Source organism: Schistocerca americana, chromosome 3, assembly GCF_021461395.2.
Source record: "Schistocerca americana isolate TAMUIC-IGC-003095 chromosome 3, iqSchAmer2.1, whole genome shotgun sequence".
Classification (NCBI taxonomy): Eukaryota; Metazoa; Arthropoda; class Insecta; order Orthoptera; family Acrididae; genus Schistocerca; species Schistocerca americana.
This window is the reverse complement of record NC_060121.1, coordinates 806,201,702-806,273,790: the sequence shown is the minus strand read 5'-3', so window position 1 is coordinate 806,273,790 and position 72,089 is coordinate 806,201,702. Positions and strand designations below refer to the sequence as shown.

General features: G+C 42.8%; 1 protein-coding gene across 1 annotated transcript; it reads left to right on the top strand.

The window, feature by feature from the left end:
- Positions 1-35,654: 35,654 nt before the first annotated feature.
- Positions 35,655-54,414, top strand: LOC124605837. Its single transcript, XM_047137768.1, has 2 exons — positions 35,655-36,287; positions 53,612-54,414. The coding sequence occupies exons 1-2, from the start codon at positions 35,717-35,719 to the stop codon at positions 53,728-53,730; spliced, it is 690 nt and encodes a 229-aa protein (XP_046993724.1). The 5' UTR covers positions 35,655-35,716; the 3' UTR covers positions 53,731-54,414.
- The last annotated feature ends 17,675 nt before the right edge of the window (positions 54,415-72,089 follow it).

Here is a 72,089-nt window from a genome sequence, read left to right as displayed (position 1 = left end):
GTATAGAGGGTCTGTACACGGGAGATACACTTGAGGGCAATATCACGGTAAAAGAAGGGACATAGATGAAGGTGAGAAGGGAGATATGATACTACGTGAAGAATTTGACAGTCCACTGAAAGACTTGAGTTGAAACAAGGCCCTGCGTGTAGACAACATTTCGTTAGAGCTATTGATAGCCTTGAGAGAGCCAGCCATGACAAAACTCTTCCATCTGGTCAGCAAGATTTATGAGACAGTCGAAATACCCTCAGACATCAAGAAGAATATAATAATGCCAATTCCAAAGAAATCAGGTGCTGACAGATGTAAAAATTACCGAACTACCAGTTTAATAAGTCACGGTTGCAAAATACTAGCACGAATTCTTTACAGAAGAATGGAAAAACTGGTAGTAGCCGACCTCGGGGAAGATCAGTTTGTATTCCGTAGAAATGTTAGGACACGTAAGGCAATACTGCCCCTACGACTTATCTTAGAAGAGAGATTAAGGAAAGGCAAACCTACGTTTCTGGCATTTGTAGACCTAAAGACAGCTTTTGATAATGTTGACTGGAATAATCTCTTTCAAATTCTGAAGGTGGCAGGGGTAAAATACAGGGAGCGAAACGCTATTTACAATTTGTACAGAAACCAGACAGCTGTTGTAAGAGTTGGGTGGTACGAAAGGGAAGCAGTGGTTGAGAAGGGAGTGAGACAGGTTTGTAGCCTATCCTCAGTGTAGCCATGTATGGAAGCGAAACATGGACGATGTTGTGGTCTTCAGTCCAGAGAATGGTTTGATGCAGCTCTCGATGCTACTCTATCCTGTGCAAACCTCTTAATCTCCCAGTACCTACTGCAACCTACATCCTTCTCAATCTGTGTAGTGTATTTATCTCTTGGTCTCCCTCTACGATTTTTACCCTCCACGCTGCTCTCCAATACTAAATTGGTGATCCCTTGATGCGTCAGAACATGTCCTACCAACCGATCCCTTCTTCTAGTCAAGTTGTGCCACAAATTTCTCTTCTCCCCAATTCTAGTCAATACCTCCTCATTAGTTGTGCGATCTTCCATCTAATCTTCAGCATTCTTCTGTAGCACCACATTTCGAAAGCTTCTATTCTCCTTTTGTCCAAACTATTTATCGTCCATGTTTCACTTCCATACATAGCTACACTCCATACAAATAATTTCAGAAACGACTTCCTGACACTTAAATCTATACTTGATGTTCACAAATTTCTCTTATTCAGAAATGCTTTCCTTGCCATTGCCAGTCTACATTTTATATCCTCTCTACTTCGACTATCATCAGTTATTTTGCTCCCCAAATAGCAGAACTCCTTTACTACATTAAGTGTCTCATTTCCTAATCTAATCCCCTCAGCATCGCTCGACTTAATTCGACTACATCCCATTATCCTCGTTTTGCTTTTATTGATGTTCGTCTTATATCCTCCTTTCAAGATACTGTCCATTCCATTCAACTTCTCTTCCAAGTCCTTTGCTGTCTCTGACAGAATTACAATATCATCGGCGAACCTCGAAGTTTTTATTTCTTCTCCATGGATTTTAATACCTACTCCGAATTTTTCTTTTGTTTTCTTTACTGCTTGCTCAATATACAGATTGAATAACATCGGGGATAGGCTACAACCCTTTCTCACTCCCTTCCCAACCATTGCTTCCCTTACATGTCCCTCCACTCTTATAACTGCCATCCGGTTTCTGTACAAATTGTAAATAGCCTTTCGCTCCCTGTATTTTACCCTTGGCACCTTCAGAATTTGAAAGAGAGTATTCCAGTCAACATTGTCAAAAGCTTTCTCTAAGTCTCCAAATGCTAGAGACGAAGGTTTGCCTTTCCTTAATCTTTCTTCTAAGATAAGTCGTAGGGTCAGTATTGCCTCACGTGTTCCAATATTTTTACGGAATCCAAACTGATCTTCCCCGAGATCGGCTTCTACCAGTTTTTCCGTTCGTATCCAAGGAATTCGCGTAAGTATTTTGCAGCCGTGACTTATTAAACTGATAGTTCGGTAATTTTCACATCTGTCAACACCTGCTTTCTTTGGGATTGGAATTATTATATTCTTCTTGAAGTCTGAGGGTATTTCGTCTGTCGACATGGACGATACACAGTTCAAACAGGAAGAGAATAGAAGCATTTGAAATGTGCTGCTACAGAAGAATGCTGAAGATCAAATGGATAGATCACGTAACTAATGAAGAGGTACTGAACAGAATTAGAGAGAAGAGAAAGTTGTGGTACAACCTAACTAGAAGAAGGGATCGGTTAGTAGGACTCATTCTGAGGCATCAAGGAATCACCACTTTAGTACTGGAGGGAAGCGTGGAGCGTAAAAATCGCAGAGGGAGACCAAGAGATGAATACACTAAGCAGATTCAGAAGGATGTAGGTTGCAGTAGGTACTGGGAGATGAAGAAGCTTGCACAGGATAGGGTAGCATGGAGAGCTGCATCAAACCACTCTCTGGACTGAAGACCACAACAACAAACAACATCCTGCAAACTATGGATGAAGGGCAACAGGCAGATTCCATATTACTAGATGTCTGGAAAGCTCTTGTCAAGGTGCCGCGCTGCAGATTGTTAACGAAGTTACGAGCATACGGAATCGTTCCCAGATATGTGAGTGCATCGAAGACTGCTTACGTAATAGTGTTCAGCAGAGACAAGGGTATCGTCAGGAGTGTCTCGGGGAAGTATGATATAACACCTCTTACTCTCTACATACATATATAATCTGCCGGACAGGGTGACCAGGAATATGCAGACTGTTTAGTTATGACGCTTTGTCGTTGATTGACTGCAGGACGACACAAGACGACTTAGGCAGAATTTCTAGTCGGTGTGATGAGTGGCTGCTTGCTTTATATGAAGAAAAATGTAAGTTAATGAAGGAGACTAGGAAAAAGTATCGCGTATTCTTCTAATACAGCGTTAGTACGGTCCTTCTTCACACAGTCGAGTCAATTAAATATCTGGGCGTTACGTCGTAAATCGATATGAAATGCTACGAGCATGTAAGGACAGTAGTAGGGATGATGAATGATCGACTTAGATTTATTGGTTCATCTGGAAAGGAGACTGTGTGTACAACAATAGTGCGACGCATTCTCGAATACTGCTGGACTCTTTGGGATCCGTAATAGGTCGGATTAAAGGAAGACAAAGAAGCAATTCAGAAGCAGACTGCTACGTTTGTTGCCAGTAGGTATGATCAATGCAAGTACACTCCTGGAAATTGAAATAAGAACACCGTGAATTCATTGTCCCAGGAAGGGGAAACTTTATTGACACATTCCTGGGGTCAGATACATCACATGATCACACTGACAGAACCACAGGCACATAGACACAGGCAACAGAGCATGCACAATGTCGGCACTAGTACAGTGTATATCCACTTTTCGCAGCAATGCAGGCTGCTATTCTCCCATGGAGACGATCGTAGAGATGCTGGATGTAGTCCTGTGGAACGGCTTGTCATGCCATTTCCACCTGGCGCCTCAGTTGGACCAGCGTTCGTGCTGGACGTGCAGACCGCGTGAGACGACGCTTCATCCAGTCCCAAACATGCTCAATGGGGGACAGATCCGGAGATCTTGCTGGCCAGGGTAGTTGACTTACACCTTCTAGAGCACTTTGGGTGGCTTGGGATACATGCGGACGTGCATTGTCCTGTTGGAACAGCAAGTTCCCTTGCCGGTCTAGGAATGGTAGAACGATGGGTTCGATGACGGTTTGGATGTACCGTGCACTATTCAGTGTCCCCTCGACGAATACCAGTGGTGTACGGCCAGTGTAGGAGATCGCTCCCCACACCATGATGCCGGGTGTTGGCCCTGTGTGCCTCGGTCGTATGCAGTCCTGATTGTGGCGCTCACCTGCACGGTGCCAAACACGCATACGACCATCATTGGCACCAAGACAGAAGCGACTCTCATCGCTGAAGACGACACGTCTCCATTCGTCCCTCCATTCACGCCTGTCGCGACACCACTGGAGGCGGGCTGCACGATGTTGGGGCGTGAGCGGAAGACGGCCTAACGGTGTGCGGGACCGTAGCCCAGCTTCATGGAGACGGTTGCGAATGGTCCTCGCCGATACCCCAGGAGCAACAGTGTTCCTAATTTGCTGGGAAGTGGCGGTGCGGTCCCCTACGGCACTGCGTAGGATCCTACGGTCTTGGCGTGCATCCGTGCGTCGCTGCGGTCCGGTCCCAGGTCGACGGGCACGTGCACCTTCCGCCGACCACTGGCGACAACATCGATGTACTGTGGAGACCTCATGCCCCACGTGTTGAGCAATTCGGCGGTACGTCCACCCGGCCTCCCGCATGGCCACTATAAGCCCTCGCTCAAAGTCCGTCAACTGCACATACGGGTCACGTCCACGCTGTCGCGGCATGCTACCAGTGTTAAAGACTGCGATGGAGCTCCGTATGCCACGGCAAACTGGCTGACACTGACGGCGGCGGTGCACAAATGCTGCGCAGCTAGCGCCATTCGACGGCCAACACCGCGGTTCCTGGTGTGTCCGCTGTGCCGTGCGAGTGATCATTGCTTGTACAGCCCTCTCGCAGTGTCCGGAGCAAGTATGGTGGGTCTGACACACCGGTGTCATTGTGTTCTTTTTTCCATTTCCAGGAGTGTATTATGGAGCTATTTCGTTAACATAAATGAGATTTCCTGAAGGGCAGACGACGTTCTCTTCGCAGAAAGGTATTGCGAAAATTTAGAGAACCGGCATCTGAAGCTGACTGCAGAATTATTCAACTGTCACGTAAATTTCGTGTAAGGGCCATGAAGATAAGATAAGAGGAATTATGGCTCTTACGGGAGCGTATAGACTGTCGTTATTCACTCGCTCTGTTTGCGAATGGAACAGGAAAGGAAATGACTAGTGATGGTAGAAGGTAACCTCCTGCAGAATATGTATGTAAATGTAGCTTTAGATATAGGGGAACGGTAAGCAGGGGGCAGTGGTAAGATCTGGATTTATCATTTAATGATCGTTTTGGAAACTTTGAGTAGGTTTTACGCGATACCTGAAGTCTTTTCCTCCAGCGTTGCCTCTACACGATTATCTGTATTTTCTTGATTCACTCCCGTGAGTCAAATAACCTGTGACAATCTGTGCTGCCATTCTTTGTATATATTCGGTATCTACTGTCACTCCCATTTGATATCAGTCTCGCGCGTTTGAGCAACATTCTAGAACGGATCACAAGTATTTGTTGTCAGCCATCTCCTATCTTCTTTGTAAATTGATTGTATTTTCTTAGGTTCCTACCAAGTAATCGAAGTGAGGCACCTGCTGTACCTAGAATCGACACTCCTATTTCATCGTTACCCCTGGTATTTGTAGAGATGGGTGATTCCGGTCGTGATTCAGTGAAGCTATTAAGCGGCACTCGAGTTAGCAGAAACGAAGTGATGACTGGAAGTTGACCTTTGATCGCCGGCAAATTACACGACGGAGTAACCGGCCCTGACTCACACCTGCTGAATAAACGTCGATTCACGCTTGACGGATCGGAATGGGACGGAGCCGAGAGTCAAAATCTCACAACGCATTTCGAATGTCAGCATTCACGCAGGCGTCAGTAGAAAGGCACGGATCGGAACGGAACGGGATGTCAGTGTCATGGTTCCTCGGAAAGAAAGTTTTAACGATGACTCTGGTGGGGTGACTGTGTCATCGTTTTCTAACGTTTGAGACTAACCTACTTTCGCTGTGCTCACTCATGTTGTGGTAGTGGTTTCGTTCTTACATGTATTTTGGTCATTGTTTTATTATATTGCTTCTTTTCGTGACACAGTACAAACGTCTCATGAGGATTTCGATATGAGTGTTCTTCTAGAAGACAGGCCATTTATCTGAAAGTGAAAATTTGTGTAGGTTTTACAACACCTACAGAGAGATAAAACTTACACTATTGTAGATAAGGACTCAAACTGATGAAGTAATTTTCAGTAAATAACGTTCTTTGACCGTTAAAGAGTCAGAGCAATTGAAGGAGATGCTGTTGTTTTTGAGGTTATTAGGTACCTCGAAAGAAAATAGGTAGAATATAAATTTAAAAAGCTCTATATATTATCGTATGTACACTAACTAACGTTCTCGTACATAAAAATTTTCGCTCGAAACCAAATACCCACGTTTTAAAATGTTTGAAAACCACTTTTCCTACTGTTTCACTTCTCATTTTATCAAGAAGATCCGTTATGAGGCTTTCTTCGGCCATTAATAAGCTTTATTTCTGTTACTTACATAATTGTGACACTTTACTCCGACTAAGTTTTGCATCATGGATTGTGTTTCATAACCTCACTTTCATCATTTGGTACTGGCGTAAGCGAAGCGACGTTGTGTTGACATTCCTGCCACTATTTCACGGCGACTTCGCTCGCCGTTCCATTGTCTTCTACAATCAGGCTGCTGGGATGACCCTGACACTTGACGTATGTGGAGCGTGTTGTGCGATGGAGACGCTCTGGCGCCGACTCGAGCTCTGCAATTCGTAAACGTTGCCAAGGTCGTGCATGGTGTTATATTTTCTCAATGGCTCTAAAGCATTTGTCGTGACCTGGTCGTTTGGCGCGGGTCGTGAGTTACTAATTCAGTTCGTGTTAACGGTGTGGTGTAAAGTGTCGTTAATTTCAAACGTTTGTGATTTGCCTTTAAGTCAAGCCACAGGAAAGTAGGCCGGCGCGCTGTCTTCAAGAGCCTATTAGGTATGATGCTATTTTTTAGGAAGAAAGGTCTGTTACACCATTGTCGAATGTCGGCCGGTCAGTCCAGACCATCTGCATGGACTGATGATACTGCTCGAGGAACTATGACAGCTGCGCGAGCAAAAGGCAGTCTCCTCATTCTTTTACATGCTAGAACAATTAATGAGTTTGTTCCAAACGCTTTCTTATTGTTTGCATGGAAGAAATCACGAGAAAAAAAGGAATTGGAACCCTTTAAGAACCAACTGCTGCTCTTTCGACTGCTTGGAAGACCCAAGTGCATTCTGTTAAAACAACTGAACTGGAAAAATTTCAAGAGAACGCAATTCGGCGACAAACATACGGTGTCTCAGGAGGAACGGTCAGTATCCAGGGATATGACAGGAACGATAGTTAGAAGCAGTAAACATGGGCTCTAAGAGCTCTTTAGGAGCTATGAGCACTTCTTCATCTTTGATACTCTGGATCCAAGCTCTTCTACTGCAGGCTCCTTGCTTTCCATATTTTGGGATGAGGTGGTAAGTACCCAAACCAGAAAAAATAGTCATGTAAATATCGGCTCTAAATTGTATATCTGAAGAGTTATGAGCACCTGTTCACAGGAAGAGTAGGGAAGATTAACAAGCGCTAATATCTCTTGATGTACGCACTTTAGAGCCCACATTTACTGTATTTTTTTGCTTCTTTTGGTCCATCCTAACACTGCTCAAAATACGTAAAGCAAAGAGCTTGCAGTAGAAGAGGTACACTTCACACTCACGATGACGAAGAAGTTCTCATAGTTCTTAAGGTATTCGTTTTAGAGCACACGTTTATAGAATTTCTTGCCTCGATTGATTGTTACCATCGTATCCCTGAATACTGACCATTTCTCCTTTGACACCCAGTATGCGATTGTTACGTGCGGAAAGAGTATCCCAGCCGGAAGAAGCTTCTTCTTTCACTATACGATACTGAGTTCTTTTCAGAGGAAAAATCCAGCCTTTCAGTAATACTAAAGAAGAAAAAAATTCGATGGATAATGTTTGTTGGGTGGTAGATCTCTTCTTGAATAGGTGGGCTGTCTTTACATAGAGATGCAAGGGAAATTGTTGTTATCATCTTCAGTCAGAAGACTATTATCATGCACCTCCCATGCTATTCTATCCTGTGGAAGCCTCTTTATCTCCAAATAACTACTATAACTACATCCTTCTCAATCTGCTTACTATATTTGTCTCTTGATCTCCCTCCTGGTCTATACCCCCAGAAGTCCCTCCAATATTAAAGAGGTGATATCTTGATGTGTCAGAATGTGTCCTATTAACCTATCCCATCTTTTAGTATACTAGTGCCACAAACGTCTTGTCTCCACAGTTATATTCAGAACCTCGTCATTAGTTACGTGATCTACCGATCTAATTTTCAGCATTCTTCTGTATCACCACGTATCAAAATCTTCTATTCCCCTCGTCTAAACTGTTTATTGTCCATGTTTCACTTCTGTACGTGGCTACACCGGACAAATACCTTCAGAAAAGACTTCCTAGCGCCTAAATCTATATTTGATGATAACAAAGTTCTCTTCTCCAGTAACGCTTTTCTTGCCATTGACAGTCTACATTTTATATTATCTCCGCTTCGGACGTCATCAGTTATTTTCCTGCCTAAATAGCAAAACTCATCTACTACTTTCACTTTCTCATTTCCTCATATAATTTCCTCATTTCCTGATTTAATTCATCCACATTCCATAATCCCTGTTTTGCTTTTGAAGGTGTTCATCTTATACCCTCCTTTCTAGACACTGTCCAATCCGTTCAAATGCTTTTCCCAGTCCTTTGCTGTTTCTGCCAGAATTACAATGGCAACGGTAAACCTCAAATATTTTATTTCTTCTCCCTGAACTGTAATTCCTACTCTAAATTTTTCTTTCATTTCTCTTATTGCTTGCTCAATGTACAGGTTGAATAACAACGGAGACAGGCTACAAACCCTTATGAAACGTCCCCTTTGAACAATTATGCACGACTGTACTTAAACTGACACACAATATTTTGTTAGCGCAACGCAATCTGACTTTCAAAATTCCCTACAAAAGAATGGCCCTGACTAACATTAAACTATACCTTTCACAAATCACTTACCTCACAAAAATCTTCGCTGCTCAAGCTACTGCAATACAGCGAGCGCCACTACTGCCAGCTAAATAAAAGATTCAAACTACTGAAGGCACTAACTACTGATAGGGATAGTTAGCAAAATGAAAGATATTAATAGAGAACAAACAATGTATTTACCTTGATATCATCATATACAAATATAACAGTTCATGACAAATTTCAAAACTCCGCCATCTCTCTCCCCACATCCACCACTGCTGGCGGCTCACCTCCAACTGCGCAACGCTACGCGCTGTTCACATCCAGCTGCCGCTGCCCAACACTACAATGGCAGACAACAATGCAAACTAGCCACAGACTGCACACAGCACAGCCAGTGATTTTCATATTGAGCGCTACGTAACGTTGCCAATAAGAAAACATAAACAGCCTACTTACATAGAGAAAACATAAACAGCCTACTTACACCCTGTTTCACTATCTTCTCGACAAGTGCTTCTTTTTCATGCCACTCGACTCTCATAACTGCCGTCTGATTTCTGTACAAATTGTAAACAGCCTTTCGTTCAGTGTATTTTACCCCTGCCACCTTCACAGTTTCAAAGAGAATATTCCAGTCAATATTGTCAATAGCTTTCTGTAGGTCTACAAATGCTATAAACGTAGATTTGCCTTTCCTTAACCTATCTTCTAAGATAAGTCGTAGGGTTATTCTTGCATAGCGTGATCCTACATTTTTCTGAATAAAGGTAAGCATCTTCGTGCAAAACCTCGCGAAATCGTTTCACTGGACGAAACTTGGATAAATACTATTCATTTCAGACCGACTGCATGGATTGATGACAGACACTGCATGAGGGAGAACAAAAGCTCCAGTTGGAAAAGGGAGTTGGTTCGTTCTTTTACAAGTTGGAAAAAAAAAATGGTTCAGATTGTTCTGAGCACTATGGGACTTAACATCTGAGGTCATCGGTCCCCTAGAACGTAGAACTACTTAAACCTAACTAACCTAAGGACATCACATACATCCACGCCCGAGGCAGGATTCGAGCCTGCGACCGTAGCGGTCACGCGGTTCCAGTCTGAAGCGCCACACCGGCCGGCCAAGTTGGAAAAATCAGTGGACTTGTTGCAAATACTTTGTTGTTTTTTCGATACTAATTTGTGTTTAATCATCCATTCCAACGTCTTATATACACACAATAGAAGAGTGATGAGCCTGTATGACGAAGGGCACTCGGACACCTTCCCGTTTTATGTACTGGTACGACCCGAGCAGTCTTTGTTTCTGAGATATAGATTCAGTTGATCCATATGTTATTTAAGATTTTGAATAGACGGATTCGTCCCTTCTCTGGCATGTGTTAAAGCATAGAATAGTGAACGTTATCCGATCCCGAGGTCGTATTCTTGCTGTGGGCTACTGCTCGAGTGAGTTTTGACAGGGAGAGATGTTCATTTAGCAGGCGTTCCATCTGACTGTCTACTATGAGATCGTTTTTTTTCCTGTTCCGCAGCGTCAATTTTCTAAAAGGCTTTTAGATGTTGCCTGCTCTTCTCCTGTTGCTGTATTGATTAGTCTTATCCTCTTCTTCTTTTTCCAAGCGACAATCATGTAGGATTCAGTAGACAGGCTATTACATGAATTCTGCCAGCTTTCCCTCTTTTTATTTTTGTACAGCCGCGTCGCCCTTGCCTGGATGCGATTAAAATCAAGAAAATTCTCTTCCGTGGCTTGTCGCTTGCAGGTCTAGAGTGCCTCTCTCCTCTCCTTCGCTACTGACTCACATTCTTCGTCCTACCAAATCGGATTTGGGCTGCAGAAACAGAGAAGAGAATGTTTTGTGGGGCTGAGGCTTCGGCTGCCCTTTCAGTATTATCTTCTAGGTTGGCATAGTCCACTCTCACATTTTTTAAACCCTTTTAGCTTCTCCGTCAGCACTCTCCCATATTCTGCCCTCTTCGCTTTTCTTATATGTTTACTCTGCAAGATGCTCGTATGTTTTCTGCTATTGAAAGTAACGGACCCTTTTGCATCGGTACTATGATGACTGAGCGCAATGTAGGAGTAGTGAATAAGATCGCTGACTTTGTGTTTAGTGTTATCAGTGTTTGACTTGTTAGTCAGTCAGTTGTACAGCGCTGGGACATCGTTATTTGAGGCATAGTCGCGTGTAATTGAGTCTTCAAAGAATGAGATCTGTTTTCTGTGAATGTGGGAGAAGCTGTCTACAATACTTCATTATGCAGATCAGAACTGACGTGTAATGCTTTCTTGTTCATGTTATTAACAGAGAAGACTTTGCAATAATTTTAACGGTACGATTGTAGTTTCTTTGTAATGAGAGAATTTTGTTATTGTTACAGCCTTCTTATGCTGTGCAGTCTTTTTGTCAATAATCAGATGTTGATTTCTCTAAAGTGATTTTATTTAAAGTAAAAACCATCTCCATGATTCATAGTAATATTTTGAATTTTTATCTTGTGTGCATTGCACCTTGCGCCCCACGAAGCATTAGTTTGCTTTTGACAAGAACAATTTAGAATAGATTATTCATCTTTAGCTGCTGCATCTGCTGATTTGTATTTGCTTTCGAGAACATGAGTACTCCAGACACAAAAAAAACAGTATGCTGAGCAAGAGGTAAGTCAATGTCATTTCAGGGCAGGTGTAGCGCCCCAACGACCACCTTAAAGTCAATTAAGAAAGGGCATGAAGTAGGGAAAGTTATCTTGGCAGCTACGACATCTTTTTTCCGATGAGCTAACACGAAAGAGTTTTGTCAACAACTACATTGTACAGCACTGAGCATATTTGTTAGCGAAAGAGAAAGAAGGAACATCGTATTTCAGCAATGGGCAAATATCCATGTGACAAGCGTGAAATTAATATCTCAAAAGTTAAGTCCAAAGTAAAGTCATCAGAGATAACTTTTATGTGGAAGAGAGTTGTAAGCGCAACGAAGAAATTCAATGCTCCTACAATGCTCTTCCACAGAAGAAGTCGCCTGCTAGAACTCATCCAGTGCAGATGTACGAGAGCAGTTCTGATCTGAATTATTGAGACTGCGAATCGTGACGAGATTTTTTTCGAGTTTAGAAGTGTTTATTGCGTGACGGGATTCACGGCCTAAGAAACTTATTTTATGAACTGAGACAGGAACAGACAGACTCTTTTAACCGTGCACTACGCTTTAATTGAAATCTAATAACGGAATTAGTGAACATTGGACTTGACTTTAAATTAGTTGGACCTTAAGGAGAAGTGAACATTCTATGAAAGAATACACACAATTAGTCTTGAGTAGGACCCAAGTACACGACATCATAAAGATAAAACAATTACGCTAAAGTGTTGAGTTGTGGTAATTGCCAAGAAACTATAACTCAATCGGACTGACTTAACTAAACTATTCCGTGTGCGTATGGTGCTGGAGTTTTAAGTATTTAGTGACAAAATAACAATAAACTGTTCGTTACCAGTTAAATACCCGGTGTGGACTACATCATTAAATAGTTTGATAAATGACTAAATCAACGACTACTCATGAAAGACTATTTCACTGAAGTGCAAATATTCACGTCGTTAGTTGAGAAGTGAACTTTAAAATATTTTCGTATTACGACGCAGTCTTACAAAGACTGAATCAAAGAGTATCTCTGGATCTCGCTGCATTCCAGCACAACAATTCCATAGCAACGAGACAACAGCGTAAGAAAAAACTGTTAACTAAAATATTTCCTCGCAATCAGTGGTGTGTGGTATGCGAACGAGAGAAGAATTAATAACTACTGCAAATCCGGGCAATTAACAATACAATATTAATAATAGAAACATCAATTATACGAGTTCGCGTAAGTGGGAGCGCTGCGGATTTGTAATTGAGATACAACGACAACGCGAGGAACGCCTTTTCTGACGTTTTTCAGGTTTTTTCTCCGGTTAATCTACGGGGACTGACGTTATATCGCATCGTGTCTCTACTCTGCCGCGAGAGCTATGTCAGTAGCAGCTCTATGGCGTCGACTATGTCAGCACGCGGTTGGAGTCCTGGGGCACGCGCCACACGCACAGGTCTCACCTTACATTCTTGGGCAAACAGTGTGGAGACCGGGTTGTCACGTGTCGTTCTAGCAAGTGCATTAATTTTCGGTGAATTGTGTTGATAATTCCAGACAGTTGTTTTCATCTGAGTAGAGCAGTAATTTATTTTTGTGGATAATCTTAGTCTATCTGTGCACTTCATATCACGCATCATCCGTAAAATGCTACGATAATCGGCCGGTCCCGCCGGAGGTTGAAGTCTTCTATCGGGCATGCGTTTGTATGTTGTTCTTAGCATAAGTTAGTTTAAGTAGTGTGTAAGTCTAGGGACCGATGACCTCAGCGGTTTGGTCCCTTATGAATGCACATACTTTGAACATTTTTTTGCTACGGTACTGAGTTTTAGTTACGTACTTTCCATTGATCACACAGCTAGTCCTTTTACCATTTCATTAAATTAAGTTTCTTTATTTCAAATTTTGAATTTCATGAAGTTTAAAGTTTTATTTTTCGACACCGTTCACATGCACAGCACAGGGCCAACCAACAGTCAGCTTCGCTCAGCAACTGAATACATCACCTAAAATACATGTTATACGAGAAGAAAGTTTTTTAAATCAATGTATTCACTTTTTTCTTATAGAGACAATATTTTATAGAAAGTTTACAACTCCACTGCTGGGATTCTTCCGACATTTTATCAATATTGGTAGGTGGTCAGGCCCGAGTGGTTCTTGTAATACTGCCCAGCTAACTTGTACCGCAGTATTAGCCCTTCCGAAACTGACGTCTAGGACGCTGCTTCGTTGATTACGTCCGTTAATTCTCATTGGTGTCCCGTAGTTAAGTACTGTTAGCCATGTTTCTCCTGTGAATTTCCTTCCAACCTATTTTGACCATATATCTCTTTGTGGGATAATGTGCCTGTCTAGTACTTTTGCGCGGTCGACAGCATTAATTATTTCTCTTATTTGTTCTCCTGTTCTATACTTGTTAGGAGCCCTAAAAATCGCTAAGAGATTCACATGACCATCCGTCAATCTCAGGTTAGCCCCATACGTCTCTACTGGAAGATTTAGCTGTGTAGGGTAAAATTCTGTAGCGTTGTCTCCGATCATTGTTTGTCATACCATTTCCTGGAAATGTGATACGTTCACCTCGTACACACATCAAAAAAAGTTTTGAATCAGCCCAGTTCCCAGAACTCCTGAAGATTGACGTTGACTGTGGATATTGTGTCACAGACACAGTCCCTTCGACTGTTAGAGATGTCACTAAACCCGCTTAACCTTGCATGAGGAACGCCTATTAGACAGAGGGAGTCCAAATGGCTCAAATGGCTCTGAGCACTATGGGACTTAACATCTGAGGTCATCAGTCCCCTAGAACTTAGAATTACTTAAACCTAACTAACCTAAGGACATCACACACATCCATGCCGGAGGCAGGATTCGAACCTGCGACCGTAGAGGTCGCGAGGTTCCAGATTGAAGCGCTTAGAACCGCCCGGCCACTGGGGCCGGCAGAGGGGGTCCGACAGCCGATCAGTTCCAGTCATTCCACCAGGAATGAAATACACAGCTCGTGTTGTCTGTAGTTCAACCTTGCCTAGGCGGTCAATACCGCGGTTCGATCCCATCCGCATTGTTACTTTGTGCCAGGAAGGGCTCTCAAAAAGGGAAGTGTCCAGGCATCTCGGAGTGAACTAAAGCGATGTCGTTAGAACATGGACGACATACAGAGACACAGGAACTGTCGATGACATGCCTCGCTTAGGCCGCCCAGGGGCTACTACTGCAATGGATGACCGCTTCCTACGGATCATGGCTCGGAGCTACCCTGACAGCAACGCCAACGTGTTGAATAATGCTTTCGTGCGTACACAGGACGTCGTGTTACGATTACGATTCAGACTGTGATCAATAGACTGCATGATGTGCAACTTCACTCCCGATTTCCATGACGAGGTCCATCTTTGCAACCACGACATCATGCAGCACGGTACCGGTGGGCTCAGCTACATGCCGAATGGACCGCTCAGGGTTGGCATACGTTCTCTTCACGAATGAGTGTCGCATATACCCTCAACCAGACGTGTTTGGAGGCAACCCGGTCAGTCTGAACTCCTTAGACACACTGTCCAGCGAGTGCAGCAAGGTAGAGGTTCCCTGCTGTTTTCGGATGGCATTATGTGGGGCCGACGTACGCCGTTGGTGGTCATGGAAGGCGCCGTAACGGCTGTACGCTACGTGAATGCCATCCTCCGACCGATAGTGCAACCATATCGGCAGCTTATTGGCGAGGCATTAGTCTTTATGCACGACAATTCGCGCCCCCATCGTTCACATCTTGTGAATGATTTCCTTCAGGATAACGACATCGCTCGATTAGAGTAGCCAGTATAGTTTCCAGACATGAGGCCTATCGAAAATGCCTGGGATAGATTGAAAAAAGCTGTTTATGGACGACGTGACCCACCAACCACTCTGAGGGATCTACGCCGAATCTCAACTGAGGAGTGGGACTATCTGGCCCAACAGTGCCTTGATGAACTTGAGGATGGTATGCCACGACGAATACAGGCATGCATCAATGCAAGAGGTCGTGCTGTTGGGTACTAGAGGTACCGGTATGTATTGTAATCTGGACCACCACCTCTGAAGATCTCGCTGTATGCTAGTACAACATGCAATGTGTGGTTCTCATGAGCATTGAAAAGGGCAGAAATGATGTTTTTGTTGATCTCTATTACAGTTTTCTGTACAGGTTCCGGAACTCTCGGAATCGAGGTGACGCAATTTTTTTTTTTTTTTATGTGTGCAGTGTCCAAGTTTCTGAAATGACACATATGGATATACTCGTATGTAGTGTACTAATAAATTTAAACTTTCAGTCTTTGTTTCATTTTCACGAAGGAGCATTGCACTGTATAACACTGCTAATGAATCTCGTCGTTAGTACCGGTGGATGCTGCAAGATAATTGAAGATTAAGTTTTTCATAATACCGCACTGTAGTGGTGATTCTAACCGCATAGCTGGGCTGACTTGTAATAATATTACTTCCAGGGTGCTGTTATCAAGTTTACCATTAATTGAGCTTCTTTCAGGCGTGTGGTACTTTTATGGTGGTATGTATTGCTACTACTGGTGCCACATTGTGCTGGTTATGTGCCCAGGATTTCTTATACATGCCGTATTTTACAGATCAGGGAACATTCCGTATGTTATGGCCGGGAATACTGCTACAACTGTTCCCTCCTGTAACATGGAGGAATCTGACAACCTGCTTTCGAAACTGCGACAGAAGTAGCAGGAGCGTGTTCCAGCTGAATCAAAGTGACTTCCGGACGAACGTGCATATCTGCAGGTGGTAATGTCAAAGTTTTACAGTGGTCCTGACTAATTTCAGCAGGTTGTGTGTGTGATAACGACAGAAACGACTTGTGGCTCTATGTATTTCCTGGTAGCGACGCTGCCACATTTGCATGCGTTGTAGCCCCACATCTCTCTATAGCTTACCTGTATGCTACGCCTTGGAGTGCCATAATTTGTTTAATGCGCATTTTTCTAACGTAATCAGGGCAGCAAGATAGTTCGAGGTGTGACCACCAGGACAAAGCACGCAAACTGTGGGGCACGATCTGTTACAGTCCACAGTATCGAGTGGATCTGCGCAGTGCACATATCTTTGTCGGCTGCGGCATTATTTGGGGCCATTGCCATAGCACAAACATTTATACAGGGTGAGGCAAGAGTCTGGATACACCGCTATGAAGGTCGAAAGGTGTGAGGAGTCATAATGGCGTCTGGAATAGAGTGTCTGTAGGTGGAGGTGCAACTTACAGGAGTTATGGCGACAGCGGCAGCCATCTTGAATTCCATCATCCTTGATTTGGGCTATGTGTTTCAAATGGGAAGGGGGTCATGTAGCAGATCGTTTTGGCCTTCCTCCAATTCAGGTATTCATGTGGAAAATCTGTTTTAGTATATATATTGTTGTGAGGGAGTTATGAATTGTTAAAGTTTGAAACTGCAAGGAGATGATCAATTCTGTTTATTGTTGCAGGTGATCCACGATGGTTCTTACACAGCAGAAACACATGGAAATTGTGTTAATGAGTGGTGCTGACTTCAATGCCTGGCATCCTGAGAGAAATGACATTTAACATATGACAATATCTAAGTTATTAAGGGGCTCCGGAAAGGCTCAAAATCATGAAAAGTTCAATTTTTACTTCTTTGCGTTTTCTGAATCTGCAGACTATTACCTTTTAATAGATATTTAATTTATTCAATTCCGAAGACTACAACTATTTTTAAATTTTTTTTGAAATGTGTTCTACATGGGTGTGACCCACTGTGGCGCTGTTAAACTGCTGTCAAATGGTGTTATTATTAACGTCCGTGTTCATCAGGTACATTTTAGTGATGTGAGATAAAGTATGTGTTGTGGCTAACCTGTGATGGTTCAATATATATCGCTGGTGTGATTGTCGATTGTTTCATGTTTATTTACTCTGTCGTTATCTCGAAAATATTCGTAATTAATTCTGTTTCTTGAGTCTCTGTTTTGTTGAAGTATAATAATGAGTAAAAGTAAAGTTATTAGAAATCCTCTGAAGGCTTTTAAGAAAAGGAGAAATGTTGGAAAGCCAAAGGTATGTGTTATTACTGTAAACAATAAAGACGATAACCAAGTGAGTGAACCTAACCTCTCAAGTACACCTGCCCATAGCAGTCAAAGTGGGAAAGAAAGTACTTCACAGAAGAAGCTTGGTTCAATGAGTGAAAACTATGAATGTTTTATGGGCGAATCGGATGTGAATGAAATATTTGATATGTCGGTTCTCAAAGGAATTTTTTCAAACTGTGTAAGATGTATTCATTGTAGTGAAGTTGGTCTGGAACTCTCCATAATAAAGCACGTAGGACTTGCTAGTGAAATACAACTGAAATGTGATAAGTGTTCATACATGACCACCTTTTCGAACAGTGTTGCAGTAACTGCAACTGAAGAAAATGGTAGCAAAATCTACGAACACAACAACGAGCGATGCTTGCTTTAGACAAGGAACGCCTTCGGGCTGCAGACAGGGCTGTAAAGAGTCTAGAAATACAAGCAAGAGTAAACAGGAGGAGGAACAAGAGGAAGCTGGAGGAGGAGTTTGCAGAGGATGAAGATAATCCATCCTATGTACCTGGAATGCACTAAAAAGTTAATCCAATCTTTGTCGCTCGATTCCCAAAACTTTTATTTTCTCATACTAATTACATGTTTTCTAGGGATCTTCCAAACATATTTGTTTCAAACTTTCAGTAAATGTTACACAGTATCTTCTGCATAATTTAACACAGCCTTTTTCCAAAAGACTGTATATTTTTGAATATATAAATAAAAAATTGCAAAGAAATGTTGTGAATTTTCATTACAATTGAAAAAAATCATCTTTAATAACTGAACTAAAATTTTGTAAAATCCCTGTGTTAAGTTGTAGCCCATATTCCAATAAATAATCTGTAAAAAGTTCAACTTCCTACCTCAAATACTTTGTGAGGAAAGATGTAATTTATAAGCGTTATTTCAACATTGCAAGTATAGGGCGTTCCGGAGCCCCTTAAACAAATTTCGTGCAACAGATTCTGTGGTGTGCAAGCCATGCAGTGGATGTCCAAGAACCGCACCGACGAGGAGACTGCAATAGCACTTGTGGCACCATTTGAGAAAAGTCCACATCGCAGTACGCGCCGGTTGTCAGCAACATTCTGCGTCAGCCAGCGTTCAATGTTGCCTCTGTTGCACTCACACACACACACACACACACACACACACACACACACACACACCAATGGCACCTGTACAAGTTACAGTTGCAACATCATTTCTCAGAGGATGACCCTGATCGGCGCATATAGTTTCCAGAATGGGCTCTGGTTCAGTGTAACAGGAATCCAAACTTCAGACGACAGGTGCTGTTCAGTGACGAAGCTAACTTTATGTGAAAGGAGTAGTAAACAAACAGAATCATCGTTACTGTTCGGATGCAAACCCCTCGTGTGTTGGTCCCATACAGTTGCTGGTGGTCAAAAGGTGATGGTTTCGTGTGGAATTTGGGACACAAGAATCTTGGGTCCAGTGTTTATTGATGGAGCCGTGAATGCGGAGAGCTATCTTAACATGCTCCGTGATTATGCGCCTCCAATGCTGTTGAATCTGCAGGGTGATTTGCCAATCTTTTCAGACAAGACGGAGAACCTCCCCACTATGTTACTGAAGACAGTTTCTACATGAGCAGTTTGGGAGTTACTGGACAGGTAAGAGGGGTACTATCAAATGGCCACCATGGTCTCCTAATCTTACACCTCATGACTTTCATCTGTAGGTGCATTTGAAATCAACTATGTATGAGATAAAAATCAACAATGTAATCCACGTTTGCTGGCGCATTGAGGAGGCGTGTGCCTCCATTGACGCACAGATGTTGCGTGGTGTGCAGCAGGACTTGCAAAAAAGACTCCGAGTGTGTGCCCAGTACAATGGAGGCCAAAAAAGGTTCAAATGGCTCTGTGCACTATGGGACTTAACTTCTGAGGTCATCAGTCCCCTAGACTTAGAACTACCTAAACCTAACTAACCTAAGGACATCACACACAACCATGCCAGAGGCAAGATTCGAACTTGAGACCGTAGCGGTCGCGCGGTTCCACACTGTAGCGCCTAGAACCGCTCGGCCACCCCGGCCGGCAATGGAGGCCATGTTGAGCATATGCTGCAATGCTAACTCTGACAAGCGTCCTAAATTTTAACACATCATAACTCTTTCACGAATAAAGATATCTTAAAACAGATTTCACATGTATATTCCTGAAGAGAAGCAGTTCAAAATGATGTGCCACATGATCCGTTCCCATCTGAAACACGTAAGCCATATCCAAGATGGCAAATTTCAAGATCGCCGTCGCTGCGGTCATATCTGCTATTCTCGTAAGTTCCGCCCCACCTACATACACTCCATACTAGACGCCATTATGATTCATCGCATCGTTCGACGTTTGTAGAGGTATATCCAAATTTTTGCCATCACCCTGCAGCATTGCACCCGGCTCACACATTGCTCTATGGGGCAAAGAACTCGGTGAATGTATACACACACTCAGGTAACCTCTGAGATTTGAGAGTAATGATACACTTTGGCATTGGTTTGTCTATGAGAGCCTCAGTCTCTCTCTTATTTTTTTGTAGTAACTTCTGATTACCACAATTTTAACTCCGCACAGTATGACACTTAATATTTTTTGTTCTGATTGGTCCGTCAATACTTTACGAACAATTCCTTATATTGTACTCATCAGTCGGAGAATATAATCCGCCAGATTGTTCATTGAAATGAATTGGTCTTTGTACTATGTTATTCGTAGTTATGGCATAGCACGCTTCAAATTTGATTTGTTGTACCAGATTGGGCCTCCCACCAATGCAAAAGTTTGTCTACTGACATGGAGTACAATCGTCGAGCGATCATATCCTTGCTTTTTACAGAGGCACTGTATGGCCCTATACGGTTCAGACAAATTCACTGGCTGTACATTCTGCAGCTTTCTTACAGTTGCCGTTGGAATGTTACCGGAGGAAGAGCTGGTATGTTCCGCAGACTGTTTCCTGTGCTCCACACTTACGGCTTGCTTGGTCTGTCCTTCCATCACCTTAAGAGTTTTCTTTGTATTTCTGTCTACCTTAGCTGTCATGTTGTGTCGTTTCTGCAGATTCTTTTGGATCAGCATCTTCTCTTCCTTTACCATTACTGAAACAACTGCAGGTGTTGCCGTTGGTACTCACAAACCCACAGCTTCTTGGTGTTGTTGGTTAATGATATATACAGAGTGTTACAAAAAGATACGGCCAAACTTTCAGGAAACATTCGTCACACACAAATAAAGAAAAGATGTTATGTAGACATGTGTCCGGAAACACTTAATTTCCATGTTAGAGCTCATTTTAGTTTCGTCAGTATGTACTGTACTTCCTCGATTCACCGCCAGTTGGCCCAATTGAAGGAAGGTAATGTTGACTTCGGTGCTTGTGTTGACATGCGACTCATTGCTCTAGAGTACTAGCATCAAGCACATCAGTAAGTAGCATCAACAGGTTAGTGTTCATCACGAACGTGGTTTTGCAGTCAGTGCAATGTTTACAAATGCGGAGTTGGCAGATGCCTATTTGATGTATGGATTAGCACGGGGAAATATCCGTGGCGCGGTACGTTTGTATCCAGACAGATTTCCAGAACGAAGGTGTTCCGACAGGAAGACGTTCGAAGCAATTGATCTGCGTCTTAGGGAGCACGGAACATTCCAGCATATGACTCGCGACTGGAGAAGACCTAGAACGACGAGGACACCTGCAATGGACGAGGCAATTCTTCGTGCAGTTGACGATAACCCTAATGTCAGCGTCAGAGAAGTTGCTGCTGTACAAGGTAACGTTGACACGTCACTGTATGGAGAGTGCTACGGGAGAACTAGTTGTTTCCGTACTATGTACAGCGTGTACAGGCACTATCAGCAGCTGATTGGCCTCCACGGGTACACTTCTGCGAATGATTCATCCAACAATGCGTCAATCCTCATTTCAGTGCAAATGTTCTCTTTACGGATGAGGCTTCACTCCAACGTGATCAAATTGTAAACTTTCACGATCAACATGTGTGGGCTGACGAGAATCCGCACGCAACTGTGCAATCAAATCATCAACACAGATTTTCTGTGAACGTTTGGGCAGGCATTGTTGGTGATGTCTTGATTGGGCCCCATGTTCTTCCACCTACGCTCAATGGAGCACGTTATCACGATTTCATACGGGATACTCTACCTGTGCTGCTATAACATGTGCCTTTACGAGTACGACACAACATGTGGTTCATGCACGATGGAGCTCCTGCACATTTCAGTCGAAGTGTTCGTACGCTTCTCAACAACAGATTCGGTGACCAATTGATTGGTAGAGGCGGACCAATTCCATGGCCTCCACGCTCTCCTGACCTCAACCCTCTTGACTTTCATTTATGGGGGCATTTGAAAGCTCTTGTCTACGCAACGCGGTACCAAATGTAGAGACTCTTCGTGCTCGTATTGTGGACGGCTGTGATACAATACGCCATTCTCCAGGGCTGCATCAGCGCATCAGGGATTCCATGCGACGGAGGGTGGATGCGTGTATCCTCTCTAACTGAGGACATGTTGAACATTTCCTGTAACAAAGTGTTTGAAGTCACGCTGGTACGTTCTGTTGCTGTGCGTTTCCATTCCATGATTAGTGTGATTTGAAGAGAATTAATAAAATGAGCTCTAACATGGAAAGTAAGCGTTTCCGGACACATGTCCACACAACATATTGCCTTTCTTTGTGTGTGAGGAATGTTTCCTGAAAGTTTGGCCGTACCTTTTTGTAACACCCTGTATACTAATGAAACTGCTTCCGAAACAGAATTTTCTCCCCGTAAAGTCAGTGTGAAACTTAACGTCGCACATAGGAATATTTCATGTAAAAAGGTGGCCAAAATTAGTACTTGGTATTTTTTGTGCTGCGAGACCCTAGAGAACATATTTTAGGAAGATAACGTATTTACATGCTTTGTAACAAGAAATAAAACAAAATTATAATTTTTTTATTAGATTCTTTATTTCTTAGTCACAATATTATGTATAATTCAGATGATGCTTCCCAGTCTAAAACTAAACCCCGTCCAAACACATCATGAAGGATCTACGGTTTCGACCGGCCTTCAGTAGCGAGGAAATATTGGTACAGGATTTCTACAAACAGTTAAATCTTTATTTGTGTGACTAATAAGTTGGAGAAGCACTAAAGTTGACTGAAATATGTCCGCATCGAAATAATTGTTATTTTCGAACTTTTGTTTAAACTAAATTCGCTGCGAACCGTCATATTCCCATTTATAATGCGTTTATGTCATCATTTGGAATATCATTTTTAAAACCTGTTCGAAATATAATATTAATCGCTAGCATGTGTGATTAAGCAAGGCTGCAAGTTGAATCTCAGCTCATGTGGCAGTCACCTGATAGATTCAGTCATAGATTAGAACTGCTTTTTAGCCTCTTGAAGGGTACTGTAACAGAGACAGATCTTATCAGCTGCTTGGATTATTTCGTATTGTTTCCGTGTCAGCGAGGCGATGCTGTGGCTCTAAAACCGTTTCTCAAAAGCTGTGTCTTACGCGTTTTACTGCGTCCGCTTAACTCTACGAACAACTTTTATGGCCTACCAACTCGAATTTTAACGATACTTTGAAGCCAGGTACGGTTATTTTTCAAGAAAGCACTTCCAAGTTTGTATGAAGCAAGCTATTGTTTCTTTAATTGTGACTTTTTAGAGGACTGTTTATGTTCAAAATCTTTCTGTTCTTCATCATGGAGGGCAGGATTTTTCACAGAGTCCAATCTTTTTACCAACTGTTTTTCTAAACGTATCTTCAGAACGTCATAGGGGCATTTTCTTATCGTAACTTTAACTTTCGAAAGGTCTAGGAAAAAGAAATATGCTTTCAGAATTAGGTAAGTTATAACGCGTTTATATCATCATTTGGAATAGCAATTAAAACATTTCCAAATGATAATTTTATAGTTGACAACTGATTAACGTAGAACAATCATAGCCGGCCGGTGGGGCCGAGCGGTTCTAGGCGCTTCAGTTTGGAAGCGCGCGCCCGCTACGACCGCAGGTTCGAATCCTGCCTCGGGTATGGATGTGTGTGGTGTCCTTAGGTTAGATAGGTTTATGTAGTAGTAAGTTCTAGGGGACTGATGACCTCAATTGTTAAGTCCCATAGTGCTCAGAGCCATTTGAGCCGTAAAACAATCATACAAAATCAAACTGCGGTATCCAGGAGCTATTTTTTTAAATGTCCAGTAGGTGCACGATTTTTCTGTCACAGTGTATTAACAAATATACAGGGAAACACCCTGAACTATAACGGAAAAAAATGAATACTAATAAAAGTAATAAATAATATGAATGAAAAATAACTATAAATAATGTTACACACCCGAATGATTGGAATCAGTATTGCTTTTCACCACACTCCAGGTAAAATGACACTTTAACACATTCATAAACGCAGAATGATTTCAGGTCAGTAGAGGAGCTTCAGTGCACTACAAGCGAGATGTGCATACAGATTAGCCCTGCGGCGTATCATTGCACAATAAGCAAATATCACACTGCCTCAGCAGAGCCCCTTCTACCAGACTGTCGAAGAAAGCTATGTATTCGGTAAATTACTCGCATTTGAAAAATACACTTTTGGCCAGCATTTACTGCTTTTATGCGCGTCGTGGTCAAGAAAACATCGTGTCCACCTTCTCCCTACTCGCCGCTCGCCATAGCCGTTCATTGGGGGCTGCTGTCCCAGTAAATCAACTTTCGCCGGCTCAAGTTTGCTTGTGACACAGTCGTTCACTTCAAGTCCTGCACTCGACAGTTGCTTGAGAAGCAGATAACTGTTTGAAATATCTCAAACTGGCGACAAAACTAAAAGTTGTTCAATGCGCCGTTCTTGTTTACGTTTCCAAGACTCTCCGCTCCGTTCAGTTAAACCCGAAAGAGCATAAATCACGTAATATCATTTACGAGATTGCATAAATCACATATGGTTTATGAGACTGACAAAATTATCGAATAATATAGTCATAGAATCTTGTGCCGTCCACCATTGCCATTTCAAAGCGGTAGAAATCGTGTGAGCTCGGGTGAAAACATATGTTGCAAAGCGAGATAAGCGTTTTAAATTAAAAGAGGTCGACTTTTTAGGGCGTGAGGAATTGGGCAGTATCACTCCCACAAAACGGAAAAATGCTGTGAAACATACGTGGCACGCCTTGGAGGAGGCATGGGAACGCGAATATTGACTGAAATAAGAGTGGATGAGTTGACAATAATGTTAGAGAATGATAGCAGAAACAACAGCAGTGATGTTAGTGATGCCTCTCTGAAGACTGTGGAGCCTACCTCGTTTCATAACTTGCAGGTAAGAAATGCAACTATGCAGTAAAATATATATTAAGGCACAGAAACGTCATAATCTTCACTTTATATCGACATACCGTATATCTCCGGACCCAAATGTCTCCGAATGCAAGACGACCCGCCATCGTTCAACAGATGATTACAGAGAAACGTTCTGCTTTATTTTGGAAACTTACAAATCGTTATCTTATTACAGGTAATTGAAGAAGACAGTAAAATTACCGGCACACAGAAAGTAAAAATCATATAAAGGCTCCCCTTAGTCAGATACCTCTTAGTCCTTTTCGATGGAATGGCCCATAGAATCTGCAGTGTAGATGCCACTGTTGTGGTTATCTTGCATTTCTTCCAATAGCAGATCGTCTTCAATCCCATTTAATGCTGTTTGTTACACAACACTCTTTAACGCCATTCACAATTGTTGCTCTGGACATGTATGTTCCAGCAATCTGGATCCACTCCGCAATTAGAGATACTGAAAGCATCAACAGATTTCCGTTAGGGGTCAGGGTTTGATGACCTTTAAGTAAACAATTGCAGTGCAGCTGCTTCCGATGGTCTTTAAACGGCTTATTCACCACCTCATCTAACACTTGTTGTGAAGTCAATACCTCTTGGAACGATGACAAGATCTGTGTTTAATTTGAGAGTTTCTGCCTTCACTGCAGAAAGCATTAAGAATCAACATTCCACGATTCTTTAGAAGAGCGCCTGACCTCCCGCTCCAGACTGTACGGAGCCAGGTGGCAGCTTTTCTTTTGGCATAGTTTTGCGGTTGAGGATGGCGTAGGGTCGTGTCTTTGTTCCATCGGAAGGCACACACAACATCACGGTAATTCGCGTTTTCTCATTGCACGTAGTCTCAACAAATACACTTTTGGCGACTTTCTCTTCAACTCTTGTACTGCATGGCATGTCGAAGTAAACAGGAGTCTCGTCAGAGTTTCCGATTTGTCCTGAGAGATGAGAATATTCCTTTCTCAGTCTTGTAACATGTCGCTGATACTCGAGCAACTTCTCCATAATCGATACTGGAAGAAGCTGAGCAAGCAGCACGAGTCCATTGCGTCGCATCATCTTTGTACACCACCCACAGCTGGCTTTAAATTGGACACCATGTTCCTGTGCTTATTCACGTACTCTACTTCCTTTGACATGGCGGGGAACAGCCATTCCTTCTCTACGTTTCTCGTGCAGAAATGACACTGCTTCCGTTTCAATGTTTTCGAAACGTCCACCCTGTGGGCCACCAAAAGCTTTCCTAGTCGACTTCACATTTTTTAATCATCCTTTGTCCTTTCGTCACCCTCAAACATTAGTTTCTGTAACTCCATACTGTCTCGAAGCCCCTCAATTATCTGTTGCTTCTTTATGCCGAACAACCATGATCTTGAAATTTGCGCCGGCCGAAGTGGCGGTGCGGTTCTAGGCGCTACAGTCTGGAACCGCGGGACCGCTACGGTCGCAGGTTCGAATCCTGCCTCGGGCATGAACGTGTGTGATGTCCTTAGGTTAATTAGGTTTAAGTAGTTCTAAGTTCTAGGAGACTGATGACCTCAGAAGTTGAGTCCCATAGTGATCAGAGCCATTTGAACCATTTTTTTAAAATTTGCGTCATAGTAACGCCTCCATACTATTGAAAAATTCGATATCAAACCATGTTGTTCCACACTGCGATCTATTACACACAACACAACGCAGTTTAGAAGTGGGATCTCCGAAGTTAAATAACATTGATAAAAAAATTTGCCGCGACAGACACTTCCTGCTATCTCGTACAACAATGCTCAAAGCACATGTGTACTTACAATGTTAAGCCTGTAGGTACAGCAGGAAGGGTTACAGCTTAAGGGAAATTCAAGGTTCTACAAACTCCACATCGTACGCCGTGAATGCAACACAGGTGAAAACCTCGTCTTTATTTCGGAGATGCACGGTGTATTTCCAAACTTTTTCCTTTTTTACAGAGTGTGTTTCGATCCCCCGAAGTTATTAGCGTTTCTTCTCGTTTCAGAAGTATTACACTGAAACGTCTTTACAATTCAATTCGTCATTTGAAAAGCATCGTGAGTCATAAAACTAAATTTCACACGATCAACTAAAACTTCCTACAGTCTTCAACAACAGTGTAGCACTGTTGTTAGGTGGCGTGGTATCCTGACCTTCATTTCTTACATATTCCCTCCTCACAATCGTATTATGTACATCAAGACGCTTCATTCGAACCTAAACTCGGTAAGGTAGAGTCAATTTTGTATGAATTTATGTAAGCGATATGCAAATCTAATAAGGAAATCGCAAATGTGCACTGAAGTTTAAAAAAGCCGAGGCTGGCGTACACAACATGACGACCACAGGAATTTTCGTTCTAAAGAGGAAACCAGCCCATTGGGAACACTGTCCCTTCAGAGGGCTGGGTCAACAACTTACCTACTTTGGCTGAAGCAACCGCCCAGAGAAAAGACAGCTTTTGCCAGAGCGAAGGGATAACGATCCTTGTATTCGACTTAGAAGCAAATTATGCTACATTGTGTGGGAGCGCCCAGAAGACGCAGTTTTTCACGGACCGACTGTGTAGTTATGGAGTTCTCACAGGAGGACAGTATACGCCTAACGGAGATGCTACATATTTCCTCATTGGTCGTCAACGACACGTCATTCTCCCGTTTAAAAGAGCAACACTGATAAGCAGAATATTTCTGACGCAAAGAGCCAGAGGAGTGAGGGAAGACAGTGAATGATATACCCTTGCAATTTTTCCTTTGTTGCTCTTGGGGTGGGAACACATAATGAGAGCGAGTGCACTCACACGTGTACAGAAAGAGTGAGGAACAAAGCCTCTCCTCAGTACTTCACTGGGAGAGCACCTCTGTTGTTAGCGAATGGGAGTGATACTCTATATTGAGTCATTCGTGATTAAGCATTGTTCACTGTGTTGGCCGCCACACTTAGTGTGCAGTGTGAACATGGACAGTGTACTAGTTAAACTCCTGTGAGCGAGTACTGAGTGGCATCGTAGTGGACTGTTTATCTGACCGGTGTACCACGCCAGTAGTTAGACTAGGAGCGATAGGAGTCCGTGACTTCATCAGCGTGTAGGGAGAGTTTGATTGGCGGTCAGTCAAGATAGAAAGAGATAGTTGTGTTATTTGTCAGCAGCGAGTGACGCAGGCAGCAGTCATCGCAGCTCACGGTATTGTGCGCTACAGTGTATGCAAGCCCCATCTGTCCTCCATAACAGTACACTCCACTACATTTCTCATGCGACAGCCTTGACCGTACCTAGAAAGTTATTCAAGTTGTGCTGGCACAGCTCTCAGCCATTCTGCTGAGCAAATAACATTCTTAAAGAAAAGGGACAAAAGAGCCTTTCCATACTCTGTAAAATAATAGCATTCCTATCCATAATAGGTAATCTACTGTTCCGAAAAGAACCCAAAAATATTTTTATTCTTCTATAAGAAAAAGTTTCACTTGATTTCTCAGAAATTTTTGTAATAAATATTATTTTTCGTTCGTTTTTTCTTACACTAACTAGCAATACTCCCACACCCAAGTATCCCACTAGAATATATAGAATATTTTGTGTCTTTTCCTTGCAGCAGACGACTCCAGAAGATATTTTTTGCTGAATGTTTTTCGAGAAGTTCTTGTTGGTACATTAGGAGCGTCTGTCTGACTTCTGTAGTAGTGTGAGGTGGAAATTGTTTCTTTTAGGAGACAAAGGGTACTTGTTGGATCAATCCATTGCACAACTTGACAGAATAAACCCACACACTCACACAGAGTACATTTCTTTTGTAATTTACAGTTTAGCAAAAAAGTGAATTTAAAAATTGCTGCCGACCGTTGTGGCTGAGCGATTCTATGCACTTCGTCAGGAACCGCGCTGCTGCTACAGTTGCAGGTTTGAATCCTGCCTTGGGCATGGATGTGTGTGGTGACCTTAGGTTAGTTAGGTTTAAGTAGTTCTAAGTCTAGGTGACTGAGACCTCAGATGTTAAGTCCCATAGTGCTCAGAGCCATTTGAACCATTCTTTTTTTTAATTGATGCTTCACGACCTTCTTTGCAATGAACAGTTATTCGCTACAATAAATGGAAACTACACTTGGAAAAACATGTTGACTTCATTACAAAATCAGTAAATATGGTAAAATGCGAAAGAAAATGGGACTATTACAATTTTATTCACAACTGGAGCTGTGGGTGCCCTAGATATAACAATGGTGAAGCAAAACACAATGAAACAATTTAATCTTCTTGATCATCATTGTCATTGTTTTTTCCCCCTGCTATTGGCCTTTCTTGCAATTCCACATAAAATTACACATGTATGTATGTATGTATTAAACCGGGGACCTAGAAACGATGGAGAGGTTTCATTCCGCTGCAGCCCTGATTGGTTCACAACCCTCAACAGGCCACAGCAGTCCACCCACCTCACCGCCACCCCACGCCGAGCCCAGGTTTATTGTGCGGTTCGGCCCCCAATGGGACCCCCGGGAACGTCTCATACCAGAAGAGTGTAATCCCAAATGTTTGCGTGGTAGAGTAATTACGGTGTATGCTTACATGGAAATGGTGTTTGCGCAGCAATCGCCGACACAGTGTAACTGAGGCGGAATAAGGGGAACCAGCCCGCATTCGCTGAAGTAGATGGAAAACCACCTTAAAAACCATCCACAGGCTGGCTGGCACACCGGACCTCGACACTAATCCGCCAGCACGCCTTCCCACTCGGGAAGCAGCGCGTTAGACCGCGCGGCTAGCCGGGTGGGAAATTTCACATACTCAGGTGGAATATACCATTCCACTTTCAACATATCTACACTCCTGGAAATTGAAATAAGAACACCGTGAATTCATTGTCCCAGGAAGGGGAAACTTTATTGACACATTCCTGGGGTCAGATACATCACATGATCACACTGACAGAACCACAGGCGCATAGACACAGGCAACAGAGCATGCACAATGTCGGCACTAGTACAGTGTATATCCACCTTTCGCAGCAATGCAGGCTGCTATTCTCCCATGGAGACGATCGTAGAGATGCTGGATGTAGTCCTGTGGAACGGCTTGCCATGCCATTTCCACCTGGCGCCTCAGTTGGACCAGCGTTCGTGCTGGACGTGCAGACCGCGTGAGACGACGCTTCATCCAGTCCCAAACATGCTCAATGGGGGACAGATCCGGAGATCTTGCTGGCCAGGGTAGTTGACTTACACCTTCTAGAGCACGTTGGGTGGCACGGGATACATGCGGACGTGCATTGTCCTGTTGGAACAGCAAGTTCCCTTGCCGGTCTAGGAATGGTAGAACGATGGGTTCGATGACGGTTTGGATGTACCGTGCACTATTCAGTGTCCCCTCGACGATCACCAGTGGTGTACGGCCAGTGTAGGAGATCGCTCCCCACACCATGATGCCGGGTGTTGGCCCTGTGTGCCTCGGTCGTATGCAGTCCTGATTGTGGCGCTCACCTGCACGGCGTCAAACACGCATACGATCATCATTGGCACCAAGGCAGAAGCGACTCTCATCGCTGAAGACGACACGTCTCCATACGTCCCTCCATTCACGCCTGTCGCGACACCACTGGAGGCGGGCTGCACGATGTTGGGGCGTGAGCGGAAGACGGCCTAACGGTGTGCGGGACCGTAGCCCAGCTTCATGGAGACGGTTGCGAATGGTCCTCGCCGATACCCCAGGAGCAACAGTGTTCCTAATTTGCTGGGAAGTGGCGGTGCGGTCCCCTACGGCACTGCGTAGGATCCTACGGTCTTGGCGTGCATCCGTGCGTCGCTGCGGTCCGGTCCCAGGTCGACGGGCACGTGCACCTTCCGCCGACCACTGGCGACAACATCGATGTACTGTGGAGACCTCACGCCCCACGTGTTGAGCAATTCGGCGGTACGTCCACCCGGCCTCCCGCATGCCCACTATACGCCCTCGCTCAAAGTCCGTCAACTGCACATACGGTTCACGTCCACGCTGTCGCGGCATGCTACCAGTGTTAAAGACTGCGATGGAGCTCCGTATGCCACGGCAAACTGGCTGACACTGACGGCGGCGGTGCACAAATGCTGCGCAGCTAGCGCCATTCGACGGCCAACACCGCGGTTCCTGGTGTGTCCGCTGTGCCGTGCGTGTGATCATTGCTTGTACAGCCCTCTCGCAGTGTCCGGAGCAAGTATGGTGGGTCTGACACACCGGTGTCAATGTGTTCTTTTTTCCATTTCCAGGAGTGTAGTATCTTTTTGACACCGACAGGCACTCATTTTCAGGATATGCTAAGCCATTGGGAAGTACAGGGCACTTAGCGAAATGTAAACGAGCTGAAATGTCTCTATGACAGCAGCATCAATGAACAGCTCTGTTTCCACTTGCCCTAGCTAATGTGCATCATACTCAAAAGTCATCCATTTAGAAGGCATTTCCTTAGGAAATTTTCAATGCTTGATTTGCAGAGGCAAGACTTTAAACTAGACAGGGCAACAATTTTTAAATACTAATATAGCAACATCGTCAGCAGTTTCCACTGAGAATTTATTTGATGCCTTTTCGATTATATGGCATACCCTTCAACTAAACAGGATGAACATGAATAAAACCGACAAACTGCAGGGACGGATTCCTGGCGGGAAATGGAGGAAAAAGGTCTAATAAACATGTGTCCGGTAAATGAAGCGTTCTCACGGTTGACGACACTGACAGATGACAGTTCCTCTGACCACGTGCCGTGCGTTCCTTGTGTGTTGCAGGCTGCGTGATTGTCGCGACGTACTGCAAGCTGCAGAATCGTTCGGTATTCAGAGACAGAGGTGATGTATGTGTAGACGGAAAGGCGGGCCACAGTGACCGAGCGGTTCTAGGCGCTTCAGTCAGGAACAGCGCGACTGCTACAGTCGCAGATTCGAATCCTGCCTCTTGCATGAGTGTGTGTGATGTCCTTAGGTTAGTTAGGTTTAAGTAGTTCTAAGTTTTAGGGGACTGATGTCCTCAAATGTTAAGTTCCATAGTTCTCAGAGCCATTTGAACTATTTGTAGACAGAAGCGGTCGAAAGGCTGTTCGGCTATATCAAAACAAGTACTCTCAATGACACCATCCACGTCATACATTACAAGCCCTTTTTGGGCGTTTGTGTGAATCAAGCCCTTTCAGATGGGCGAACGCGCAGGAAGACGGCGATCTGTGCGTACACCAGATTTGGATTCAAATGGTTCAAATGGCTCTATGCACTATGGGACTTAACATCTGAGGTCATCGGTCCACTAGACGTAGAACTACTTAAACCTGACTAATCTAAGGACATCACACATATCCATGTCCAAGGCAGGATTCGAACCTGCGAGCTTAGCAGCAGTGCGGTACTGGACTGAAGCGCCTAGAACCCCAGTGTTGGAGGACCAGGTCCTACAGGATATTGAGACGAACCCTAGTGCAAGCTCCAGCAAGTGGCCCGCCAACACTGTGTGTCCTGTATGACAACCTCTACTACGCCTATCACCTGCAATCCCATGGAGGCCACATTTAACATATATTGTGAGTTGGATGCGATATAACTTTGTATTGTGTTCAGGGACGATTTGTTGTCATTGCACGCACACCGTCCATTTCCAGACACATGTCCATAGGATCTTTTCCCCTCCATTTCCACTCACGAATCCGTCCCTGCAGTTTGCCGGTATTACTAATGCTCACCCTGTATAGGTCCTATCCCGATGGCTCACCAAAGTCTTCATATTCCTATTTCCGTCGTTTGGGAGAAAACTATGCCTGTGTATACATAAGTAATGTTTCAACTTCTTAAATCTCCCAGTTGATACAAGTGTTATACAAAAGTTAATCATTGTGTTGTTCTTATGCTGATTGGCACACCCGCTGGAGAACAGGTGAAGCTCACTCACATCTTTCTGGACATAATGGTATAGTAATGAGCAATCTTCATTTGCACATTTCTTGGCTTCGATTTCATGGTACCAATAATATCGTGAATGCTTACTTTCCAAATTTTGTATTAAAAATACTGACGCATGGCTGTTTCAAGTAAACGATATTCTGAACAGGAATAATCGGCAATAGTGTATTTTGCATGTAGTCTGACTTCAGTCCACAGACATTACTTTCCTTTTCACTGCATTCAGAGACTTAATTAATTTTACTGTATCCTTTTTTGGACCTTCTACAGTGAACCACTATGCGGACTGTTAAGTTTGTCAAACGTAACAAGAAAAAATACACGTGAATGCGACAACAGTCCACAAATCGCTTTTGCTTTCAGTTACACACACTTCCTTGTAGACACCGCCTGAAGGACACAGGTCAATTACTCAAGACTTTTCCGTGTGGAGTAAAGATTAAGAACTCCGATAGTGACGTCATTTGAAGGTTGACTACTGTCCTTGTATGTGTTAAACTGTCTACCCTTCATCACCCAGTTCCAGCACGCTGATGTGACAAAAGGTATGGGATATCTACTAATATCGTGTCGGACCTTGTTTTGCCCGGCGTAGTGTAGCAGCTCGACGTGGCATGGACTCAAAAAGTCATTGGAAGTCCCCTGCAGAAATACCGGGTCATGCTGTCTGTGTAGAAGTCCGTAATTGCGAAAATGTTGCCGATGCAAGATTTCCTGCACGAACTGACCTCTCGATTATATCCCATAAATGCTCCATAGAATTGATGTTGGGCTATCTGGGTGGCCAAATTATTCTCTTGAATGGTCCAAAATTTTCTTCAAACAACTGCAAACAACTGTGACATGGTGAGACGGAGCATTGTCATCCACGAAAATTCCGCTCTTGTTTGTTAACATGAAGTACATGAAAAGCTGCAAATGTTCTCCAAGTAGTCGAAAATAACCATTTCCACTCAATTATCGGTTCAGTTGGACCACAGGACCCAATTCATTCCATTTAAACATACTCACACCATTATGGAGCCACCACCAGTCACCATAGTATCTTGATGACAATGTGGGTCAATGGCTTTGGTGGTCTGCGCCACACTCGAACCCTACCGTCATGTCCTACCAACTCAAATTGGGACTCATCCGACCAGGTCACGGTTTTCCAGTCGTCTAGGGCCCAGTCGATATGGTCACGTGCTCAGGAGAGGTGCTGCAGATGATGTCGTGCTGTTAGCAAAGGCACTCGCTTCACTCGCTTGCTGCCATAGCCCATTAACGCCAGATTTCGCAGCCCATTCAGTTATGTGGTTATTTCACGCAGTGTTGTCGGCCACTGCTAAGCCAGTGGTGAAAGGTAATGCCCGAAATTTGGTACTCTCGGCACACTTTTGACACTGTAGATCTCGAAATATTGAATACCGTAACGATTTCCGAAATATAATGTCCCATGCGTCTAGCTGTAACTACCAGTCCTTGTTCAAAGTCTGTTAATACACGTCGTGCAGCCAGAATCACTTTCCACGTGAATCAATGAGTACAAATGACAGCTCTGCCAATGCGCTACCTTGTGTACTCGGTACTACCGCCATCTGTATATGTAAATATCGCTATCCCATTACTTTTGCCGGCCGGGGTGACCGAGCAGTTCTAGGAGCTACAGACTGGAACCGCGCGACCGCTACGGTCGCAGGTTCGAATCCTGCCTCGGACATGGATGTGTGTGATGTCCTTAGGTTAGTTAGGTTTAAGCACCGCTAAGTTCTAAGGAACTGATGACCTCAGGTGTTAAGTCCCATAGTGCTCAGAGCCATTTGAGGCATTACTTTTGTGACCTCAGTGTATATGACTCATTTTTGTAAAAAAGCTGACTCATGACCTGTTTGCAATGACTGATTCAATTTTCCGGTGTGATATTGTAGTCGGGCGACCGTTTGGTGTTGATAGTTGTGGTATCCAGTTCAAAGACTGATATGATATAGCTCTTGGTTCAAAAGGGTCTGAGCACTATGAGACTTAACATCTGTGGTCATCAGTCCCCTAGAACTCAGAACTACTTAAACGTAAGTAACCTATGAACATCACACACATCCATGCCCGAGGCAGGATTCGAACCTGCGACCGTACTGGTCACGCGGTTCCAGACTGAAGCGACTAGAACCGGATACAGCTCTCTATGTTACTCTATCCTGTATGAGCCTCTCACATCCGAATAACTACTACAGCCTACGTCCTTCTAAATATTCTTACTGTATTCATATCTTGGTATCACTTCACTATTTCTACACCCCAAAATTCCTTCCAATACTAAATTGGTGATCCCTTGACGTCTCACAATGTGTCCTATCAAGCCATCCTTTTTTTTGGTCAAGTTATGCCACAGGTTTCCTGTCTCTCCAACTCTATTGAGTACCTCCTTATTAGTTACGTGATCTACCCATCGAATCTTCAACATTATTCTGTAGCACCGCATTTCCAAAACTTGTATTCGCATTTTATCTGAACTGTTTATACCGTCAATGGTAAGGCATAACGACAACAAACAACTGCGTAGTAGCATTTGCAGCACAACCGTCTGTTGTCGTGGATCTTCTTTCAGCGGCACGACTATAGTGCGAATGGTCCTTGACGGCGAGTCGGAGCAGGTAACGGCGAGACGTTGGTACCCCGTCACCCGCGGCGGCTCCCGACGCGGGCAGAGCCCTCCCCTCTCCCCACCAACCCCGGGCGACTGCCGCCGCAGGCCGAGGCCGGGCTATAAGACGCCAACGCCGGCCGAGCTAAGGACAATTCGAGAGAGTGATGTCGGAGAGGAGGGACCGCGGTTCGCGCGCGACCACTACTTGCTCTGCCGGAGCAGCCGCGATGCGCTGCCTGGCCGTGGCTGCGGCCGTGGCGCTGCTGTGCTGCGCATGCGCGGATGCCGCCGCGGGTACGCGCGGTAGCGCCTGCAAAGGATCGGGGCCGGCGCTCGAGGAGCTGCTGCGACGTAACTACAGCGAGCACAGTGAGGGCATGTGGAGCTGCGCCGACCGGGGCCCCCACTATCGCGACGCCACGCTCGCCTTCCAGTTCAACTCTCCCGGTCTGGAACTCATCCACTGCATCGCCGCGGAGAGAGAGGTTTCGGATTTTTCCAAAGGCGAAGTGTACTTCGTCATGCGGAGCGGCTCCGCCGACTCGCCGTCGCGGTACAAGTGCAAGTTGTGCGACAGCAGGTGGTACACTCTGGATAGGGACCCGATGTTGCAGCGGCCGCTGGTGCAGTGCAGAGGCTTCGCCGAGCTGGAGCTGGAGCTGGAAGGGCACCCCGCAGAGGCCGGGACGCGGCTGGACGGCGTCCGCTGCCACACGGCGTGGCGCAAGGGCTGCGACCGCGGCTACACGTGGTGTCACGGCAAGTGCTGCCGCCGCGAAGCTCTCTTCTACTACCCCCGTGAGTACAGCGCCTCGTCCGCAGAACTTGCCTCACTTTCAGTCGTATTTTTGATCGTTACAACCGTCTCGAACACTAGTAGTCAACCTGGTACCTAAAGCCATCGGCAAACAGACCGTGCCGTCGAACGTCATCGTTGAGCGTGCCGACTTAAACGTGATGCTGAACGCTCACAAGGGAACCTCCCCATCGCACCCCCATCAGATTTAGTTATAAGTTGGCACAGTCGATAGGCCTTGAAAAACTGAACACAGATCAATCGAGGAAACAGGAAGAAGTTGTGTGGAACTATGAAAAAAATAAGCAAAATATACGAACTGAGTAGTCCATGTGCAAGATATGTAACATCAAGGATGGTGTCAGTTCAGGAGCGCCGTGGTCCCGTGGTTAGCGTGAGCAGCTCCGTAACGAGAGGTCCTTGATTCAAGTCCTCCCTCGAGTGAAAATTTTATTTTCGCTAAGTTATGACCTGTCCGTTCCTTCATTGACGTCTCTGTTCACCTGTGTTTTGCGACCGCACCGCAATACCGTGCGATTAGTAGACGAAAGGACGTGCCTCTCCAGTGGGAACCGAAAACTTTTGATCACAACCGATTCCTCCACAGGAAAACACGTCTGATATATTCTGTACGTTCGATCCCTTAAGCAACATTCCGATTCCTTAAAGTTCGGAAAATATTCATTGACCTTGTTACTGAAGTCGCGAGCTATATTTGCTGGATTCATATTGCCAACGGAATACATCTCACGTATTTAATGCACTCTCGTCCAAAGTAGCGAACAGTCAACTGCCAGCCAGGGAGCCTCGTTAGCAGGAATACTCTCTCTTCCGTACGCTGTAGTCGACTGACGTGGTGTGCTTCGATGTTTGTTTAGGTGTAGCGTCCCCATACTACGGCGCAGTTACCTCGCATCGGGCGGACAGACGGACAGATAATAATTGTCTGAAAATAAAAAATTAAACTTTTCACTCGAGGGAAGACTTGAACTAAGGACCTCTCGTTCCGCAACTACTCACGCTCACCACGGGATCACGGCGCTCCTGAGCTCACGCTATCCTTGATGTTGCCTATCTTGCGCATGGACTACTCAGTTTGTATATTTTGCTTATTTTTTCATAGTTCCACACAACTTCTTCCTTTTTTCTCGATTGATCTGTGTTCAGTTTTTCAAGGCCTATCCACTGTGCCAACTTATAACTAAATCTGAGGGGGGTGCGATGGGGAGATTCCCTTGTCAGAAATGATGTTACATGTGCATACGGTACGTGTGCATCAACATGGTATAAGGGATTGCAGCGCGCTCCAGCGGCAGTTGTCTGCTGTATCTGGCTCGCACATCACACTGGTAACGGATTTGGTAGGCGTAAAATTTCTGCGTTAACTCCATTATAACTCACATTTTTTCCCTTGTCGATATGCTCTTTATGTTAGTCTGTTCGCTGCATACATAAATAAAACCTTCAACATCCATGGACATTATATAAGAAAGAAAACTACCATGTCCAATCAGATTTTTTCTTTTTAATAAATAATGGGGCCCCTCCACGCCCACACCAACGTGGTGACCAAATCAAAAGTTCTACTGTCACCTCCGTATGACATGTTAGTTTTCAAATCGTGAGTTCAAATGGTTCGAATGGCTCTGAGCACTATGGGACTTAACTTCTGAGGTCCTCAGTCTCCTAGAACTTAGAACTACTTAAACCTAACTAACCTAAGGACATCACACACATCCATGCCCGAGACAGGATTCGAACCTGCGACCTCAGCGGTCGCGCGGCTCCAGACTGTAGCACCTAGAACCGCTCGGCCACAACGGCCGGCCAAATCGTGAGTCACAGGATCCGGGCTGTGATGTTATCCATGAGTCTGGGTAGGATTACTCATTGATATGGTCCATCAAGAGACAGAAAGTGGACCAAAGCGATCGAAGGCTACCGATTTGCAAGGGCAGATGGAAAGAAGTGCCAAGGCAAGCGCCAATGGAAGAAAACCTCTGCGACAGTAGGACGGGTAGTAAGGGCAGTAGCGGCTTGCTAACAGCGACAGTGCATGCAATGTGTGTTTATGTTAGTGCGAGGTATCGTGCATCGTTACCTTTGTCGTTGCGGAAGCTCGTTGTAGGGCTTGCTGCAGCTGCTGCCTCCCTGTAACAATTCATGGTCCTCATAAATTAGTGGGCGATCGGTCATGGACCAGCTCACAGTGTAGGGGGTGTGTGTGGCTGGTGTGCATGTTGTGTACGGTACGACTTCCTTGCGATTGCCTGTTTTTCTGCGGGTCGAACATCTGGGTTGCCAGTAGTAGCTGTGTTGCAGGGGCTCGCCAGTACTGTCGTGTTAGCGTGCTATGGACCATAGATGTTTGGTTTCTTGCTAATAGTGTCTGTGGTCTATTATGTTTCCATCTATGGTTGTGGTCGTAGTTACCCAGAGAAAGCATAAACGGGATACGCAAGTGTCTCGTGTTTCTGTACAGTCGTGTGGAGAGTTTTTGGAATACCTGCAAGATGGTATCTGGCCGATATTTCCGGTGAAGATCCGCGGTGCGGTGCGTGTGTAGCGCGGAGCTTTGCTTATGATTCTCAGTACTTTGTTCTGTATGAGCTGCAGACGGCGCAGGCGTGTGGGCGCAGCGTATCCCCAGACAGGGGCTGCGTACGTCATCAGGGGTCGAATAAGTGTCATGTACATGGGCCTAAACACCCTCCTGTTCAGTGTGCTACGCCTGTTATGCATAGGGTAAAGTTGTTTGAGCCTCACGTTTGCTTTGTTGGTCACGTGTTGAACGTGGTCCCCCCAGAGTAGTTTCCGGTCCAGACAGACACCGAGGTATTTGACCTTCTCGCGAAAACGTATTGGGCGTGCATGTAGTGTAATTGGGTTGCAGTGCTGATGTGTCCAATCAGAAACGACATTGGCTTATAAAAGTTCCATTGCAAATAGTGCAATAGAAATTCTTATTTGATGATTGTGCCTCTTCAGAGGCAAAATCTTTACATGTGAAATACGAAACTTAAAACAACAACGTTCAAAATATCTTGCTGCCAGTAGCGCAAGCTGAAGCCAATCAAGCAAACTCATTCCTCAGAAAGACCGCGCTTATACTTACATAACATCGAATATTAAAGAATACACTATTATTAAACTAATAACAAAATACCAGAACCGATTAGAAAACGCGAAGGGCAGCAATAAAAATATTTGTATTTAGTGAGGCGTGAACCAGCAACACATGAACCATTGTTACCTTTCCAGTCTGCAATGATACATATTGCATTATACCAACCACGATTGTTCAGTGATCGTACCTTGGAACGCTTTTATCGTAGGTAAGTTATTAACTGACATTTAATTATAACAAATTGTATCAAGGACATTCCATTTCTTACGGATCCTGTGTGTGCCGTTGCACTGAAACGGGATACTTCCATAACAAACAAGTTACAATAACTCTTTAACGACCAACATGACGCCGGCCGGGGTGGCCGAGCGGTTCTAGGCGGTTCAGCCTGGAACCGCGCGACCGCTAAAGTCGCAGGTTCGAATCCTGCCTCGGGCATGGATGTGTATGATGTCCTTAGGTTGGTTAGGTTTAAGTAGTTCTACGTTCTAGGGGACTGATGACCTGAAATGTTAAGTCCCATAGTGCTCAGAGCCATTTGAACGTACCAACATGACGTTTCCCGTCATTTTATTACAACAAATAATACAATTGACGACGGGTTTTCGAGAGATCCTCAATTTTCTGATGCTTAGAAATGTCATATATACATACAGAGTTCAAATGAAAGCCAATATCGCATCTCACGAGTCTGTACTGAAGAGAGATAGCGTGCATGTGATGTAGATGGGATTCTTCCACGTACGTTCGGAATATTTGTCATATCAGATATTGTTCTGCACGCTCAGGAAGATTCCCTAACATCCTGTTTCCCCACTATGACGTCAGAAACTCGGCACGCTCAATGCTCAACGTTTGAACGCACGGTCCGCCTGCAAACAGACTAACGCCTACTAGTGGACGTTCCAGGTTTCATGGTTGGCAGAAATGGTTGATGGTGGAAAACATTTTCATTAGTTTTCCATGAAATTTTGATATAACGTATTTCGTAATTAGTTATTATTATATGCTTTAACTGTCTGCTACACTGCTGTATAAATTTTCTAATGTAAAGTTCCGTCCCTGCTTTAGAAATTAACCATTGATGTAGAGCTGGTGGGCAGTTAGAAAATCTTACTACTAATAGAAACACAAAAGTGGGTAGTAGGTAAGAAAGGTCGACAATCCCTGGCCTAGAACCTGTAACTACACATTTGCCTCCCAACTTCTTATCTCTTTCAGTTAGATATGTTGTTTACGTTGTTTCGGACATGTCTGAAAGAAAAGACGTCACATATAAGATTAATTAACGAGATGACCACCAATGATCCTTTCAGTGCAGACGCACACCTAGCTTGAACTCTTAACGGGAATCGTCGAGATGCTGCGAGTAATGAGACTATTGAGCAGGGGCACTACATCAGTAATGTATGGTGTAAGTCGAGGATCTAGGTCAGATCTGAGGCGTGCTACGATGATCCCTGCGGCTGAGGTGACCATTGTGTGTGGATGGCGTATTGGTCAGTGAATCTACCCAGTAAGCAGGAGAACTGAGTTCGAATCCTGGTCAGGCACAAATTTTCAACTTGCTGCATTGATATAAATCAATGTAAACTGGCTACTAATGTCTTTAATTCCTTTGCGTCTTATCTCACCAGCTCTTCATTCGATGCATCATTCTTGCTCTCTCTCCTTCGTGCTCTTCTCGCTTTCTCGTCAGATAGATCCATCATTACCAGTATATTTTCTCTGAACCTCTCTCTCTTTGTTATATCGTCTTTACCGATACCTCACTTTCCTAGCTCCTGGCCAGGGCTGGTTTGAGGTCATTTTTCCACAAAACCACTTATTATTTGGCGGCGACTCTCCCCTCACCCTGTCACCCTTCCTCAGACATTAGAAATCTTTCCTTGACCTCTTCGTAGGAACTTCTAAAATAAATTTAAATCACGTAATCGTGGAATTAAGTTTTTTTTCTTTAAAATAAGAACTACGTAGATATCCATTGTAACAAAAAGAAATTTCTTAATCTTAGTCCAGTGTTAATACTACAACTCACTTCCATTTCAAGCGGATCCTGAGAAAGCTTTTAGTGTAATAGAAGTAACAAGACCAATTGCATTCTTTTAGAAGCAATAGAAAAATTCTTTTCATTAACCTAAATGTAAACAATGAAAATATAAAATTTCTGTTTTCTTTTCAGATTAACAATGCCACTTTTTAGTTCTACAGGGTGTCCCGAAAACATCGACAAATTTTAGGGACAGTTTCCTCACGCAGAAATAAGTAAAAAATCTGTAAGCATTGGCTCCAAAATGCGTGCCTTATGAGGTATGAGCACTTGTTCATCTTCGATATTATGAAGCAGATCTCGTCTGCTACAAGGTCTTTGCTTCCATATTTTGAGAGGAAGAAGAATTGACCAGAGCAAGAAATAATCTCTAGTAAATGTTTTGGTGTAAAAAATCTGCCCCTAAAGTTTGTCGGTGTTCTTTGGAACATCCTGTGCATTTTACAAATTATTTCCATTGAAAAGTATGCTGAATTGTTTTAAACACAGTTTCTAACAATATATCATTTTGGGATCACAGTAACAAAATTTATTTGTTTCAACTAACTAAATCATGTATTGTGCATGAAATTGATACGAACGACACTACAGACTATTCTTTAGTGGTGATAAATACTACTACATGCTACTTTTTTCCGTGACACAAAAACTAACATTTAGTATTAATACGAAGGCTGCAAAAGATGGCTTCGTGAAAATGTGGAGTGAACTACAAATTATTTGTCATAATATCACGAAAAGGCAGGCTGGATAGTAAAAAAGTAGGGTTGGCTGAATTTCTGTAATTGGTCACTATCTGTTCCATCTACACTCCTGGAAATTGAAATAAGAACACCGTGAATTCATTGTCCCAGGAAGGGGAAACTTTATTGACACATTCCTGGTGTCAGATACATCACATGATCACACTGACAGAACCACAGGCACATAGACACAGGCAACAGAGCATGCACAATGTCGGCACTAGTACAGTGTATATCCACCTTTCGCAGCAATGCACGCTGCTATTCTCCCATGGAGACGATCGTAGAGATGCTGGATGTAGTCCTGTGGAACGGCTTGCCATGCCATTTCCACCTGGCGTCTCAGTTGGACCAGCGTTCGTGCTGGACGTGCAGACCGCGTGAGACGACGCTTCATCCAGTCCCAAACATGCTCAATGGGGGACAGATCCGGTGATCTTGCTGGCCAGGGTAGTTGACTTACACCTTCTAGAGCACGTTGGGTGGCACGGGATACATGCGGACGTGCATTGTCCTGTTGGAACAGCAAGTTCCCTTGCCGGTCTAGGAATGGTAGAACGATGGGTTCGATGACGGTTTGGATGTACCGTGCACTATTCAGTGTCCCCTCGACGATCACCAGTGGTGTACGGCCAGTGTAGGAGATCGCTCCCCACACCATGATGTCGGGTGTTGGCCCTGTGTGCCTCGGTCGTATGCAGTCCTGATTGTGGCGCTCACCTGCACGGCGCCAAACACGCATACGACCATCATTGGCACCAAGGCAGAAGCGACTCTCATCGCTGAAGACGACACGTCTCCATTCGTCCCTCCATTCACGCCTGTCGCGACACCACTGGAGGCGGGCTGCACGATGTTGGGGCGTGAGCGGAAGACGGCCTAACGGTGTGCGGGACCGTAGCCCAGCTTCATGGAGACGGTTGCGAATGGTCCTCGCCGATACCCCAGGAGCAACAGTGTCCCTAATTTGCTGGGAAGTGGCGGTGCGGTCCCCTACGGCACTGCGTAGGATCCTACGGTCTTGGCGTGCATCCGTGCGTCGCTGCGGTCCGGTCCCAGGTCGACGGGCACGTGCACCTTCCGCCGACCACTGGCGACAACATCGATGTACTGTGGAGACCTCACGCTCCACGTGTTGAGCAATTCGGCGGTACGTCCACCCGACCTCCCGCATGCCCACTATACGCCCTCGCTCAAAGTCCGTCAACTGCACATACGGTTCACGTCCACGCTGTCGCGGCATGCTACCAGTGTTAAAGACTGCGATGGAGCTCCGTATGCCACGGCAAACTGGCTGACACTGACGGCGGCGGTGCACAAATGCTGCGCAGCTAGCGCCATTCGACGGCCAACACCGCGGTTCCTGGTGTGTCCGCTGTGCCGTGTGTGTGATCATTGCTTGTACAGCCCTCTCGCAGTGTCCGGAGCAAGTATGGTGGGTCTGACACACCGGTGTCAATGTGTTCTTTTTTCCATTTCCAGGAGTGTATATCATTAAAAACATATCTTGCTTACATCGAATCAATAAGGATATAACGATCGTCTTTGCAGATTCCCCCGCAGGTTAATTTCTTAGAAACAGGTTATCATCAACATTTTTCTAATGTTTTGCTGATATCCGTGTGTAGCACCTCAAGTATAGAGAACTTCCTTTTAAAAATATTATAAGTAAATGTGCTGATAACAGTACCAGTTAACTGAGAAAAATTAAACGAATTTCGGGATACAATTTATATTTGGATATGTTAATTTCCTTGAATGCAAAGAAACATTACGCTCACGTTTTACCTATATAATTGTGACGAACTGAAACAGGGGAGCTGTAAGTTGAGTCCCCAGGTGTAGGAGTCACTGTACTCAACGTTTTGTTTGATGCCATTAGTTCCTGATTAATTAGTTGAAATCCGCAAGACAGAGGTTAATGAGAAGTACCTGTTGCCCATTTAAATGTGACTACCGCGCGGGGTAGCCGCACTGTCTCATGCTCTTGTCACGGTCCGCGCGGCTCCCTCCGTCGGAGGTACGAGTCCTCCCTCGGGCATGGATGTGTGTCGTCCTTAATCTAAGTTAGTTTAAGTTAGATTAAGTAATGTGTAACCTTAGGGACCGATGACCTCAGCAGTTTGGTCCCATAAGACAGTACCACAAATTTCCAAAAATGTGACTGCTTCCTTGTGTAGTACCTGGAGGGTTTGGCATACGGTACCAATCAAACACCCTGAAATTCTAATTGTAGTGTGGCTGAGGCATCCAGGAGCCTCATGTGTATTGGCGCCCTGGAGTGCTGGCAGAGCTCAGCATCAGCAGGCAATGGTCCATGGTGTAACTGCTTCTGTTAGCAGCGATTCTAGGCCGGAGCGGTCTTGGGTAGCTGCGGCCACAAATGTTGTAGCACTGCTTATGCACCCTGCACTGTTGGGCAGACAGCAGGAAGGTGAAGTAATGGCAGTGACCCACTGCCTCATGTTGATGGCCAGCGAGCTGCTTCGCAGGGTCGGCGCTGGCCAGACGTGGTGGTGACTCCAGGTCCCGTGTTTTCAGAGCAGACTGCCCTGATGCAGAGTCGAACTGTGGTCCACAAACAGAATGCCAAATGGTGCTCAAGCATCACGGCCTTGTGGTGACAGAGTTGTGACTCTAACAGAAAAGACTTAGTTGTAAGATGGCTAGGTATTTATACGCTTCCGAGCTGTGCTTGAATGGCCTTAGCTATGCCTCGCGGCATAGCTAAGTGATCAAAAAGTCAGTATAAATTTGAAAACTTAATAAATCACGGAATAATGTAGATAGAGAGGTAAAAATTGACACACATGCTTGGAATGACACGGAGTTTTATTAGAACCAAAATGCAGGATGGCGCTCCACCCCATATTGTTAGACGCATGAAAGATCTCTTGCGCGCGTCGTTTGGTGATGATCATGTGCTCAGCCGCCACTTTCGTCATGCTTGGCCTCCCAGGTCCCCAGACCTCAGTCCACGCGATTATTGGCTTTAGGGTTACCTGAAGTCGCAACTGTATCGTGATCGACCGACGTCTCTGGGGATGCTGAAAGACAACATCTGAGGCCAATACCTCACCATAACTCCGGACATGCTTTACAGTGCTGTTCACAACATTATTTCTCGACTACAGCTATTGTTGAGGAGTGATGGTGCACATATTGAGCATTTCCTGTAAAGAACATCATCTGTGCTTTGTCTTGCTTTGTTATGCTAATTATTGCTATTCGGATCAGATGAAGCGCCATCTGTCGGACATTTTTTGAACTTCTGTATGTTTTTGGTTCTAATAAAACCCCATGTCATTCCAAACATGTGCGTCAATTTGTACCTCTCTATCTACATTATTCCGTGACATATTCAGTTTTCAAATTTGTACTGACTTTTTGATCACCCGGTATTTTGACAAACGCCTGTGTGGAAAGGCTTCTTCCCTCTTCAGATTAGGTCCAAAATGGCTCTGCGCACTATGGGACTGAACATCTGAGGTCATCAGTCCCCTAGAACTTAGAACTACTTAAACCTAACCAACCTAAGGACATCACACACATCCATGCCCGAGGCAGGATTCGAACCTGCGGCCGTAGTGGTCACGCGGGTCCAGACTGAAGCGCCTAGAACCGCTCGGCCGGCTCAGATTAGGTACTGCTGTGTCAAATGTTTCCACACATCCACACGCCAGCTCACCTCGCAACATTGTATCGCTTGTGTTACATTTGGTGAGCAACGACACCCACGCTTGCCTGTGGCTGGCGCTACTACAAACCACTTGTATACTTCGCATATTTCTGAACAAATATGATTGGTATGCTACAGCTGGAACTTCACTTCATTCCCCACGCACACTCACACATTGCGTGCCAACTGAATGGAGCTAAATTCGTCCCTCCATGGTCCAGTATGTAGTTCAAGGGGTTGGTGATATCAGCATTTCAGGGTTATGTTGGTAACGCACAGACTTCAGCAGTTCCTGTGTTTTGCAGACTGATCTTCCTAACTGTAAGTGCGGCCCACTTCGTTCTCACTCTGTGATTGCACTCTTGCGAGAGAGGTCATGGTGGAGACAAGTTGTCGTAGACTGGTAGTTGAGTAGACATTAGATTAACAAACCCATCTTGCCTTATTGCTTGCACAGGCCGTTAAGTAGGTGTAGCAAGGGTCGGCTAGCAATCATGCATTGCTCTACACACGACAACTGCATTGCAAATTTATTTGTCGTTCATATCCACTGAAGCAACCGCAACTTGAAGGATGGTGTTGTCTGCATTCTAAATTGGGAGTCTCTACACAAATTCCATTCCCTGCCATATTTACCTTGCCTCTTCCAACAATTCCGAGAAGTGATGGCCTTTGCAAAAGTGTAATCTAGTGTATTCAAGCTTTTCCTCATTTCTTATTTTAGCTGTGGTTAATAATAAAGATTGTCAAACGGACTAAATTGCTTGCAATATGGACAGGCCCAAATTTACATTTCTGAATATTCTTTCTTGCAAACGATTTCCATCAATCACTAAGATTCAGTTCCTGTTTTGTACAGCAACTCGTACCATATCCTGCAATATTTCCTTTTTATATTTTCAAATCATTGTTATGCTACTTTTACTCATGTTTCATTTAAATTATGATTATCTTTTTTTAAGAGATGGGGGAACAAATCCCTTGTGCCCCCTAATAGATTAAAATTTTGATTGCCATTAATTATAAAACAGTCTAAATAACAACTGTACCTTTCTTATAAGGTGACAGCATTCATTACATGATAATCTTGAGACCTTCAAACCATATTGATGGTGACTAGCTATACATGGAGCAGGAACTGCTAAATGGCGATGATCAATTGCTGGAGCAGCTCCACCCACTATTACTAACTCGTACTCACATGTGAAATATCTATATAAAGACCCCAAGACCTCTATCGACTCAGCCCTACAGTAGGTTTAAAAATTTTAGTAAAATGGTTCAAATGGCTCTGAGCACTAAGGGACTTAACATCTGAGGTCATCAGTCCCCTAGAACTTAGAACGACCTAAACCTAACTAACCTAAGGACATCACACACATCCATGCCCGAGGCAGGATTTGAACCTGCGACCGTAGCAGTCGCGCAGTTCCAGACTGAAGCGCCTAGAACCGCTCAGCTACACCGGCCGGCTACAAAAATTTTAGTAACCGGGTACTGTGTTCATATTGTTTCCTCCAACTGACGACCTACAGGTCGCACACAGCTGTTTCATAGCAGCACAGCTTTCCTCTTCCTCCGCAGTTCGTGGTCTAATGGCTAGCATTGCTGCCCCTGGATCACGGGGTCCCGGGTTCGATTCCCGGATGGGTTGGGGATTTTCTTTGCCCGGGGGCTGGATGTCTGTGTGGTCCTCATCATATCATCATCGTCATTCGGGATAGTGGCTAGCCTGGACTGTGTAAAATGATTGGAGTGTGGAAAAATTGGGACTTTGTACGGGCGCTAATGACCACACAGTCGAGCACCCTACAAACCAAACATCATCATCATCACTCTCCTCTTCCAGACTTTTTCGCACTCCTACGAAATCAGAACACAGATAGAAACTGTGGCGTATTTCTTACAACTCTTTTCACCTGAGGCAGCTCTCCACTTAACTCTGCCAGCTGCTGAAACCGATATTTTTTGTGCACAAAGAATGCCTCAGACATTGTAGAGTTGGAATGGAAAAGTTGAATAAGTTACATTTGAAAAGATGTATGTATCACAGGAATAATGTCATGGTATGGGAGGGGAAGGCAGTTGAAACTGCCCTGGGAAACCATACAAAGTAAGTAAATAATTAAGGAAGGCAGGAAAGGCTGGTGACAGGAGGGAACTTACGGTCAGTATCTGAAGATACAAGGAAGGTAGGAGAAGGCAGGACACCACGACAGGGTTGTTATATGGCAATAGGCCAGGCTTCTTCAGGATGGTGGTGGAACAAATGTGATACTGTCTAGGGATCTAGTTCACAGCATTCAGTGGTGTGGGTAGTGAAGTTTGTAAGGGCAGAGAACTATGCAACCATCTGAAAAGGTCAGGATAGAATCAATAAGGTTCGAGGAGAGATCTATGATAATTCCAGTACTTTGGCCCCCATGTCAAGTCCATAGTGTAATTTTTTCGTAGTTAATATGTTAGGATATACAGTTAGCTTTTGCTTCAGTGTTAGTCCAGGTATTTCGGTGTTTTAGTTAGGTGAATTGGAAGGTTGTCTACTATAAGGTCGAGTTCTTGGGGGCAGAAAACTCAAGTTGTTTTTCTACAATTATTGCCAAGATTTTGCATGACTGGTGGAATTGAGACGGAGTTTGAGGGCCAGTACCTGTTCAGTATTCGTAGTTTATGAAGTCTATTTCTGCTCAATAGGGTTCTATTTAAACGAAATCTGATACATATACACATAGTTTATAAAGATTGCTTCTGCTTGATAGGGTTCTAGTTAAAGCAATCTAATACATATACATTAACATTTCTGTAAATGCAAAACCCAGAATGAATAGCCTTGATGAACTGAAACTGGTAAGTGTGTAAGACAGTGCACAACATGGACAAAACTGAGATGTTACATCCATACAAAGTCAGTAGGGCACTGTCCTGTGCAAACAAGCAGTTTAGTGGTCTACCTGGCTCATTTACCGCAATTCGTGTGAAATTAATTAAGTACTTAATTTCTGAATGTTTATTCTGTAGTATGAGAACTACTTATTAATGTTTAAGATCCTGCAAATGTCATTTTTACTTTTTATTTATACAATGGTTTTATTTTTGTGTGATCTGTTCTGACTCCAAAGGGAAAGTTAAGGAAAGAATGTATATTCTTGAGTAGTGAATTCCATAGTCTTTTTGTTAAAGTGTGCCTTATCTGTCCTCTGCACTTGAAGTGATGGTTCCTGGAGCACACCAATAATGCGCTGTGAATCTGAATTATGGCACCAAACCTTGGATGAGTGTGTTGCATCTTTAATAGAAACGTCACTGCAAATTTTCTTTGCAATAATTTTGGTAAGAAGATCATCAAATTAAGGGGGAGACCCTGGATTAGTCGTTCTTTGTGTTGTAAATTATTGTTGTACAGTTTGTTTCTCAGCACAAGCCATTAACGCCCAAAAGTGGTACTGAATGTACAACTTTTATTAATAGTGTTAGACACTTTGTCAAACATTTACATAACTTCTGTACTTGTTTCATTATTTTATTTGTCATACTCTTGTCTTTGTTGCACTGTTGACATCCTATCCAAAATATTAATTTGTCAGTTCTTTGCATACACTCTCATAATGTCCATATCTAACACTATCCTCTCACTCTGCAAGTTTCCTGCTAGGTTTTAGAGAACGGAATACCTATAAGTATTTTAAATTTCCTACCACCCAAATGGAATATTAACAAACAGGTTCTGTACTCCGCATCAAAATGTACTCGGCTCGCAAAGGTATAAAAACCACGTCGCCACGTGGAAGACACACTATAAAGTCACGAAAGTTTCAGTGAAATTCTCCACCTTAAACTTCACAATGTGAACCAAAAAATTAATTTCCAATGAACTATAAAATCTCTTTTCAATGATTAACAAAATCCTATTGCAGATGTGCTTATCTTGCACGCAGCCAAACTGCACCCTACCACACCATCATGCCGCCAACAGCCAACCACTCCATCAGAGTGGCAAAACAAGACCTTATGCCAGACCTGCTTGAACTGCTGTTTCTTCAAATATGCTACCTGTTGTTTGTCATGATGTGGGCAGGACCTTATTGGCCCAATATTTTGGAACTACCTAAGACAAACTATGTTGGTAGTTACAGAAACACATCTCTGAAGTAAAGCTGCAGTAAATAATAAGTGAAATAATAGAATAATGAAAGTTGCGGATCTTGTGAGTAACGATCAATCCTTTACCATCCAATTGACATTGATTTTGCGTCCCTTCCGTGCAGTGTCTCTACCTGCATTTCACGCTGTGATCATGTGAACATCACACATGGGTTGACAGTCAGAAAGAAAACATGTCTTTTTTGTGATCATCAGAGGAATGCAATACTCCTCTGAATATTTTTTATTTACGGTACTTTTAAATCAAACAGCTACGTAAAAAATCTCTGAGTTCATGGGCAACTTCAAATTTTCATTTATATATGAAAATTTTAATGATCTCTGCAAAAATGAAAGTGTGATGTGACATCTGATGTCTCCCGAGGATATGGTCACGTTGTAACCCTGCATGCTCTGCTATGTCTCTGATATGTTTCAGTAATTTCCAGTCTAATATGAGTGTATCCAAGTTGTGAGTCTGTAGGGAAGTATGGTGTGGTCACCAGAATTCAAAAAATTGGAAATTTGTAGTAAGTTCCTACGGGACCAAGCTGCTGAGGTCATCGGTCCCTAGGCTTACGCGCTACTTAATCTAACTTAAACTAACTTACGCTAATGACAACACACACACCAAAGCCCGAGGGAGGATCGAACCTCCGACGGGGGGAACCGCGCGAACCGTGGCAAGGCGCCCTAGACCGCGTGGGTTTTGTTCATCCCCCCCCCCCCAATAAGAGCTTAAGGGTGGTGATTGTCCATTGTATCGTCGCTGTCTGGGTGGAAAATTTTCAGCGTCATCCATTGAATAAATGAGTCTCAGAAACTGCTTGTGTCAGTCTTTCTGCAGTGTACCAAATTTTCCGATCTTGCTTCGGTAAGTCCCTGGGCAATGGCGGGCTGTACCAGGCAACTCCAGCTTCGCTCTCATACCGTCTCATCTCCAACTGATGCACGTGCCACCTTTGGTATCTGGTTCCATAGCGGCTTACACGCCGAATTTTCTTGTGAAAAGGGTTGAGAATTCCATCACGTGCTTCTGTGCATTCCTGAGCTGTAGAGAGGGATGCAGCCCAACAACAAGCCTGTTTATTTGTAATGGGGTCATCGGTCCCTAGGCTTACACACTACTTAATCTAACTTAAACTAACCTACGCTAAGGACAACACGGACATCCATGCCCGAGGGAGGACTCGAACATCCGACGTGGGGAACCGTCCGAACCGTGACAAGACGTGCAAGACCGCACTGCTACCCCGCGCGGCCCAGAATTCAAAACAGAGGAGTGGAGTTTATGGGGAACTGACGCTGTTAAAACAATTAGTATTGTTAGGGATGTGGCTGGATGTGGCGACTGACGAGATAATGATGGCTATTGGAACACGTTGCATGGGTACAACGAAGTGTGTAGATGATGTTGAATTCGACAGTTCATTGCCAATTTGGCTCAAAGACTTCAGTGATGCATCCAAGGACGTATTGCACCGGTGTTATTTTCAAAGAGGGATGTTGTTCTGGTGAATAAATGCTTTGAAAATGGTTGAAGGAAGGTGTCACTTAAGATGAGGATATTGGCATCATGCTGGGACAGCGTGTACATAACCAGGTATTTGTTTGTTGGGGAGAAAGGAATGTTGTGTAAGGGGAATGATTGATTGATTGATTGATTGATTTTTATTGTTGTAGAGACCTCAGAGATCATCTGAGGCATTACAAAAGTCAATATTACACAGTGTAAATGTTACACAAATAATTACAAAAACAAGAAAAATATTACACAATATAATTATTACACAAATGATTATGGTACCTTCACACAAATACAAAACAGAGAAACTTCTGGTACAAATTGATATTGCGTAGTAAATTTTGCCAATTACAGACTTACTCATATATAGAAGCATATAAAAACTGATCACTAAGTGTAGTCATACCATATTCTTTGCCTCCCTTAAAAATTCATCAGTTTCATAAATGCTGAGCTCAAGAAGAAGAAGAAATTCTTTTACTTTTTTTTTAATTGTTGAATTGAAAGATCCCTGATACGTTGGGGTATGGCAGTAAAAACTTTATGGACTCGTATAAGAAGCACTTTTGTGTTTTTTCATAGTTACATCAGAAAGAAACTAAGTCCTGCTTGTTTCTTGTGTTATAATTATGTTGCATGTCATACTGTTGATAACTCGGATAGATTTCCTTAAAATGCATTACACACTGTAGTATAAATACTGACGGCAGGGTCATAATCTGTAATTTTTTAAAGCTTGGCCTACAGTGAGCTCTGGGTGCCAAGCTACATATCAGTCTTATTGCCTTCTTTTGTAGTTTGAAGACATTAGCTGCCTTGCTTTGATGTCCCCACAGTATTGTACCATACTAAATGTGACTGTGTATTAAAGCAAAATAAACCACATTAAGTACTGGCACGTTTAGACAAAGACGCAGCTTCCTTAGAGCAAATATTCCTTTGCTAATGCTGCTTCCCCTTTTTCTATATGGCTACCCCAGGATAATTTTGAATCAATTGAGATTCCAAGGAAATTAACAGCATTTTAGCTCTGCTCAAGTTCAGTGTTATTATTCCACGATACATACAGGTCTTGTATTTTTTTTCGGTTGACACAAAGGGAATTAGCTTTACACCAATTTTCAACTTTGGCAGTGCACTGGTCTGCTTCATATTTCACCTTCTGTGCTGTTTCTGCAGTTATACAGACTGCAAGATCATCTGTAAATAAGTAAGTCCTAGTTGATGGTCCAACTATGTTACATGGTAAGTCATTCATATAAATAATAAATAGAATTGGGCCAAGTACAGAACCTTGTGGGACACCCATGCCCACAGGTAAGTAATCTGATTCTGCACCATTAAAAACCACCTTCTGCACTCTATTACTTAGATAAGATTTTATCAATTCGAGAGCACTTCCTGTAAAGCCATAGAATTGCAGTTTGTTCAATAAGATTTCATGAGACACAGTGTCGAAAGCTTTTGATAAATCAAAGAGTTTATTCTGAACCACTAGCTTGCTTTCTAGTTGTGTCACACACTGTGTTAAAAGTGATAAGGCAGATTTAACAGTTCCTAACCCAGTTCTGAAGCCAAATTGACTATCAGTGAAGATTTTGTTCTCTTCAAAGTATTTTACTATTTGATTATTTAATATAGCTTCTATCACTTTAGACAAGATTGGCACAATTGAAACAGGCCTAAAATTATCACAACTTGAGAGCCTGCCTTTTTTGTGTATTGGAGAGACTTTAACAAACTTTAGTGCCTTTGGGAACTGAGCCTCCAAAATACATGTATTTACTACATGTGTTATCAATTCTGGCAATTGAACTGAATCACACTTTAACATGCTGAAGCGAAGATCAGGAAATATATTGTGTAGGTGAGGTAGCTGAAAGTAAAGTGTACTCCGTTGTAGTATTAGGAGACCCATCTGCGCCCTAATCACTTTTTGCTGTAAGAATGCCCTGCATCTGTTTCAAATTCAGATTAATAGAGAGCACTATCTTTGGATGTTGACATTGCCACAACCTGGAGCATAATCATAATCACTGTGTTTGTTCCCTGCTGTTCACAGAGCTGCAGCAGCCGATTGGCACTGGTAGTCTGCTGACTGCACAGAGTGCTGGATCCCGTGATGCACCACTGCTGCACCGTCTGACAAAGGCGGCAAAGACAGCTGTCACTGCCTGCTGACTGCTGACTGGTACTGCTGGGAGCCAGTAGGCTGCTGGACCTTGTGAGGCTCCCCTGCAGCGCCTAATGGCAGTGGCTCGGTAGGCTGCTGGCCCATAGGAGGCACTGTTGCAGCACCTGCAGACAATGGCAGCACAGGCTGCTGGCACTGACTGCTGACTGCTGCTGCTGCTGAGTGCTGACAACATAGAGAGCCAGCCCACAGAAGTCGCCACTGATGAGCCTGCTATTACTATAAATAAAATGTCACAATTTCTTATCTGTGAACATGATGTAGTTTGGCTGCATGCATGAAAATGAAATGATTGGCGGACGCATCTGTATCAACATTCCATCGTAAATAAAGTTGACTGTATATTGTGTCCTGTACAGCTGTGGTTCAGTGTTGCAGTACCTATGAGTTATACCGAAGTACTAAACTGTTTGTTACTGAAGTTAATAAAAGACAGGAAAACATACCACATAGTGGAATCACTGTTGTGCTGTATATGGCAACCACCTCAAAAATGAAACAAATTTTTTTAACGAAATCCACATCATAATTAGCAGTCATTTACAGTTGCACTTGTGTATGTTTCTGAGCTAGCCCAGCTTAATCTCAGTTAACCTTGAAAAAGTTTTTTGCACGCCAGTGAAAGCTTTTACAATGGGTTTTGTTGTTTTCCTTGTTCAATTTTGATACTGGATTGTGTATTTCATGTTTTAGATAGATTTGAATATCTTGAACACTTTTATTTAATCTATATTAGAGCAAAATAAACTGGCATTTAACAACGTTTTACCAAAGTGACAACTTCTCCCAGTGATATAGGAATGCTTCTGTATGTTATTCTGCAATGAACAGGTGTAAATCTGCCTATCATTCTGTTCATAGGGCCTTAAGACAAGGAAATCCACTCATCTGTAAATTACATTGCCAGCATGTGGCTCTGTAGTGTTTTAATATTTAACAACAGTCTTATTTAATGTCAAAAACACTTCAACTGGAAGCATACTGTTACCAAACTAGACAGGTGTATCAGAGATAGCGACATTTTAGATACACACTGCAATAAATTGAGGAAATGACATACTGAAAATGCTTGTACAATGAGAACCAAAAATATAATAAACTAAGGAACTGAAACACAAACGATATGGTCCCATTCTGGGTGCCAAAAACCCAGTAAATTTCAAATTAATGATAAGTTAAGGAAGAATTTATAATTTTTCAGAAATCATCAATACAAAAATAAAATCAAGGACATTTTGACTGGTCATAGAAGTGACTTAGGAATTTGGCTTGTGGGGAAGGGGTGGGTATTAACAACATTTTCTCACCATGTGATCGAATCAGTGTTATGTGAATATATGGGCAACTGGTGTGATGTCAGCATGGTGTGTTGATCTCTTACAGAATCTCTTTTGGTTTCTCTTAATCTCCTACAGAATTACTTTTGGTGTCTCACGGCGTTTCGTTGGCACCTGACAGCTTTCATTTCCATGCATTGTGGCTTTTCAGGCAACGCTCAGAAAAGCTTTCCTTGTTCTCCATCCCTTGCTTCCTGCCTGAGTGCTCGCCAGGCAAATCCACTGCCCACTCTTTTGTAATAGTAGATCTCAGTTGCTCTTCCATGGCTATCAGGCTGAAAATGTGTCTGACTTTACTACTATTTAATTAAGATTTCGCCACTCTTTACAAAAAGATCATGTACGTAATTATATACCGTATGGAGATCTAACTGGTGTAAACACTATTCATTCTGACAAACTGCCTGATGGCTATTGTCATAGGTTGTTTGGCCGACATTTGTTTGATGATTTTTCTAATGGTTCATCAGACGAGAGGCTGGCGTTTTCAAAGCTTCACTCTTCTTTTTGATGGCAGAATGCGGCGACGTCACAGCCACGCATTATACGTATCTATTGCGCCAACATTTGAGGGCCTCTCTCTGATGACTGCTGCTGCGGTGCTCGCATTGCTACCTTCAACAATTGTTCACTGCAGCACGGGAATCCTTGGTCTGTACACCTTGAACTTCTCCTCTTTCTTGTTGAAGCCATTTGTGAATATCTGTGACTTCGCTGTACAAGCGGGCGTGTTATCTCTTCTCCATGGCAAGAACTTCTGTGTCGGAGAATTTTATAATGCGGGCAGTCTAACACAAAACGTATTCCACCACAACTGATTTCTCCACCTGTCCCAACCTGCAATACCGTTTATTTTCAGTGATCCACGTACCTGACAGTCGCTGAGTGTTACATTTCAGGGCAGTTCGTGTGCAACTGGTGAAGTGATATGTCGAAAGAAGAAACGTCGCTTACGACCTTTCTGTCACACAAATGCGACGACCAGAATCGACCATATACTGCACAAATACGGCGTAAAGACTATATACAAACTGACCGAGAAGATCAAAGACTGTTTCAGATCGGTAAAGGAAAAAAGGTTTCCACTTACAGTGTCGGTAATATACCGCATAACCAGTTTGTAGGGGAAATTCCGTACTGGAATGACTGGACGATCCATCAACACCAGGGTGATCGAACATAAACGATGTTGCAGGTCTCGACAGGTGGTGAAATCATCCGTGGCAGAGCAAGAGCTGTGTGAGGCTGACAATATAATAAAATTCGCCGACAGGGAAGTTCTTGCCGTGGAGAACAGATACCACGTGCACTTGTTTAGGAAAGTTATAGAGATCCACCAATATCACAATAGCTTCAGCAAGAGATAGAAGGCCCTGGATTTCTGTGCTGCAGCAAACGAACACTCCAGGTAGCAAGAGGAGAAACGCAGCGGCGATGACCACAGAAAAGCCCACATATTTATGTTGACGCAAGGGGTGCATATGATGTGTGGCTGCGATCTCGGCTCTAGTCCGCCACTAGGAATGGAGAGCGAAGCGTTGACGCTGCCAGCCACGCGTGCTGATGAAATGTCAGAAAACGTCGGCCGAAGAACCTGAGACAGAAGCCAACAGGCAAACTGTTAAAAAGTGGCCATTGAAGCCTCGACAATTTTGTACTATCTATTGTGTAATCGATTTAGGTTCAATACTTCAGTGATATTAGTGTTAATGTAGAACCCCCCTCGAGCCTTCTACATGGATACTCTGCAAATCACATTTAAGTGCCTGACAGAGGGTTCATCGAACCACCTTCACAATTACCTGTTATTCCAATCTCGTATAACGCGCGGAAAGAATAAACACCTATATCTTCCCGTACCAGCTCTGATTTCCCTTATTTTATCGTGGTGATCGTTCCTCCCTATGTAGGTCGGTGTCAACAAAATATTTTCGCATTCGGAGGAGTCAACATGGGTTTAGAGGAGGAGGAGTTGGTGATTGGAATTTCGTGAGAAGATTCCGTCGCAACGAAAAACGCCTTTCTTTTAATGATGTCCAGCCCAAATCATGTATCATTTCTGTGAAATTCTCTCCCATATTTCGCGATAATACAAAACGTGCTGCCTTTCTTTCAACTTTTTCGATGTAGCCTACTCCGTCAGTCCTATCTGGTAAGGATCCCACGCCGCGCAGCAGTATTCTAAAAGAGAACGGACAAGCGTAGTGTAGGCAGTCTCCTTAGTAGGTCTGTTACATTTCCTAAGTGTCCTGTCAATAAAACTCAGTCTTTGGTTAGCCTTCCCCACAAAATTTTCTGTGTATTCCTTCCAATTGAAGTGGTCCGTAATTGACATACCAAGGTATTTGGTTGAATTTACAGCTTTTAGATTAGACTGATTTATCGTGTAACCGAAGTTTAACGAATATCTTTTAGCACTCATGTGGATGACCTCACACTTTTGGTTATTTAGGGTCAACTGCCAATTTTCGCACAATTCGGATATATTTTCTAAATCGTTTTGCAATTTGTTTTTATCTTCTGATGACTTTATTTGTCCATAAACGACTGCGTCATCTGCAAACAACCTAAGACAGCTCTCAGATTGTCTCCCAAATCGTTTATATAGATAAGGAACAGAAAAGGGCCTATAATACTACCTTGGGGAACGCCAGAAATCACTTCTCTTTTACTCGATGACTTTCCGTCAGTTACTACGAACTGTGACCTCTCTGACAGGAAATCATAAATCCAGTCACATAACTGAGACGATATTCCATAAGCACGCAATTTCACTACGAGCCGCTTGTGTGGTACAATGTCAAAAGCCTTCCGGAAATCCAGAAACATGGAATCGATCTGAAATCCATTGTCAATAGCACTCAACGCTTCAGGTGGATAAAGCGCTAGTTGTGCTTCACAGGAACGATGTTTTCTAAACCCATATTGACTATGAATCAATAGACTGTTTTTCGAGGTAATTCATAATGTTCGAACACAATATTTGTTCCAAAATCCTGCTGCATATCGACGTTAACGATATGGGTCTGTGATTTGGTGGATTACTCCTACGACCTTTCTTGAATACTGGTGTGGCCTGTGCAACTTTCCAGTCTTTGGGTACGGATCTTTCGTCGAGCGAACGGTTGTATAAGATTGTTAAGTATGGAGCTAATGCATCAGCATACTCCGAAAGGAACTTAACTGGTATACAGTCTGGACCAGAAGATTTGCTTTTATTAAGTGATTTAAGTTGCTTCACTACTCCGAGGACATTTACTTCTACGTTACTCATGTTGGCAGCTGCTCTCTATTCGAATTCTGGAATATTTACTTCGTCTTCTTTTGTGAAGGCATTTCGGAAGGCTATGTTTAGTAACTCTGCTTTGGCAGCACTGTCTTCGATAGTATCTCCATTGCTATCGCACAGAAAAGGCATTGATTGTTTCTTGCCACTAACATACTTCACATACGACCTGAATCTCTTTGGATTTTCTGCCAGATTTCGAGATAAAGTTTCGTTTTGAAGACTGTTATAAGGCTCTAGCATTGAAGCCCGCGCTAAATTTGGAGCATCTGTAAAGGATCGCCAATCTTGGGGATTTTACGTCTGTTTAAATTTGGTATGTTTGTTTCATTGTTTCTGCAACAGTGTTCTAACCCGTTTTGTGTACCAAGGAGGATCAGCTCCGTCGTTTGTTAATTTATTTGGTATAAATCTCTCAGTTGCTGCCGATACTATTTCTCTGAATTTAAGCCACATCTGGTCTACACTTACATTATTAATTTGGAATGAGTGGAGATTGTTTCTCAGGAAGGCGTCAAGTGAATTTTTATCTGCTATTATGAATAGGTACATTTTCGCTTTTCGAGGATTTGGGGATTACAATACTCAGTCTCGTTACGACAACCCTGTGTTCACTAATCCCTAAATCGGTTTTGATGCTCGTTATTAACCCAGGATTATTTGTTGCTAAGAGGTCAAGTGTGTTTTCACAACCGTTTACTATTCGCGTGGGCTGATGAACTAACCGCTCGAAATAACTTTCAGAAAATGCGTTTAGCACAATTTCGGATGATATGTTATGCGTACCTAGGGAATTAAACATGTATTTTCGCCAAAATATCGAGGGTAAATTAAAGTCACCACCAACTATTATCGTATGAGTCGGGTACGTGATTGAAATCAAACTCAAGTTTTATTTTAACCTTTCAGCAACTGTATCACCTGAATTGTGAGGTCGGTAAAAGGATCCTATTATTATTTTATTCTGGTTGCCAACAATGACCTCTGCCCATACTAACTCACAAGAAGAATCTACTTCAATTTCGCGACAAGTTAAACTGCTTCTAACAGCAACAAACACGCCACCGCCAACCATGTTTAGCCTATCCTTTCGGAACACCGCTAGGTTCTTCGCAAAAATTTCGGCTGAGCTTATATCTGGCTTTAGCCAGCTTTCAGTGCCTATAACGATTTGAGCATCAGTACTTTCTATTAGCGCTTGGAGCTCTAATTCTTTCCCAACACAGCTACGACAATTTACAACTGTTATACCAATGGTTCCTGTATCTATTTTCTTCCTGTGTTCAGCCTGCACCCTTTGTGACTGAAGCCCTTTTTGTGTTTACCCGAGACCCTTTAATCTAAAAAACAGCCCAGTCCACCCCACACAGCCCCTGCTACCCGTGTAGCCGCCTCCTGCGTATAGTGGACACCTGTCCTATTCAGTGGAACCCGAAAACCAGCCACCCTTTGGCACAAGTAGAGGAATCTGCAGCCTACACGGTCGCAGAACCGACTGAGCCTCTGATTCAGACCCTCCAATCGTCTCTGTACCAGAGGTCCGCAATCAGTCCTGTCGACTGTGCTGCATATGGTCAGCTCTGCTTTCATCTTGCAAGCAAGACTGGCAGCCTTTTCCACTTCTGTTAGCCGCTCGAAACCAGAGCAAATCTCTTCTGATCCAAAGTGACACACATCATTGGTACCGACGTGAGCCACCACCTGCAGTTGGCTGCACCCTGTGCTCTTCATGGCATCCGGGAAGACCCTTTCCACATCTGGAATGACTCCACCCGGTATGCACACGGAGTGCACATTGGTTTTCTTACTCTTCTTGTCAGCCAAGTCCCTAAGGGGCCCCATAACGCGCCTGACGTTGGTGCTACCAACTACCAATCATCCCAACCTCTATTATTGCCCGGATCTTGCAGGTTGAGTGGTTTACTCTGAAACAGGAGAGGCGACAGCAACTGGCTCAGCGGCAGTGTCGGCCACAGACAGCACCTGGAACCTGTTTGTCAGACAAACCGGGGAGGCCTGACGTGTGGCCGCCTGGGAAGTCTTTCGCCGCCTGCTTCGCCCTGGGGCGACCTCCCACTCGACCACAGGTGAGGGATCAGCCTCAGTGCGAGCAGTAACTGGGTTGGCCACCGGTGAGGACCGATTGGAGGACTCGGACGTGCTGGTCGTCTGTTGGATCCCCACGGCCGGCCCACAACAGTGGTGCCCATCCACTGCAGCCCCAAGCTGTGTAAACGAAGCCATCACAACATGAAGCTGAGAGCGAAGTGTCTCCAACTCGGCTCGCATCCGCACACAACAATCGCAGTCCCTATCCATGACTGAACTATGCAGAAACACGGACTATCAACACGTGCTGCACAACTCTACTGTAGACCCTGAAGAAACCGCAGGAACTGTGCCTAATAATTCACAGATATTTAAAAACCTAACTACCGAAGCACTCAGGTGAAACTAACTAATTCGTCCCTGATTAGGAACTTGTAATATGTCAAATAAATCGGTTTACTTTCCGATGCAAACGAAAACGCAAGAACAGCGGCTATTAGATATTAAATTTACACGCAGAAACTCAAGAAACTGAACTATTAATGCACACAGATGGTATAATAAAATTCGCTACTGGTTAGGAATTCATAAATGACACAAAAGCGGTTACTTCCCTGTTGCTGCGTCTGTCTCGGTCGGCTATTACTGCCTGATAAACGGACTTGGGAGAGCCATCCATTACAAAATTCTACCATCTGGTGAGCAACATGTATGAGACAGATGAAAAACCCTCAGACTTCAAGAAAAATATAATAATTCCAATCCCAAAGAAAGCATATGTTGAAAGGTGTGAAAATTACTATCAGTTTAGTAACTCACGGGTGCAAAATACTAACACGAATTCTTTACAGACAAATGAAAAAACTGGTAGAAGCCGACCTTGGGGAAAATTAGTTTGGATTCCATAGAAATTTTGGAACATATGAGGCAATACTGCCCCTACGAATTATCTTAGAAGATAGATTAAGGATAGGAAAACCTACATTTCTAGCATTTGTAGACTTAGAGAAAGCTTTTGACAATGTTGACTGGAATACTCTCTTTCAAATTCTGAAGGTGGCAGGGATCCAAAGGCTATTTACAGTTTGTACAGAAACTGAGGGCAGTTATAAGAGTCGAGGGACATGAACGGGAAGCAGTGGTTGGGAAGGGAGTGAGACAATGTTGTAGCCTATCCCCGATGTTATACAATCTGTATATCGAGCAAGCAGTAAAGGAAACAAAAGAAAAATTTGGAGTAGGAATTAAAATCCATGGAGATGAAATAAAAACTTTCAGGTTTGCTGCCGATATTGCAATTCTGTAGGAGACAGCAAAGGACCTGGAAGAGCAGTTGAACGGAATGGACAGTGTCTTGAAAGGAGGATATAAGATGAACATCAACAAAAGCAAAACGAGGATAATGGAATGTAGTCAAATTAAATCAGGTGATACTGAGAGAATTAGATTAGGAAACGAGACTCTTAAAGTAGTAGATGAGTTGTGCTATTTGAGAAGCACAATAACTGATGATGTTCGAAATAGAGAGGATATAAAGTGTAGACTGGCAATGGCAAGGAAAGCGTTTCTGAAGAAGAGAAATTTGTTAACATCGAGAATAGATTTAAGTGTCAGAAAGTCTTTTCTGAAGATATTTTTATGGAGTGTAGCCATGTATGGAAGTGAATCATGGACGATAAATAGTTTAGACAAGAAGAGAATATGAAACGTCCCCTTTTTGAACAATTCTACATAACTGTGCTTAAACTGACACACAATATTTTGTTAGCGCAACGCAATCTGACTTTCAAAATTCCCTACAAAAGAATGGCCCTGACTAACATTAAACTATACCTTTCACAAATCACTTACCTCACAAAAATCTTCGCTGCTCAAGCTACTGCAATACAGCGAGCGCCACTACTGCCAGCTAAATAAAAGATTCAAACTACTAAAGGCACTAACTACTGATAGGGATAGTTAGCAAATGAAAGATATTAATAGAGAACAAACAATGTATTTACCTTAATATCATCACAAGTCATAATATATATATCAGTTCATGACAAATTGCAAACCTCCGCCATCTCTCTCCCCACATCCACCACTGCTGGCGGCTCACCTCCAACTGCGCAACGCTACGCGCTGTTCACATCCAGCTGCCGCTGCCCAACACTACAATGGCGAGTATTACAACAATGCAAAGCAGACACAGACTGCCCACAGCACAGCCAGTGATTTTCATACAGAGGTGGCATTACCAATGAAAAAACCTAAACAGCCTACTTACATAGCCCCCATGCTCCCCACAAAAATTTTTACAAATGGTGTTGGGCACTGGCCAATACAGATTTGACAAAAATTTTTCACAATTACAGTAACAAAGATATAAAATGCACACACTTATTGATACATTGTTGGTCAAAAGCTAAAAATTTCTCACAGTCCATAAAGACAGTCCACATTGTTCATCACAGTGAAACTGCCGTTTCTTTTCTCAAAGTCTGAGCAGTAAAAGACAATGCACACAGAAGTAGTGGATTTCCATGCAGTCTTGAAGAAGTAGTGTTGACCTTCCAACGGAAAGACAGTGCTGACTCTCGACATGCAGACAGGTAATGGTCCACAACAGAGCAAGCCCACAGCAGAGTCATTCAAAGTTCTGACGAATATTGGTAGGTAGGTCATCACAGAGCAGACCCACTGGAGTCCTGGTAGAGATTGTGGTATTGGTGGGCCACCAGAGGTGCAGACCCACTGTAGTCCTTGTAGAGATTACGGTATTGGTGGGCCATGGAAGGTGCAGACCCACTGTAGTCCTTGTAGAGACGGCCAGCAGCCATCTGTTGCGACTGTGCAGGTGCATAATCACCCTCGAAGAGTCTTGTGGAGAATATGGCAAGTCCATAAACCACCACTTGTGCACTCACAAAGTTTTTGCAATTGTCCTTAGAACCAGCAATGCTGTTATCCAGTCCCTTGCAGAATTATTAACACACGTGCAAACACTAACAGTCCCTACTTCTCACATATTGTCCATATACTATGACCAACAGAAACGTGTGCAGTGAAATGTAACTTAATTTGAAGAACTGGTAACAATTACAATTTGGTAACATAAAAATACAATAACAAAGGTACAGAATACATTATTAAAAACATAATAATACAGATAACATCTGTAGTACAGGCTTTACAAAAGAATCGAACTAACATATACATCAGTGGAATTATGACATGAGTACATACATAAAAGATCACAATAATTTTTGAAACATCAACTTCACACATGAGCATTAAACAGAATAAATAATGTGTAAGCATATTTATAAGGTAAATAACATATTATTAATGCCAATTATATTCGAGGATAACAGTATTCCTCATCATAGTGAATGTAGCTTAGTATTAGAAGAAGAAAAAAATTCTATGAAACTACACAGAGACAGGAAGAAAACAAATACACAAGGGTACACAAACATATAGTGGGATAACACAAAAGGAAAGGACAGGGTTTGTTGTACTGCAGTATTTTGCAAACAAAACTTTCTTTACTTCTTGGAGATTTCCCTTCATTCATCATTATTCCCAAAAGTCCTATCTAAGCCTGCCTTCTGTATTTTGTTCACATCCTCTGTCGATAATAGTTTTTCTCCACTGTACAGTATCCTTTTTATTTTGCCAGGCCATTTTCTGATAGCTTCTCAATGCATTTCTTATAATTCATCACAACTCGTTCTCTCATATAGCCTACCCCATCTTAAGCTAACTTAAATCTACTGAGCTCAGATGCTAAACTAAGGAACGAGGCAATGCAGCAGCACAAAACAATTAACACAAGCAGCAATGACAAAAAATACAGATTGGCAAAGCTAGCAGCATAAATGAGCAAAAGTCAAATTCAATAACACTATGCCTGACAAACAGCAGCAACTTATACCTAAACATGACATAGCGCAAGCAGAAAAAATATTACACTAAACAACAATGCAGATAAGGGAAATGTATCATCTTAATGTCTATGTAATTAAAGTGGTGCACCACAAGAAGTTATTCTACCAAAAAGTTACCAATTACTTGAAAAGAAAATTATGAATGCAGTTACTAGTTCCTTCTTATTGTTCTTTCCTTTCCAAGTGCTCCTTTTTTAAAGAATGTGGATCATAAAATAATTATTTAATAGATCTGTTGACAGAAAGTGTTCACATTAGCAAATGCATTTCATTTTATAAAAGCAATGCTGCAACACAGCTGGAAAACAGATGTCAAATGAAATAAGCAACTATGAAAAGCAAAGCATAAAAATATCATTCAGTAGTCATGTGACATTTCGTAAGTTAGTAGAAACTCTCTCAACTCTCGTAGAAAGACGCTTGTCATTATCAGGTTTGCAGATGTAAGAATATTTCCAAGAATAGTGGCCTCCCCTTTTTTTTGTGCTACCTGTGCCGCTGAAAAGGGCTCGCAATAATGGCTTTTTCTCCAGGCGTCTGACACAGCTGGGTGCCCGCGACGCATTACGTGCAGGTGGTCACTTAACTTTCGTACGGAAATATTTACGACAGCAATTTTCGCTAAAGTGACAGTCTCACATAAAAATATTTCACAGGTCAAGAATTAGCGTTGCAAATCTGTAGAAAGAAAATTCTATAAATATAAGTGTCCAAACAAATTTTCAGTGGCATTGTGATACATTCACACATGATTCACACATGTACACACATTTCATAATTCTAAAGTACGATTCTTGGTTTCCAACATCCTTTTCCATAAGTCAGAGTCCCTAATCACTATTCATTACTCCTTACCTTATTACACATATACATATTCATATTCATCAACACGTCTTCAATATTTCATCATAATAGCTACATAGCATAATCAGATTCCTCATATAGCATCAGCTTATTTATCATAAACATACCTCAACAGCATAGTACACATCGTCGTCGTAATAATAACATCATAACACTTCAGTCAAATCTCAAAATCGTCGTAACTTCCTCCAATAATTTCAAAACGTAAAAAAAATTCTCTGCTCATTTCAATAGTGTCATCTACCTCAAACGTACTTTAAAAATCATGATCTCATACCAAATACATCATATAAAGCTCTCATAGTATCACAATGGTTCCGAAAAATATGAGCATTTCACAAAGTACACACAAAATACAATTTCATAAGTGTGAAGTTATCCAACTGTGTAATTTCGTAAACATCTGTCACTGATGTAATAAAAAAATGTTTATCTCTCAGTTAAATGATCAGATAGCTGTGTAATTCTGTGTTTTAGAGAAATATGGTACCGATGTGTAAAGTTGTATAAGCAAAATACCATATTAGCTAGGGTTCCTTGTGGTTGCCACACACATGGTACACAAAGTAGGCGTGTACCCCCCTGAGGATTAATGTAATTATACCCTCAGGTGTTACAGATTACAGCAATGGAATGAAATGTATCACGCAAAACTTTCTTTGTAATTCAAAAATCTTTAAAAATAAATGTTTTAAGTATAAAATTGATCACTCAAATACGTGTACTGTAGCGCTAAACTGTGCGTCTTGTAACATAATCTCTGTGGAAGTGTCGTAGTTATCGTCCTCCGAAAGCTAAGTTCTGCAGAAGTCAATGTACTTACCTCATGATAAACAAAAGTGAAATGCTTTGCGTATAGATATCATAGTTATTATGGTTATTGGCGTGATGAAGAAAGTACTGTACAGTAACATATTGTTGTGCCACAAAAAAGGCTGTCTCATTGTTGCTATACCACAAAAGTTACTACTAAAACCTGTTTTACTTTCCAGAAGAATTCAGAAAAACTGTGCAGATATAAAACAGATACACCGCAAAAGCAACATTGTAAATTGTCACTCATTAGTAGCGTCGTGATAAAACCGTGTAGTTGTCACTTAAACTAACCACTGTGTCGTCTGGTATCTCACAGAAAGTACATTAAACCCAGAATGTATTTTCAAGTAAACCAAAATGTTGCATTAAAATCTCATTAGCAGTACTGGTATAGGTTCTTAGTATGTAAGCCTGATAGTCGTTACGTAATCGTGCAACTAACAAGCAAGAATGTACAAATACAATAACACTGTGACGTCTGTTTACTATAACAATGCATTCGTAATTTCTGCTTAAATAATTTCTCTTGGTTCTTGGCTGGATATTTAACTTCAAACATTGTTGCATGGTAACAGTTTCTAAAGCATACTAGTAACGTGAAGTGAAACGTTTTATGGCAAAGACAAAGTTAAAAGGCAGATTATCTTTCAATAAACGGTTTTACATGTGAAATGTGGTGTAAACCTTTACTCTTTCTAGTACGCAGAGTTTCAACTGAAAAGCAATTGTCATGCGGTATACGTCGGTAAAGAATACTGGAGTTTTTCTCAAGGTTAGCGTCTATGTTATTTTTCTCTGAGCCACCTGGCGCACGCGGCTGCCTGCTGTGCGAGTCATTATCTGTCTCTTTGTTGGCGCGCGTCGTTATTGGGATTAGGAGACCGAACTTCTACAAATTCACCTTGCCGAGAGGGCCCTGCTCTGTTTGAATCCCCCCAGTTCTGATGCAATTGACGTCTGTCGTTATGATCATATCGTCTGTCGTCATTTCGGTAGAATCCGTAGTTTCTTCCTTGTCGGTCACGTGGTGGAGAATTTCTCCCTGAATCGTAACTGTGCGTCGAACTGTTGCGCCTGAATTTATTCTGCCTCCCTTGATAATATTTATTTTGGTTCCCATATTGCCTGTTTCTCTTATTGTCTCTGTGATAGTCATTACCACGGAGAGGTGATCTTTCCCTGTAGTTATTACTACTCTGCCAACGGTTGTCATACGGGTGGTGTCTGTTTTGGTCACGATATGTGTTGTGAGAATAGCCTCGTCGTGTCCAGTTATTATTTCTTTCATCGTGGAATTGTGACAAATGTGACCTGTAATTGTTGTGCTCCTGTTTCCGCGTTCCCCGATTGTCAGTGTCAATTTCCAATTCTTGTAACAGACCCTGAAATGCTTCAATGTCATCTTTGCAACGTCCTGCTAAAATAATATGTCGTAAATGTTCAGGCAATTTGAGTAAGCAAATGCGGATGAGTTCTGAGGGGCTGTATGGGTTTGACAGGTACTGATTCTTGTGCAACATGTCTTCAAAATATTTGACAAGACTGGAAAATTCAGATTGTTCAAAGTGTTTCATCATCATGATGCTATGTTTTACACGGTCTTGTGTCGCTTGAGACCAATACGCTGAGAGGAAGGCATGATAAAAATCTCCTTCACTGTGGCAATCGTGAATTACCGATCGCATTCTTACAGCTGGTTCATTCTCTAAATAGCCACACATGAATTCTAATCTGTGTTCTAACGACCAGTTGGGAGGAAAACAATGAGAGAATTGATGGAGCTATGCTTGTGGATGAATGTCGTTGGCAGAATTCTTAAATGTTTTGAATTTACGTGTAGTAATGAACAGCTTATAGTCAAAATCATCATGTCGGCGAGTCGCATATCGGTCATTGTTAGGTCGTGTCGGCCGTTCCATCTCAAAATTCGGTGCACATTGCCAATTTCTTTCATAACTTCCGAAATGCCCTGTGTTTTTATTTTGCGGCTTTTCCGTGTTTCTAAGTCCCTCTTCCCAAGTTGGGGCACGAGTATCCTCTGAAATACGTAATTCTTGTATTAACTGTGTCAGCTGATCTTGTACTTCCCGGATTTCTCTTTGGTGTTGCGTATTAATCTGATTCTGATTTTGTTTGAATTTCCTAATTTGTTCGCACTCTTCAGTGTCAGTGAAGGCTACAGGTCTTGTGTCATTCAGATCATCATCTACCTTTGTAGATAAGTTATTTAGCTGATCCGAAAGTTCAACTACTTTCTCTGATAATGAACACATTTCCTCAGTGTGTTTTTCTGAACCAAGTTTCAGAGTGTCCATTTGTGTTGAAATCGAATCTACTGTGTCCTTTAAGTTATCCTGAGTTTTTGCAAGTTGCGTAACCGAATCGGTAGATGCAACTGAGTCAAATTTAGCTTGCAAGGTCTCATGATTTTCATGAACAATAATTTGCAGTTCTTTTATGGCTGCTTCGTGATTCTGTAGTGCATTTTCATGCCGCGAAAAAATAGGTTGAAAATGCTCACAAATTTGTGTTTTTACGTCATTACAGACTTTTTGACATTTCGATTCAATGTTATGTAACTCAGTAGTTAAATCTTCACGTGTTTGTTCAAGTGTTTGTTCCAATGAGTCTAACTTTTTAAGATTTTGTTCCACTGTGTCTAACTTTTTGAGATTTTGTTCCACTGTGTCTAACTGTTGCTGTGTTTGTCTCTGATTTTGTTCCATTTGTTGCATTAATTGCAATAATAATGTATTAGTGTCTGGAATCTGTTTCTCTACGCTTTTCGGCAGTGCATTTGCACCGACAACATTCACATTTTGACAAGCAGAAAATGTGTCTTGACGTATTTGAGAAAACGGTGATGACCCAAAACCTGAATCTACAGTATTTGCGAAATTGTGTCCTGTCATTTCGGATTCCTGAGGCGAGCTGTTGCCGACCGATCGATCGATAATGCTTCCCTCTGCACTAATTGTTTCACTGTCCACGCCATTGTTTGCCGCCCGCTCCATTTCCCTATGAACAGTTACCAAATTACTACTTTGAACATCAGTTAATTCATTACTCGGTGGCGCTAACACACTGCTTTCATTTTCACTGTCATTTCTCAGTTTACTTTGGAGCCTAGTATTACGTTTTTCACACGCCATTATTGTCACAGTATTTCACACGACAACACAGAAAAACACAATTTGAAGATCAAAAATAAGAGAACACATTAACATAGCACTGAAAATAATATCTAGTTAATTACAGCTGCGAAATACTTGGTGCAAATCTATATGCATGCCACAACTGTTTTACTGTACAACAATGAAAGGCTACAACTACAAAGGAGATTCTCTCTATGATTACGCGCTACCAATAAACAAAATCTACACTAATTACACAAACTACAACAAAAATCAGAAGATTCCAGTGAGGTATCCTAGGCTAAGGGTCGACATATGAAACGTCCCCTTTGAACAATTTATACAGGACTGTGCTTAAACTGACATACAATATTTTTAGCGCAACGCAATCTGACTTTCAAAATTCCCTACAAAAGAATGGCCCTGACTAACATTAAACTATACCTTTCACAAATCACTTACCTCACAAAAATCTTCGCTGCTCAAGCTACTGCAATACAGCGAGCGCCACTACTGCCAGCTAAATAAAAGATTCAAACTACTAAAGGCACTAACTACTGATAGGGATAGTTAGCAAATGAAAGATATTAATAGAGAACAAACAATGTATTTACCTTAATATCATCACAAGTCATAATATATATATCAGTTCATGACAAATTGCAAACCTCCGCCATCTCTCTCCCCACATCCACCACTGCTGGCGGCTCACCTCCAACTGCGCAACGCTACGCGCTGTTCACATCCAGCTGCCGCTGCCCAACACTACAATGGCGAGTATTACAACAATGCAAAGCAGACACAGACTGCCCACAGCACAGCCAGTGATTTTCATACAGAGGTGGCATTACCAATGAAAAAACCTAAACAGCCTACTTACAAATAGAAGCTTTCGAAATGTGGTACAACAGAAGAATGCTGAAGGTTAGATGGGTAGATCACGTAACTAATGAGGAGGTACTGAACAGAGTTGGGGCATAGAGGAATTTGTGGCACAACTTGACTAGAAGAAGAAATCGGTTGGTAGGACATGTTCTGAGGCATCAAGGGATCACCAATTCAGTATTGGAGGTTAGCGTGGAGAGTAAAAATCGTAGAGGGAGACCAAGAGATGAATACACTAAACAGAGTCAGAAGGATATATGTTGCAGTAGGTACTTGGAGATGAAGAAGCTTGCACAGGATAGAGTAGCATGGAGAACCGCATCAAACCATTCTCTGGACTGAAGACCACAGCAAACAGCAACATGATTTTTTATTATTTTATTATTTTGTTCCATATCTTTAAATTTTTATTGTTCTTTTTTAATATTTTTCTTTCGTATCTACACACTTTTTATACATATGCACATGTGACTGTATACCCAAACATATGAAATATAACTATAAATACTTAATACAGTGCACAAAATAACAGCGACCATAAACACAATACCAAAAGAAATATTAAATACTGTGCGTATTTGATGATAATAATGTACATACATAAACAGCTTACATTACGTAGAAAATCTTACGAAATGACGATATTACATACAGTAGTTAACTTATAATTTTACTACATCACAAGCTGAACGATTCCCGCAACAAATAATAAACTGTTGAAAAGCTTACAAGCTTACATCTTTTTACTATCTCTTATCTTAAAATTCTTGTCCCTATGTATTTACAGGATGCACTAATAAAAACTGAAAATTAAGACACCACTGCTAGAAAAACACACGCGAATAATTTTGGTGCGAAATGCTGTAACAACCAATGATAATTAGTACGAGTATGAACGGCTGGAATAAGCAGAAAAATGGCAAAACTATGTATGCACGACGAAATACTATCATCTTTTCAATCCTGTACGGAAATTGACGAACTTAGGCTTGTTTTGTCTGAAAATAAATTTCCTACAACGTAGCATAGTAGATGGCGTAGAAAATGCAATATATCATTTCCTGTTGCTTAGAAATAAGATGACCTTTTCCCTGATCGTTATTTTTATAGGAATTTTAGGGTGATTTTAATTTTCCGTGTGGTCGTCGATACAACTTTAAATGCTCGATCAAACAGTATATCATTTTGTTCAGAGCCAGGTAAAATTCTGATTTGGTTCATGCATTATTGTGCAAGTACAAGGGATTTTTGATGATTTTAAGCCACTGGTACATAAAATCCTTAATAAAAAATCGATAATCAGCTGTACTAGCCAATTTTTTTAGTTGTATCCAAACGCAGTACTCAAAACGAAACGCATTTCTACGAAACACAGTTTCATGAGCGAAAGCGATTTCCGCACATAAAACCTGAACCATGAATAGTTTTGCAAATGCTTTTTACAATAACGATAAGCACATGTTTTTATCATCATCCGTATCACATTAAATCGCCTCCGCAAGTGCGATTCGCGTAAAACCGATTTTTATGTGCAGGTCAATCATTTACTACATGTACTTGTCTATCTTCTTACAAAACTTTAACTGATACGCAAAATCTTGAAATGTAGAAGTGGTACGAGTAAAAAAATTGTCAAAAACGTGTTTTTTATACTTAATGTCCGAATGAAGCTGGATTTTCTAAGCGAATTTTCGATTTTATCCTAAGAATCTGTAACCTCCCCCCTCACTTATCGACCTTAATGACAGTGAAAAATTAAACCGCGTGTACCTAATGGAAATTTGGGAAAAGCAATCGTCACCGAAGTTAATCTATCGGTAAAGAGGGAGGAAATGGTTACATCTAAATGAAAGGAAAAATGCAAATGAAACTGGTGGAAATTAATTTTGAAAAGGGGTAAAGTTAATAAAGAAAGTAAATGTGCGGCCGTTGCGTTAACAATTAACTAGCGGTAATTAGATATTTGAGATTTGGGGGAAATCACGGTCGCCAGTCCTAAGGACAATTACTATAGTAACTGAAAAAGAAAGGTTATTACACATA

Excerpts from the sequence above, each read along its gene's own strand:
- LOC124605837 (XM_047137768.1), top strand. The coding sequence starts at position 35,717 with ATGCGCTGCCTGGCCGTGGCTGCGGCCGTGGCGCTGCTGTGCTGCGCA. Across the intron at positions 36,288-53,611 it reads AGCTCTCTTCTACTACCCCC|AGCTGCAGCAGCCGATTGGC; the intron begins GTGAGTACAGCG and ends TGCTGTTCACAG.